At 42.1% G+C, this 72,089-nt stretch overlaps 1 protein-coding gene across 1 annotated transcript; it reads left to right on the forward strand.

Moving 5' to 3' along the window:
• Positions 1 to 18,458: 18,458 nt before the first annotated feature.
• On the forward strand, positions 18,459 to 58,776 carry FOXN2 (forkhead box N2). The gene is made up of 6 exons (XM_080914875.1): positions 18,459 to 18,509; positions 37,313 to 37,863; positions 43,753 to 43,847; positions 49,439 to 49,503; positions 54,109 to 54,177; positions 55,970 to 58,776. The coding sequence occupies exons 2-6, from the start codon at positions 37,327 to 37,329 to the stop codon at positions 56,488 to 56,490; spliced, it is 1,287 nt and encodes a 428-aa protein (XP_080771001.1). The 5' UTR covers positions 18,459 to 18,509; positions 37,313 to 37,326; the 3' UTR covers positions 56,491 to 58,776.
• Positions 58,777 to 72,089: the final 13,313 nt, after the last annotated feature.

Genomic DNA, 72,089 nt, shown 5'->3' on the forward strand with positions numbered 1-72,089 from the left:
CCTAGGCTTTTTGTGTTGCCACGTGAAGCTAAAATATGTGTTTGAGTTTTAGTGGGTAATGCACTAAAATTCTGTAGATTGCTTTTGGTAGAATGGGCATTTTTACTATATTGATACTATAGATCCATAACGGGAGATCTTTCCATCTTCTCTTACTCAGTTTTTTTCTTCAATGCCTTAAAGTTTTTATCGTACAGGTCTTTCACTTGCTTGGTTAGAATTACCCCCAAGATATTTTATATCAGTTGAGGTTATTATGAACTGTGTTGTTTCCCCATTTCTTTCTCAGCCCATTTGTCATTTGAATATAGGAGAGCTACTGATTGTTATGAGTTGATTTTGTATCTAACAACTTTGCCAAAAGTGTTTATCAGCTGAAGGAGTTCCCCAGTGGGACTTTTAGGGACATTTATGTATACTATCATGTCATCTGTAAATAAAGATACGTTGACTTCTTCCTTTCCAATTGCATAGGTATGGAGACAGTGGACAGCTGTATCTTGTTCCTGATTTTAGTGGAATTAGTTTGAGGTTCTCTCCATTTAAGCTGATGCTGACTGTGTGCTTCCTGTAAACTGCCTTAATCATGGTGAGGTATGGCCCTTGAGTCCCTAAAGTCTCTTGGACTTTTATCATAGAGGAGTGCTGGATTTTGTTCAAGGTATCTGTATCGAGTGAGATGGTCGTGTGATTTTTATATTTCAATTTGTTGCATTTTTTAAACCATCCCTGCCATGGTGGGTGATTTTTTTTTTTTTTTGACATGTTCTTGCATTCAGCTTGCAAGTGTTTGAGTGAGAATTTTGCATGTATGCTTACAAGGGAAATTAGTTTGTAATTCTCTTTCTTTGTTGAGTCTTTATGTGGTTTGAACATCAGGGTAAGTCTAGCCTTGTAAAACAAATTGGGCAATGTTCTTTTTCTTTCTATTTTATGGAATAATTTGAAGAGTATTGGCACTAACTCGTCTTTAAACCATTTGGCCCGGACATTTATTTCGTTATTTATATTTTGGGTTGGAAGTGTTTTGACGACTGCTTCTCTTTTACTAGGAACTATAAGTCTGTTTAAATTGCTTATCTGCTCTTGATTTAATGTTGGTAAATGGAATGAATCAAGGGAAATAGCCATTTCTTTTGGATTTTCCAATTTTGTGAAGTATAGGTTTGCAAAGTACGTCCTTATGAATGTCTAGCTTTCCCTGGTGTCTGTTGTTATGTCCCATTCTCAATTCTAATGTTGTTAATTTGAATCTTCTCTCTGTCTGTTAGTTAATTTGGATAAGTATTGGACAATCTTACTGATTTTATCAAAGAACCAAGTCTTTGTTTCATTGATTCTTTGCATTCTTTTTTGTTGTTGCTTCTATTTTATTGATTTCAGCCCTGAGTTTGATTTTTTCTTGCCATCTGTTTCATTCACGTGTGATTTCTTTTTGCTCCAGAGTAGTGGTTCTCAACCTTCATAATGCTGAACCCCTTTGATACAGCTCCTCATGTTGGGGTGACTCCCAGCTATAAAATTATTTTCATTGCTACTTTATAACTGTAACTTTGCTACTGTTATGACTCATGATGTAAATATTTGATATGCAGGATATCTGATATGTGACCCATGCGAAAGAGTCCTTTAATCCCAAAAGGTCATGACCCACAGGTTGAGAACTGCTGTTCTAGAGCTTTTATGTAGACATTGAGTGCTATGAACTTGTCTTTCAAAATCACTTTCATTGGATCAAGTTTGGGTATGTACTATATTCATTTTTATTCAATCCTAAACAGTCTTTAATTTTTTTTCTTAATTTATGACTTGATCCACTTTTTAATTCAGTGGTGAGTTGTTCAGTTTCCACGAGAGCATGAGATGAGAATATGAGCTTTCTACTGTTTCTGTTGTTGATATCCATCTGTAATCTATGGCAATCAGATGCAATGCAGGATGCTATTTTAATTTTCTTGTATCTGTTGACACTTTTGTGTCTGAGAATGGGATCAATTTTGAAGAAAGTTCCATGAAGTCTGAAAAGACGGTATAATATTTTGTGTTTGGGCAAAATGTTCTGTAGGTATCCGTTAGGTCCATGTTACCTGCAGCATTTTTCTGTATGTTTGCTCTGGATGACCTGTCTGTTGATGAGAGTTGGGTATTAAAGTCGCCTACCATCACTGTGTGAGAGTTAATATGTGACTTAAGCTGTACTAGTGTTGTTTTGGTTTGATTTTTATACCCTTGTGTTTGGTGCATGACTGTCAAGAATTGTACTGTTATGTTGGATTTTACTTTGATAAGTATGTTGGGTCCTTCCCTTTCTCTTCTGATTAGGTTTGAAGTTTATTTTGTTTGATATTAAAATGGCTATACCAGCTTTAGGTCCATTTGCTTAGAACACTCTATCCCTTTACCCAGAATCCATGTCTTTCCTTGATGTTGACATGCATAAAAAACATGCATGTCTTTAACACAGCATAAAAAAACGGATCCTATTTGCAAATACATTCTGTTAATTGATGTCTTTTTGTTGGGAGTTGAAACTATTAGTGTTTAAAAAATATCAATGGGCAGTGTTCGTTAATTCCTGTTATTTTTGGTGGTGGTGGTAGTGGTGTGTGTGTTTGTTGATTTGCTGGTCTCAGATTATTTGTTCCTTGGTTTTCTTGGGTGTGCTTAACCTCTTTAGGTTGGACTTTTCCTTCTAGTGCCTTATATAGACCTGTATTTGTAGATAGATATTGCTTAAATTTGGCTTTATTATGAAATGTCTTGGGTTTTTTCTATATAACGTGAATGTAAGTTTTATAAGGTATAGTAGTCCTGACTAACATCTGTGGTATCCCAGAGTCTGTAGAACATCTGTCCAGCCCTTCTAGCTTTTAGAGTCTTCATTTAGAAGTCAGGTATAATCCTAATAGGTCTGTTTTATGTTACTTGCTCTTTTTCATTTGTAGTTTTTAGTATTCTTACTCTGTTATGTATGTTTATTGTTTTGATTATTATGTACCAAGGGAACTTTCTTATCTGTTTCAACCTATTTGGCATTCTGCTTCCTGTACCTTGATAAGCATTTCCTTCTTTAGGCTAGGAATTTTTTCTTCTATGATTTTGCTGAAAATGTTTTCCATGCCATTGACTTGGGAATTCTTCCTCCTTCCTCTATTTTTATTTCTTAGATTTGGTCTTTTGACAGGGTCTCAGATTTCCTGGATCTTTGGTGTTAGGGCTTTTTTAAATGAAACATTTTCTTTGGCCTAGGTATCCATGTCTTCTATTGAGTTGTCACTGTCTCTCCCATCTCTCATGTTCTGTTGAGGGATCCTTGACTCTAAAGCTCCCGTTAGTTCCTAAATGTTTCATTCCAGATTTTCCTAAGCTTGGTTTTTCTTTATTGGTTTTATTTTTATTTTCAGATCTTGAACTGTCTTATATATTTTCTTCCAGTGTGTATTCATTTCTCTCTCTTAAATTTTGCTGTGTGTGTGTGTGTGTGTGTGTGTGTGTTTTGTGAGACAGGGTTTCATAGCCCTGGCTGTCTAGGATACAGAGATTCACCTGCCTCTGCCTTCCAAGTGCTGAAATTACAGGTGTGTGCCACCATTCCCAGATCATAGATTCCTTTAAAAGATTTATTCATTTCATCCTTTAGAACCGCTACCATATTCATAAAGGCCTTTGAAGTCTTTGGCTTGTGCATCAGCTTTGTTGTAATTGTAAAAACATTTTTCTGTTTGTTGGCGTGTTGTTATACAGGCATCTAGGCATCTGCATTTGGGAATACTGTGATTCTAGGTACTGATCTTGTCTTTGTAGGGTGGTGCTTTGTTCCTTGCTTTTTGTTTTCCTCTCTGGTTCTTAGGAGAACGTTGTGGCTGTGTGCTTCCTGATAGGGAATTCTGAGATCCTGATAGGTGTGGTCACTGGGAGTTCAGTATAAAATGTTTTTCTGGATGTTGGCAGTTGACACTTAGGAATGGGGATAGTCCACTACAGAGTTGTGGATGAGCTTGGGGATTACATTTAGAAAACAGGAGAGAGGAGAAGATTTGCAGTTGACAGAGCTGCTTCCCTTGCTTGAGTAGGTACTTGGGGAATGCCTCCTGGTGTTCTTTGATTAATTGATTGATTGATTGATTGATTTGTTGATTGACAAGGCCAGCTCAGTCAGTCAGTGGGGTTCTCTGGTGGTGAAGCAAAGATTAAAAAAGAAAGAGACAATTAGACAAAACTGCAGCATGACCCAAGCCAGTTCTGAGGCTGAAAGGCGGGTTCAATTCTTCCCTCTACTTTTATACCATTTTAATTACATGCAAGTAATAATAAGGTCAGTTCTAGGTTAAGGGAACAAGCCAGACAGTGAACAGAAATAAACAGGGAACAAACAAGGCCATAAACAAATTCCATATCACAGTTTCTAAGGGCTTGTAAGGATGAGCCTACTTCCCTGTCCCTGGCCAAAGTCATACTCTTGCCTGAAGCCTGCTTCTTTGTTCTAGCCTAAAATCAGACTCCTCTCTGAGCCTACTTCCCCATCCCAGCCCAATGTCAAATTCCTACCTGGAGTAGCCATACTTCCTCTTCCTTGTCTTGGTTCAAGATCAAACTCTTGTCAAGTGACCCCAAAAGCTCTCCACAATTGATTGGCTGATTGATTTTTTTGACAAGTCCATACATTTATACACCGAGTTGGAGAATATAATAGGTTTAACTGTGCCTCTCTCTTTCCTCCCCCTTTGTTTGTGGAGACCAGGACTCAAGCAGCACAGATGGGTCTCTAACTCACTGTGTAATGGAAGCTGGCTTCAAACTCCTGATTCCCTTTCCTCTGGCTCCTGAGCACTGGGATTATAGGTATGTATCCATGTCCAACATCCTGGTTTTGAGGGTATATTAGTCAGGGTTCTCTAGAACCTATGGGTAGAACATACGGGTAGTCTCTATACAGTAAGGGAATTTATTAGTGCCTAGAAGCTTGTAGTTCAACTCTCCAACAATGGTTGGCAGCAGCTGTGAATGAAAGTCCAAGGTTGTAGCAGTTGCTCAGTTCTACAAGGCAAGCAGGTGAAGAGAAGAGTCTTCTTTCTTCTAATGTCCTTATGTAGGTCTCCAACAGAAGGTGTGTTCCAGATTAAAGGTGTGTACCACCACACCTGGATCTGGGACCTGCTTTGTCCCAGACGACCTTGAGCTCAGTGATCTCTTGCCTTAGTTTCCTAAAATGCATAGCCCACAGGTGGGCCTCCCAGTTCTGGGTTGTGGTTCATTCCAGATAGAGTCAAGTTGACAACCAGGAATAGCCACTACGGGGGGGGGGGGGGTTGTTCATCTGTTTGTCTTTGTCTTTATTTCTTCATTCAAAATATATTAGTTTGCTTTATGGTTTGTATAATCACATTTTAAAAAAACAGGTCTCCAAATTGCTTTATCCTTTAAGAATTTTCTTAAGCGAAAGTAAAATCTTTACTGAAAATAGGAATCTGTGATGGTTAATTTCTGTCAACATGACACAAATCGAGATTTACCTGGAAAGAGGAAATCTCAGCTGAAGAATATTCTCTATCAGATTAGCCTGTGGGACATTTTCTGAATTCCCATTGATGTCAGGGGTCCAGCACACTGTGGATGTGCCATCCCTGAGTCCGAGAGCGTAGCTTAAGAAAGGTGGCTAAGAGAAGCAAACTGTAAGCAGCCTCTTCTGTGGGCTTCTGTTTTATGTATTCAAAAGAGGTAGATGTCTCAGGGTTCAATCTCCAACCAGAAAGAATGTGTGTTTCTGTCATTTTATGATCTCCCTTTTTAGATAGTCTGACGCCTTAAACTTTCTTGCATAAGACCTGCCTTGTGAAGCTTTCTTTGTTGCCCTACACCAATCTTAAAGAACAAATAAAAACATCCTCAAATTCCTTCAAAAGAAAATGTGCCTTTCAAATATTTCTAAGCAATGGCTGTTTACTGGAGACTTTGTAAGGGAGCTAAGGAGGGCTATGAGCCACACCCCACCTCTCACAACACTGTGAAGCTTTCTCACCTTCCCTTTCTCCTGGCTCTAATAGAGGGATTGGTTGGGGAGACATGCTCAGCATTTTCCCACAGACAGAGTCAGTTTGGCTTAGCCTTTATCGAGACAAGATACTGTGATAAATATATACAGAATTCTAACTATAGAACAGATTAATTCAGTCAGCATCCATATTTGTTGAATGTATATTATGTACCAACAGTGCTCCAGGTGCTTAGAATACATCAGTGAAGGAAACAAAGGCTGCTACCTCTGGAGGATTAATTTTTAATGGAGGAGACAGACTGACCCAATGTATAATGAGTAAGCCATCTATCTAGTGATGCAGTGGGGGAGGGCTGGGGATGCTAGGATGGGGCAGGGGTGTGTGCTTTCAGATAAGGAGGCCAAGGCAAGGCTCACTAAGAAAGCAACAGTTGAGCAAAGACTTTAATGGAGATAAGACCAGTAGCTAAGAGGGTTTCTTGGGCAAGGACATTCCAAGCAGAGAGCAAAGTCCTAGGAGCTGAATAGATTTGGCTATGCATATCTAATGTTTTAAAGAAAAAAATAAAGTATCAGTTAGGGGGAAGGAGTGAGACCATGTAAGGCTTTGCTTAGTACCATAAATATTCTGGCTCTTTTTTCCTGAGCAAAATGGCTAGCCACTGAGGAGTTTGAGGTGAGGAGTTGCTACTTTGTTATAATACTGATGGTGCACCTCTTTAATCCCAGCACTTGGGAAGCAGAGGCAGGCAGGTTTCTGGCTTTGGGGCTAGTCTGGTCAACACGGTAAGTTTCAGGCAGGCCAACGTTACACTGGGAGTCCCTATCTCAAAACAACAAGAAAACACACACCAGCCAAGGGAAAGGGCCTCCTAGAGCAAGTCTGGAAGGGCAGTGAAGAGTAACTCTGTTCAGAGACCACTGTGGTATAGCTGGCGTGGAAAGCAGAGCTCGGATTCTGATGTATTTATAGGTAAGATAAAGAGGAACGGGGTCGGGGAAGGGTGGTTAGGAGGGACCGCATGGACCACAGCTTTAAGGTACTAGGCTTGCTCATAATCAAAAAGATCAGTGAAGCGGTTGCCCCTGGTTACTGGAAAATCCTCCCTCCGGAAGCCGCAGGGACACTGATGTGGACTCTCCGAGTACCACGGAGCTTTTCTTGGCTCTTGGTGGGCTTAACTCTGCCAGCTAGAGGGACAGGTAGTCACAGCCTCCAAAGTGCCCTGGGCCAGAGCTTTCCAGGTTCCGTGTCTCATGCCCAAAAAGACTGATGAAAAGCGACCGAGAATGACTGATGGCGACCATTTAAAGAAAGGCAAGAAAGAAGGCTGGGACCCAAGAGAGGAGCAGCAGCAGGCCGCCCTGCAGGCTGTATTCATGGGTTTTATAGTGGGAACGAGGTGGAGGTAACCTGCGCTAAAATTGTTCACGGTAGGGGGAATCACAGCCCTGGCTAGTACGGAGCCCAGAAAGCTTGGCCATGTTCTTTCAGCGCTGCAAGGGAGAGGTCACACGTGCCACATGACTGGCTCAGGACCCACCCTGGGCCCCGCCCTTACCACCTACAGAGCTAGTTTCTGCCTGCACACTGAGGAGGAAACGGTTACAACCCTTATACAACTCAATAGATGATATGACGTGGTGGAGAATCCCTTTAGTACTCACTGCCTGACCTACATATGTGCGTCTGCTTTTGCATTTGTCGGTTTGATTTTGTTCTTTTTGTTTGTTTATTTTTTGAGGCTGGGTGTCATGTAGCCCAGTGGGACCCTCACCTTACCGTATAGCCAAGGATGACTTTGAACTTCTAATTCTCTTGCCTCTACTTCCCAAGTGCTGGGATTCCAGGCATATGCCACCATGCCAGGTTTATGCAGTGCTGGGGATGGAACTGTGCACATGCAAGGCAAACAAAACAAAACAAAAAACCATAATATACATATACATATACACATACACATACACATACACATACACATACACATACACATACACATACATATATATTCTACCAACTGCAGCCCCACCCCAGGTTGGCCTCTTTGGTTATCAATCAACTATATTGTTTTCTTTCCTTTTTATTTTTATTTTTTATTTATTTTTTTTCTGGGACCAAGCAGCAAATGTAGAGACCAAAGGACAATTTGCAAGAGTCAGGTTCCTCCATCCTGTGGATTTTGGGAATTGAGCTCAGGCTGTCAGGTGGTTGTCAGGTCTGTTTACCAGCTGCATGTTCCTGTTTCGGTTTTTTTGAGACAAGGTTTCACATAGGCCAGGCTGGCCTTTAACTTGCTACTTAGAAGATGCCCTTGAACTCCAAGCCTCCTGGTTTCCTGTCCTAAATGCTGAGGTTATCTTTTTAAAAACATAATTAAAAAAAGAAATTCACTGAGGTATAGCAGCTCATGCCTGTAAACCCAGCACTTGGGATCGTGAGTTGGGGGATAATTGAGAGTTTAAAGCCAGCTGGGGCTACATAGTGAATTCCAAGTCAGCTTGGGTTACAGAGTCTTAAAAAAAAAAAAAAAAACAAAAAACAAACTTAAAAAGGGTGGAGGGGAAAGGGTGAGGGGAAGAGCCAGTGAAGTGGAGGGGGAGGAGGGTTGGTGAGATTGTCCAGTGGATAAAGGTGCCAGGGGATGAGGTGGTCGGTGAGTGTTTAATACCGTTTGGTGTAAGCCTAACAACTATCTCCAGGGCTCACATGAAGGTGGGAGAAATGAGCGACCTCCACAAGCTTGTCCTCTGACCTCTTCATGGACACGTGGATGGACAGACAGACAGACACACACAGCAACAATAAATAAACTAATCAAAGTGAGGAGAAGGTGGGGAAGGAGGAGGAGAAATTCACACAGCAATGGTTTTCAGTGTGAAACCATCCCAGCTGCCCCAAGGAAGTTCTCAGTGGTGAACAGACTCCATAAAATGAAACAAAAGAAGGCCCGGGGTGGTCGCCTGGTCCCCACACGTTCTCTCCTCCATCAGTGCTGCTCACTGAGACCATGTCTCCCATACCCTAAGCAGGTACTCTAACCTAACCCCAGGGATCTGGATGTCTTAGTTTTGTTCCAAACTGTTCAGGGAGGAACAATTTGCAAAGCCCCGGGCTTTCTCTCTATGACGTGCTCCTGTTCCATCCCGGAAAACCTACTTTATCTATTAACTTAGAGTTGGGTTCCATGGAGGATTTCATTTAAAACAAAAAACAATTTTAGGAAAAAGAAAAAAAGAAAGACTCATTCAAAGAACACTCCCATTCTGAGCCAAAACCACCGTTCACCCCAGGGCTGCTTCTGTTTTGGTATCTTTTGGTAATCTCAAAGACTCTCTGCTTGGCCACTTGTAGACATACTTGAAATCTTTCCCCCAGTCTCATTCATTACTGTACAATCAATTCTAACAAATAAACTCTTCAAAGTCAGTTTAGCAAGAACCCTTTGCCCTGCTTGGCTTTCGTATCTGCCACTGTCCTCCAGGCATTTGGTCTGTCTTCATCAAGAGTGTGTTGGGTTAGTACAGCCTGAATACTCCCTTACCCCTGAGGGATAAGTGAATTTTTAATTTAATAAGTGAAGTGCCTGGTGAAATTTTCTTTTAACGGAGATTTTTATTCAGTGGTCTGGACCTAAGATTTTACATTTCCAGAACACTCCATGATACCAAAGCACCTGGCTGCTCTCATCTGACTTTGAACAGCAAGAATTGAAGGTTCTCCAAGCTCATCCTTCCTATTCACTCAAAGGACACTTGTAACCTGGGCTAGACCTGAACCCAAAGTTTCCCTCTGTAGTTTCTGAGTGCTAAGACCATGAGTTCGAGCTACCACACCCAGCCTTGTAGACCTTTAAATTGTGTGTATGCATATTTGTATGTATGTGTGCACATACATGTATGTATATGTGAGGTTAGAGGCACCGGATGCCCCTGGAGCTGGAGTTGCAGTCAGTTGTGAGCTACTTGGTATAAATTCTAGGAATGAGATTTGGACCCTCTGTATGAGCAGCAAATGCTCTTAACCAATAGGCCATCTCTCTGGGCCCCTAAACAGACATTTTAATGAAATATTTTCCCCACCATGATTCTATGTCAACCAAAACAATGAATTCTAGAGTTCACTGTAGTTTCCCAGCCTGAAGTCTCAGGCAACTTAGCATCTGTTTGTCTTGTGCTTCTCGTCTATCTCAGTCTTTCTAAGTAATGTTTAGACTTTCAGACATTTAAGAAGGCTTCACATATCATATACCTAGTACCTTGGCCATTTCATCTCGGCAAGAACTAACTACAGAAGATTCGCAAAGTTTGCTATGAGTGAATTATTCAAAGGTGTCTAGGGTGGCAGGATCCCCTAAATTTAGCCTCTTAACGGACTTCCCCATGCCACACCCTTCCACCTTGTGCTTAAAGCATTCAGCTCATCCTTGAGATTGACCATTGTCCTTCCCATGTTAGAACTTTCAAACATCTCCTCTCGCAGAATACTTTCTCAGCAGCCTGTCCCTGACACCATCGTTTTCCTGAAGACTGAGTGAGGGGCTGTCCACCCTCAGAGCTGAAGACAGCCCAAGCTGATGTCCCCGAGGCTTTCACTGTGCCCATATCTCTACAACGAAGCGTTAATTCAGGGCTCAGCTGACGTGTACTGTGGAGGTCTAAGCTTCCCCTTCAGTCTGTAGTTTCTGTGTTGCAGTTACCCAGAGATGTCACTGTGATGTGGACGTACCCTTGGACTCAGGTCAGAGAAGAGAACTGGCTTCTCTCTTTTCTCTCTCCTCATCAGGTTAGTCTTGACATTTCGTTGTGAGCTTGCTCCACTCCTGTGGATGGGTCTCGTTGCTCACTTATCCGATTCCATGTGGCCTAATAAAGCTGCCCGGAATAGCAGCATGGGCATTCCGTGTCTACCCGGTTTGCCCAGCCAGACTGCAGAGCGACCAGCAGTCATTACCTGACTGGGTCTCGAGGATCAGCAGGAGCTGTAATGAGACAGCGTCTACCTACATACAGGGCTACATACAGCAAACTATTGTCCTACTAGCTGTACCCAGCCTGCTTCCTGTAAGTTAAGTTTAAGTTGTCATTATAGTCTTTTATTTGCTTTGGGATGGGGGAGGGGAGCATGTGTCACAGCACAGGTATAGAAGAGAGGGAACAACTTGTAAGTGCAAGAAGAAAGAGTCATCTTTCAGGGCTGACTGGCACATAGTCCCTGCCTACTTTTGTTTCAGATATCTATCTCCTCTGTAGCCAGTTGGCTTGCATTTCTGTTTCTTGCCACTAGATAACTTGGAGGAGCTTTTCTATCTAACTTTCCAAAGGGCTGGTAGTCCTCTGCTGTAAACAGCCGCAATTCTGCAACGTTGGGTTTGACGAGGTTCCTTTCTCTCTTTTATTTCATATCCCAAGCCCGCCACCCTCCAACCCCACTATCCACCCCCACCCCACTCATTTCCAGTGATTCTTTCTCTCTTTTATGTTAAAGAGGCATAGTTGGAGACGTCATTAGAGGATAGTTTTATGTTTTTTTTATATATTTTTGTATATACTTAAGAATGAAGGTGAGGAGAAAATAAAAGATGATTAAAAGGAAGCAAGGCAGGGCTGGAGGGATGGTTCAGTGGTTAGGGGCATTTACCGCTCTCCTAGATGACCCATGATTCTCAGCACCTGCAAGGTGGCTCGCAGCTGTCTGTAACCCCTGTTTCAGGGTTCCAAAGTCCATTTCTGTTCTCTGTGGACCCCAGGCCCTCACACAGACACACACAAAGGAAAAGCATCATATATATGAAGCTAAAGAAGTAAGAAGAGTGAGAAAGGTAATACATACACAAGTGTTGGTGTGGGTGCCTCAGCAGAGTCAGCTCGGCGCTCCTCTGTCCCCGAATGCGCTTCGTTTTACACGAACACAGCTATTCACGTTTGCTTGCTGCCCCTCCCTTTCCCTTTTCATCTGGAGTTTGTTTGTTTGTTTTTTTTTTAATCTGAGACTTGTGTGTTGTAGACCAAGCTGGTCTCAAACTCTTGATCCTCTGTTCCAGCTTCCTGGGTGTAGGGTTTATAGAAGGTTTACAGGGCTGCCTCAGTTTAGAGCTTTGTTTTAGATACTATTGCATGCTAGTGTCTGTGTCTGTGTGTATGTGTGTGTGTGTGTGTGTGTGTGTGTGAGAGAGAGAGAGAGAGAGAGAGAGAGAGAGAGAGAGAGAGAGAGAGCTGTTGTGTGCTGTGTATATGTGGTATGTGTATATGTATTATGTGTTTGTGTATATGTGGTATATGTGTGGTGTGTGATGTGTCTGTGGTATGTGTATGTATAGTGGAGTGTGTGGTATGTTTGCATATGTAAAGCATGTGTTGGTGTATGTATGGTGAGTATGGTATATGTGGTGTATAAATGTAATGTGTGTGGGTATGTAGTATATGTGTCTGATGTGGGAGGGGTATGTGGTGTGTGAGTGTTAGTGTGTGTGGTTATGTTGTGTGTGTGATGTGTGTCTGTGTGTGTGTAGTGTGTATGATGTATGTGATGTGTAGTGTGTGTGGTGAATGTACACTTGGTGAAGAGACCAGAAGATGTCTCTTTTATATGTTGCCTTATTCCCTTGAGATAGGGTATCTTAGTGTTCTCATTGCTGTGAAGAAATACCATGTTCAAGGCAACTCTTATAACGACAACATCTACTTGGGGCTGGCTCACAGGTTCAGCGGTTCAGTTTATTATCATCATGGTGGGAAGCATGGCAGCGTCCAGGCAGCTGTCGTGCTGGAGGAGCTGAGAGACCGTACTTCCTTACTCCTCCATAATGTAATTCTCGGGAAGTAATTCCTACGGTTTTTACTTCTCTTCTGCCTTCAAGCTAATAGTTTTGTTTCATTTTTTTAGTTCCTATTTCTCAACACGTGGATTGCTCCAAATAACTGTTAATGTTGGGGTTTAGAGAATTTTATTTGCTAGATGTGGTTGCTCTTAGGTAGAATGAAAATGGTGGCCGTGGCACACACCTTTGATCCCAGCACAGCAACGGCTCTCTGTGCTCCAGGAAAGCCAGGGATATGCAAAGAGACTCTGTCTTGAAAAACCAAAAAGAAGAAGAGGAGAAAGAGGAAGAGGAGGAGGAAGGGGAAAGGAGGAAGATGACCGAGGCTGGGCAGGGTGGTACACACCTGTAATCCTAGTACTTTGGAGGTGGAGGCAGGAGGATCAAGAGTTCAAGGTCATCTAAGCTACATAGAGTTCTGGTATTCAAGACCAACCACAATGAACAAATTATTATTATTATTATTATTATTACTACTACTAATAATAATAATTATAAGGCATATTGAAAAAGTTTCACTGGCAATTCTAACATTTTAGCCCCAAGTGGCATGCCAGTACCTTGGGATACTGAATTTCAGTCTTTGAGGATAGTTATTGCTTTTATACATGTATTATTACTCACTACCTCCGTACCTTTTAACCATAAGCTGTTCTAAGACCTAGACTACAACAATGAAAAAAGGCAGTTATGGTTCTTATTGCTAAAAGACATTAAGTTTACATTATTTAATCAAAACTTTTTAGAATTATTTCTCCTTGATGCAGTAACTTTTGTTGAATCCATTACCAATATGTGATGATAAATACACTTTAGACATGAATATCTACATTTTTATATCTCATACCTTTAGACTAAATATGAGGACCCGTTTATTATTTATTTGGAATATTTTGTGTATGGATATTTGTCTGCATGTGCAGCTCATGTTCACCTGGTACCCTTAGAGGTCAGAAGAGGACATCAGCTGCCTTAGAACTGGAGTAGGAGCTTGGAATTGAACCCAGATCTTCTGTAAGATCACCAAGTGCTCTTCACCACTAACCATCTCTTCAGCCTGGTTTTTTTCTTTTCTTTTCTTTCTTTCTTTCTTTCTTTTTTTTTTTTTTTTTTTTTTTTTTTTTTTTTTTTTTTTTTTTTTTTTTGAGATAAGATTTCACTATTTAGCCTTACTATGTAAACCAGGATGGTCTCAAACTCACAGAGATCTGTTTGTCTCTGCCTCTCAAGTTCTGGGATTAAAGGTGTGCACTACCATATTTGGTACCCCTATTTATTTTTGAGACATGGCTGAATTCTGTATTCTAGGCTAGTGTGGAACTTGTTATGTGGACAGGCTGACTTGGAACTTGGAGCGATCCTCCCATCCCTTTCTGTCAGAGTGCTCGGATTGCAAGTGCTTGCAAACACGTTTGCTTATTCTTAAACAATGTTTTTTTTCTTTCTTAAAAAAATTATATATATATATATATATATATATATATACATACATACATACATAATGGAGTTTATTCAGGGCATGGGGAAGGGAGTTAAGAGGGTAGAAGGGGCAGACAGACAGACAGACAGACAGACACACACACACACACAGAGGGGGGGGGAGGGAGTCAGAAACAGAGAGAGACAAAGAGAGAAGAGAAGAGAAGTAGAGGCCGGCCATGAGCAGGTGGAGAGATCAGAGCAAAGGGAGTGGGAAGAGAAGGGACAAAGGGGTAAGAGCAAGAGTGCAAAACCAAGAAAGCAAAAGAGCAACAATGTATTTTCTGAAGTGTCTTGCTTTCCAGTAAACCTATCACTGAGTAAGCATCTTTAAAACTACTGTGTAGCTGTTAACTCCAAAATAAAACATTGCGTTTTGGAGGAAAGCTCATTAAGATGCAGGATATTTTTTGAGGGGGAGCTTGTAAGACAGGGAGATAGACTAACAAAGGTTTCAGGAAGTCCCTGAAATTGACCAGATGAACTAGACTCCTCCCAACCTAAGCATATATAAGTGGTAAGGACCGCTGGGATGCACTTTCAGACCAAACAAACTGTCCAGAATCTGCTTAAAGATAAGCCAAATCACCAGGAAGAAGCAGACAAACTGAACTGCCTAGGACAGGCTGTCTCCAACCTTCTGAGCTACCTGCAGGTTGTGCCCTAGGGCCCCGATTTCTAACTTTCATGAGGTTTCACTATGCTGGAGTAGGCTTTTGGTGATGTTGCTCTTTGAGTCACTTCTGTTCCTCCACTGACATGCCCTTCCCACCCCTGTACTCCTGTAAGAAATCCTAACAAAACATGTTGGTTCAGTCAGTTACACTTTGATGACTTGTATTTGTTCCCTATTTGAGGGAGTAGATATTCATTCATGTCTCCCTAGAATCACACAACAGAAGTATTCTGGAGAAAGAATAAAGATCCACAAGAAATCTGAAGCCTAGGGCTCTTTTTGGTAAAGACTTCTCTGCTCTTTTAGAGTGCTTGTTCTTGTAAACTCAAGGGAAAAGCTGTTCCCTCTGGACCATCATTATCTTTAATCAGAGCTTTTCCTTGGTGGATGTTCAAGTCCTGTAAATTAGCCTCTTGGTGTACAAGAATCCCCAGACTTTGAACTAAGTGCAACAGATTTGCTAAGACTCTTGAGCTTTACAGGCTGAGGTTGTATAAAGGAGCCCAGTCTCTCTGGGTGTGATCAGTCACTGCAGAAGACCAACAGAGAAGGTTTAATGGATGAAAGTGCAGAAGATTCATTACTTAACCTTGGACAAGGTGTATACTTTTCTGGGTTTATGTATTTTATGGTAGGCTGTCTCCTGGGGTGATTTATCTCTGAACTGTCTCCAGCTTTCAAATTCTATGATTCTTCCAGAGTTAGGGAAGAGCACTTATCTTCTTGAGTTTAAAATAGATGCAATGATGAATGGGAAAGAGAAGCACATGGAATTGTAACGTTCATTCTATATATCAAATACCATATTAGTAATATTAGTTAATCTTAAACAGAAGGTGAAAGGCTAGCCCGTAATCTTGGCTGAGGCACTGAAGTTGTGGCTTCTTGTTGTTTGTTTTTATTATTATTTATTTATTTTATGATGAATACACTGAAGCCGTCTTCAGACACACCAGAAAAGGGCACCAGATTCCATATTTGAACTCAGGACTTCTATAAGAGCAGCCAGTGTTCTTAAACTCTGAGCCATCTCTCCAGTCCCTTGTTTTCTGAGACAGGGTTTATCTGTGTAGCCCTGATTGTCCTGGAACTCTCTCTGTCGATCAGACTGGCTTTGAACTCACAGAGACCTACCTGCCCCTCCCTCCTATGTTCTGGAAGGCACTCATCACCACTGGCTGAAGCTGGTTTCTTAAAAGCCACGGTTTCTTGCCCCTCCCTTCCTTCTTCTCACTGCTTTGTCCCTTCTGATCTTCAGTTTGCCCTTGTGAGGGGCAACAGTGATGCTAGGTAAGATTTGCAGTAGCTGTTTCTCCTCCAGCGGAAGCACATCTTACATTTGCCTTGGGACTTTTGAAAAGAATTTTCCTTTACAATTTAATAAATGAAAATTTATTTCTTGATGATTGCACATGGGGTAGGACTGCTTAGCCTTCAGGCCAATCTTTTTTCTTTTCCTTCTTTTAACGTTCATAGTCCTCCCCACCTTCTTTTTCTTTGGTAGTCCAAGCGATTATGGTGCAGTTCAATATACTCACTTTGTGGAGCCGAGGTGCACCCACCATGACCTCCAGGGTCCCCAAAACCTCTTCATTTCTGGGTGTCACTGGCCTATGAGCCAACCCAGAATGGGAAAGGGCCTTGAGACTTCTTAACTCTGAAGAAAGCTGGGCTCTCCAGGGCACTGAAAGGAATAAATAAATAAAAGGATCTGATAGCTGAATTTACATGGACCATGTTTACATGGATCATGGATATGAAAATGTTCTTGTTTATGGACTGAGGGGATCAGACACTTCCGGTTTTGTACATCAGGATGCCTGTCTTTCTTCTGCGTCTCTGCCATCCTCGCAGCTCACCTGCTTGCCGTGAGCCGGTGGTCTACTTCACACTCAGCTCAGGAACCAAAGGAAGTTCTGTTGAGCAAGCAGGCAGGCGATGTCTCTGTTTCGGCTCCTCTTCCCCTAATCCATTTAATATCTGTGTGAAACAGGTATCGTCAACCTTCCAACTTCTGGAATCACAGGAATTAGGCACTATACCCATTTCCCTTGGAAACAGAAACTCCCTATGAAGCCCAGCGTGCCCTTTAAGCCATGGCGCTCGTTGAGCCTCAGCCTACTCAGTACTATACATAAACCTGCACCACCAAGGGCAGCTTGATAGGCTACTTCTAGGCTTCAGTGTCCTGAAAGGGTAGATTTAGCACATTCACCAAAACCTGAAACAACCAGGAAGTATACCCCATGGTTTCATTTCTCAGGAAGGAATGACACACGAAAACCGTTGATGCCATTGTTACCCTATTTGGTTACCCAGACCAGTACAGATATAAATCCGACCCTTTTAAATCAGAAAACGATTAAATTGGTTTTCTGTAAAGCCAAAGAATTTAATTATCTATTTCCTTGTGTAAGGATTGTGATTATTATTATGAAAGTACTGTTATCAGCACCATTAATTTTATTATATCTAATGATGGTTGTGAGAATGATTATAATGATTTAATAACTGAAGGTATATTCCAACTGTCCCCTTTTGAGACACTGCGGTGTAGAAGAGAAGTTGTTTTCACTTGTAAACTTCCAAGTTCCTCGGGTTTCAGGGTACTTCAGAACCCCGGTAAATCTTAACTTTGGTAAAATTTGGATCTGATTCCAAAGCCCATTCCCCCCCTCCCCCCGCTAAAAACCGCGCGGCGTGAGTTTCCACTGCACTTCCGAGGAACGCAGCGCTGTGCTCAGTGAAGCTCCCTCGTCCCCACACTTGGTTGGGGCCGTCGCGGCAGCCCCAGCACACGGTGGCGGGCGGACACTCGCGCGCCCCGCGCCAGCTCGTCCACTCAGCAGCCGCGCCGCGCCTCTGTAGCCCTCCCATAGGTCCTTCTGGGGACAGGAGAGGTCTTTTCATTTTCCCGCCCGGCCTTCCGAGGCCGCCCCGCCCTTCCGGACGCCACCTTCCCCCACCCGCCTTCGGGGCAGTCCGGAGGGGCGGCCGCCGCCCTGGAAGGAGGCGGGAGGGAGGCCTGGGCCGGGGGGGGGGGGGGGGGGGGGGGGGTGGCGGGACGGAAGGAGGGGCGGGGCCAAGCGCCTTGGCGCCGCGTTGCCATGGCAGCGGGGCGGGGAGGAGGGGAGGAAGCGAGCGGGCGGGAGGGGGATGTGGTGCTGCGGCGGCCGCCACCGCAGCTGCCGCTGCCTGCTCGCGGCTGGGTGTCCCGGAGGCGGCTGCTGCGAGCCGCGGGAGCAGCTGCGGGGCTCTGCCATATTGTGTCTGGGCCCGCCCGGCCCGGCCCTCGCCTCCTCTTCGCGGCGGCCGAGCTGACGGTGAGTCCCGGGGCCGTGCGGCGCGGAGGCAGCGCGTGCGGCCGGCGCTGGGCGTGGAGGCGGCTGTCCCGTGACGCGCCGGGACATTTTTGTCCCGTGAAGAATTGGCGCCCGGCGCGGGGGTGTTCCCGGCGCGCGGCTCAGGCGGAGCGTGGGCTCCCGGGGGTGTGGGACCGAGGCGAGCACGGCCCCGTGAGGAGTTAGGAGTTTCTCCGGAGGTAATGACCGTCCGGAGGGGGCGTCGCGCAACCGGAGCCACAGTGGGCAGAACACGGCCGGGCGAGCTCGGCGGAAACCTGTGACCCGGGAGTCGTTCGAAGAGCCCGGGGACCCCGCGCCACGTCGCCGCTCGGGCTCCCATCGGGCCGGCCCGGGCGGGATGGCCGGGCCCCGGGAAGTGCTGCCCAGGAGGCGCCGCGCGCGACCCGCGTGAACTTCGGGCGCGGGGCCCGGATGTGGGGTGGCGACCCCGGCCCGCTCTCGCGGCTCCTCGGGCCGGCGCCCCGGAGCGTGGCTGGCCGGGGGGTTGGGACTTGCACTGTTTCAGCGGTGCAGTATGGGCGCTTCCTGCTCGCCGGCTCCTTGGGAGCCGAGGTTACTTCTGCCCTCCGGACCGGGGAGGGTGCGCGGTGGCCGGCGGCCCGAAGCCCGGCCCGGGAAGGTCGGGGTAGGGAGTCCACGTGCGAGGTGCTGGGTCTGCGCTGCGAACTCCGCCCCCGGCTGCCCTCTTGCCTAATGCCTGGGTTCCCACCACACCTCGGGCGAGTTGGGGTAGCTGTTTCATTGGGAAACCGCACTTCGTTTCTGCTTTAAGGCCTTCCTTTTTCACCTTTTGGGTAGTGGTGGGAGGAGGAGTCATAAGTGCAGAGAAATGACAGAGTTTTTTTTTTTTTTTTTTTTTTTCTTCCCTACTTGCAACTCCGCTGTGAGCGGTTAATTATTTCCAGGTTAGTTGGTGCTCTTTCTCCTGTCTTCTGATTGTGACAGCCACGTGGCCGGCTGAGTGCAATAGAGTGCTCTAGCGGCCAGAGGGCTTGCGGCTCCTCCCGGAACAGGGGCTTTGTACTGTCTTGGGTTCTGCGCTCTGATATGGGGAAGTGGAAAACGGTGAGCAGACCGTGCCTAGCTGTTTCACCTGAATCGTATAATGGCTTTCCTTTGCAGTTATGGTAAGGTGTATATTGCCATTTTTGCCATTCTCTGCAACTTTGATGATTCATCTTAAAATTTCAGCAGTGTTAGGTATCAAAGAGCGATAGGATGTCTTTACAGAATTACCCGACTCTTAAAAATCGTTTAAATTTCAGAGCCATTAACGAGCAATTCTAATAAATCTGAAAGGATCACATTCTAGCGTTATTTACGGTTTATGGAAAAAATTATTTTCCTTTTACATAGATTAGCAATGAAATTTAAAGGCTAATTCTAGTTTAGTATGCAGTCAAATTTGAGCAGAATTCATCATAAGTGGAAATTATAGTATATAAAGTGAAAGAAAAATGATTAAAGTTAAAAAATAAACTTTTGGAGAGTGAAGTTTTAGAATACCTTTTGCACTCAATCACTGATGGTGTGTCATTTTTAGATTGGCAGTTTTGTTTCTGTTATTACTCAGTTTTAGTTGATTATTAAACATAAGAAAGGAAACAAACACCTAACATATGTAGAGTTGTGGAGAAATCATTCCTACTATGTTTACTAGAATTTTGATTGTTCTGTAATAATTGTGTGAAGTTAATGAAGGTATTGAAATACCATAAAGCTTTCTGTAGAAAAGAAGGTAGATTGAAAAATGAGTGTGTACTGACCACTGCGAACAGTTCATAATTGAGAAAGAAAAGTAAATGAACTGAAGTGAAGAGACATTTACATAAAGCCAGAAGACTGAGAAACTGAAAAGTTTGATTTAAAACAAAGTGAAACCTAAAAATAATACTCAAACTCTGTGTGTGTGTGTGTGTGTGTGTTTTGAGAAGGCTGTCACAATGTGACACAGGCTGGCTGCAAAATTGGAGTGACCCTCTCCTGCGTCTGTATCTTTGAGCCCTGGCTGGCCTGGAACTTGCTATTGTAGATTGGGGAACCACCTGCCTCGGAATGGTGAATGCTGGAATTGTAGCAAATATCACCATGGGTGGCTTGCATGCTGTTTTGGTTTGATTGTTGAAGACTGGATCTTGACAAACCTCTTGTGTAGATGAGGACAACTTTAAACTCCTGATCTACCTGCCTGTCTTCCAAGAGCTGGTTTTATAGGTGTATACCACCACAGTTAGCTTGTATATGTTTTGTTGCTGTTTGTTTCAACAACCTAAAAGAATGGTTATTTTTAAAATATTTTTCATTCCTTAAGGAACTCCCCAGATACACGCACATCTTCAGACCCACCTAAATTCATGTCCTTTTTTTTTTTTTTTTTTTTTTTTTTTTTTTTTAAATTGTCTGCTTTTTGGTGTCGTTGGTTTTAGATTGTGTAATTTAATAGCTGGGTTTTATGTAAACTCAAACAGTCTTCCAGTAATAGTTTTGAGCACTCAGTCTTTAGGTTGAAGAAGTAAAACACAACCAAGACAGTGCTGATAAAAGTAGGAGCTGTAAGAGTTCAGTGGAGAAGGAAGTTGTAGAAGGCTTGTGGGTGGGTAGGAGAGGTTTCTTGGAAAAAGAAGGCTATTGTTTTCTACAGAACTTGCAGGCTAATAGATAACGTCACCCAAATGACGTTTATTACAGACGTCCACCCTCTGTTTATTACTAATTTATTTATTTTGTTTGTTTGGTTTGGTTTGGTTTTTACAAGACAGGGTAGTCCTGTGTAACCCTGATATGCCCTGGCTGTCCTGGACCAGGCAGGCTTCAAACTCAGAGCCTCATCTGCATTGTTAATCCCACCTTTTAGATTGAGCAAGCATATGAAATTTATTTTGTTAACTTTAACACTTTGTTTCCAATTTTCTTTCTTCCATCTTAATCTTCTACTGTTCTGCAAAAACTTAATTATTATACTTCAGCATGGTACTACAGTTTATGTGTCTGTTGGAAATACACTTGGACACTCAAGTTTAAGGCCAGGATGAAATACTGATTGTTCTGTGAGCCTGGGAATCACAGACTTTTAGATCCATCTTTACTTTTAGCCATAAGTTCTTTTCCTTTTGTAACAGCTTATAATTCTTTCAGACTGTAGCATTCTCTGCTGCCTCTTTGATTTAACAAAATTAAAAAAAAATGAATGTTGAATACCATGTGCTAAGTAAGCTCTATCAGAGGTGCAGTGAATGGTGTTAAACAAGAGGCCTTCCTTCGTGTTTTTATTATCTTTTAGGTTTTATTACCCTAATTAGAATATGTCTTTGACCAGCAAGATACATAGAATATATGTATTTTACAGCAAGATGCCTTAGAACCTTATTTTAGATAAATACTCTCTGCCTAGTCTGAATAAAGAAAAAAAAAGGATTTGTGGTGTGAGATGTGAAGTTGAATAGAAAGATGTTTTTATAAGTAAAGGTGGAAGAGAAGAACTACGTATGGTCTCATTTCCTCCAGGATGAGTTGGAGAATGAAATGCTCCTCTTTTGACTCTGTGGTCCAGCACTCAGGAAATGGGAGGAACAGGGAAGAGTACTTCTGAAGGAAAAGTAATGATGGGATGAAGCTAGGACTTTAGTAGTCCGCTGAACGTCAGTGAATGGGACATGGCAGGGTGAACATGAGCTACCTGTGGAAGTGGTCCACGGGTTGGGGGCAATGCAGAAGTGACAGCTAGGGCTAGTGTTAGTATTGAGAACTAAGACCGTTACTTGGGAAACTAGAATGTAATGGGCATTAGCTATGGTGACATGGAGGTTTGTAATGAGTACTGTACACTCTGTCATTCCTCTGGTGTTACTTTACTCATACTTTTAGTTCCCCAAGAGTAGAATGCTTTCACTGTCTTGTCACTGGAAGAGACCAAAAGAACATTTATCCCCAATTAGTATTTCTTTAAACAAACATTATTTTAGAAAAATTTTGCATTTGCAGAAAATATAAAAAAATCTTACCCAGTTTTTCTGATTAGCTTCTTACATACTCTGGTACATTGTCGAAATAAAATTCCTGTATTACTGTTAGGCCATTCAGATTTTCCTGATTCTTCTCACGCCTCTTTTTGTTCCACAACTAGAGTTGCCTTTGGTGACTGAGGGCTTTAAGACCTTATCAGAAATGTTACAGAGTCCTTGAATTGAGACTTACCATTTATCCATTTCTCATGAAATTATCCATTTCTCATGGTGAGACTTGGCTTGTGGGTTTAGTACAGGCAAACAGGTAAAGTACCTGTAAGGGTACTTTACAGGTGAGGGTGCATGTTGACATACTATAAAATGGATAACCGTCATTGACCATGATCTTTGCTTTCCTGATTTTACATGTCTTACCCACTCCTCCACACAGGTCTGCTTTGGAAGCAAAGTACTAAGTACAGACCATGCTCACAGGTCTTGACCCAATTTTATTTCCATCAACCTAATTTTCTGTTACATAAAAACAACAAACAAACAAAACCCAAAAACCTGGGCAGTGCTTTTGTGCGTTTTCTGTACTTAGGTGCTAAGACTGGAGTTTCCAGCAAGAGAGGCTTTTTTTTTTATACCCCAGGACGTATGTCTTGTATAATCATCAAGTAGGATTTATTACCTTACTGTATCTTCTAATTTCATTAGCATTTATACATAGAAAGTTACCAGAGTCCTAAAAGTCTAAAGTTCTTTAAGTAGCCATTTGTAAGCTACTGTTATACAACTTTAGTATGGTGTACCATAAAAATAGCTGTCCTTTCACTGTCAACACAGATTTTCATTCTTCCCAAGTAGTTCTATTCTGATAAATTGCCAGAATAATTTAATTTGTTGTTAACTGTCTTCATAGCTTTGGGGTGTGTGTGTGTGTGTGTGTGTGTGTGTGTGTGTGTGTGTGTGTCTTGTCTGTCTCAAAGCCTTTTGTGTAGCTGAGGCTGACCTTGAGCTCCTGATCCTCCTGCCTCTATCCTGAGTCCTGGGATTACAGGTGTGAGGCACCATACTAGATTAGAGTTTTCAGGTGTAAAGAAGGCAAGAATTTTCCTGCCTTTTAAAGTTTTGAATTTTATGTGTTTGTGTGTGCCTGAGTGTTATGTGTGCAGATCACATGTGTGCAAGTACCAGAGGAAGCTAGAAGAAGCTGTCAGATCACCTGTACCTGGAGTTCCAGGTAGTTGTGAGCTGCCCAGTGTAGATGCTGAGAATTGAACCTTCTCCTCTGCAAGATTAGCAAATACTCTTAGCCACTGAACAATCTCTCCAACCGTTCTCTGCCTTTCTGACAGTTCTTTTGGCACCAGAAGCCTGTTTTGTTTGAGAAGTGTTTTGAGTTGAAATTGATTTATGAAAATATATGGATAGGAAAACACATTTTGAAAAGATCGGGGGCACATGCACAGGTAGAGCTCAGGACACTTGGAGTTGGTTTTCATGAATCAAACAGAAGTTACAAGGATATGACAAGTACTTTCACCTGGTGAGTCATCTTGCTGGCCCTCTCTTTTTTGTTTCAGACAAGATCTTGTTGTCTATTCAGACTGGTCTCAAACTTTTGATTCTCCTGCCTCAGCCTTCTAAATATTAGGATCACAGATATGTAGGGTCCCATCCAGACTTGAAAACTTTTTCTAATTTGTAGAAATATTCTTAAGTTGTGGGTTTGCCGAACAGATTTTTTTTTTCCGTTTAATTAATTTATTTTTGCGACAAGGTCTTATTGTATAGCTTTGACAGTCCTCAAACTTGCTGTGTACGCCAAGCTGGCCTCCAGCTCAAGAGATCCATCTGCCTCTGCCTACCAAGTTCTGGGATCAAAGGCATGAGCCACTACCACCTGGTCCTCTCTATTTCACTTTTGCAATGCTGTGGATTGAACCTGGGTCTTTGAAATGCCAGGCAAGTGTCCAGCACATACTCCACCATTGAGCCACATCCATGGTCCCCTTTGCCTTTTGAAGAGGATGTGTGGTCTTGTTATAATTGTCAAGGTTGGTCTCAAACTCCCGTGCTCAAGTTGTCTTCCTAGCTTGCTTTCTGGAATATCGGGGGCTACAGGAATATTCCACCATGTCCTTCTATAGCTTTCCAAAACCAATCAGTCAATCAAAAAGTCTTGAGTTATTTACAATGTGTGCCACATCTTATTAGTGAAGGTTTTCTTGTGTCACAAAGGTTTCTTTGCCATGATGGTGGGGTTTTTTTTGGGGGGGGGGTGTCCTCAATGGAGGAGTTAGAGAAAGCTAAAGGAGCTGAAAGGGTTTGCAACCCCATAAGAACAATATCAACCAACCAGAGCTCCCAGGGACTAAACCACCAACCAAAAAGTGCTCATGGATCGACCCATGGCTCCAGCCACATATGTAGCAGACGGTGGCCTTGTGGGACATCAGTGGGAGGAGAGGCCCTTGGTCCTGTGAAGGCTCAATCCCCCAGTGTAGGGGAGTGCCAGGGCAGGGAGTCAGGAGTGGGTGGGTTGGGGAGCACCCTCATAGACTCAGGATGAGACGGGGTTTCCAGAGGGGGAACCAGGAAAGGGGATGCCATTTGAAATGTAAAGAAATAAAATACCCAATAAAAAAACACTGAACAGAATTTAATATTAAATTCTGCATCGATATGGTGCTAATAGTGATTTTGTTTTTGAGACCGGGTTTTACTCTGTAGCCCTGGCTGGCCTGGAACTCACAGATAGCCATCTGCTAATATAGTTACTTTGAATTTTATACATAACCTTAGAGGCAAAGGATTTAGGAAATTGATAAAAACATGCCCTTGTGGCTTATGTTGAAAGAAGAAATACAAAGAAAGTTGGGTGAAAAGTTTCTTTTAAAATAAGATTTTGCTGTACTGTGGTTTTGCCCAGCATCTCATCCTTAAAACTGATACCCTACCCCCTTCCTGCTCTCTCCTCCCCCAAATCAGAGTATGGATCCCACCTGACGTGGGTGCAGGAATTGAATTTGACTCCATTAACCACTGAGCCATCTCTCCAGTCTGAAGTACTCCTTTCTCGTACTGATTGAACATTTATTAACAATCTTAATAATTATCTGTTGTGTCCTGGCATGCCATTATGCTACTAGATACATGAGTATATAATTCTGGGCAACAGCCCTGCAGGGAATATTGTTTATTTTTATATATAAGAAACAATGAGGAATTATGTCAACGTAGCACTGGCCGAGTTTTGAATACTAGTCCGTCATAGTGAAAATCTGTGGCTTTTGTACTATAATCTGAAGTTTTGTAAGAATATGGGTTGTCAGATGAAGTGTTTATATATTGATCTGTTCCAGGCAGGAGCGTAGAGAAGCTGTTACTGAGATCCCTGTACTGGCGGGAATACCACTATTTTTGTACAGTGAGTTAAACAATGGACACATGCAGGTTCAGTCATCTGTCAGACTGTGCCCGTGAGTTGGTGGCTGGTAGGTTTGCTTGATTCCAAATCTTACTGTGCAGTTACCTAGCATGGCATCATGCTATAATTAGTTTTTAAATGTTTGCTAACTAAATGTTACAGGGTTTGCAAGAACATAAGAAAAATGAATACATTGCATCCTACCTATATTGACTGCATTCCTAATGTCAGGGCACTGTGTGGTCCAGCCTGGCTATGAACTAGCTATGCAGGGAAAGATGACTTTAAAGTTCTGTTCTTCTAGTGCTGTTATTACAGATAGACATACCTGGTGTGTGTGTGTGTGTGTGTGTGTGTGTGTGTGTGTGTAGAAGTTAGGCTTGCTTCTGCCTCCCAGCCCCATGCTCATAGAAATAAGACTCAGACTCAATATAGTTACAAATATTTTAGCCATATAGCTAGGCTCTACTCTGACTAGCTCACACCTAAGGTATACCAGTTGTCTTAGCATGGGTGTCACCTGTGCTCAGACACCATGCATCTACCTCCTCATATCTTCTGGGCAGCTCTTCATGCGCCTCATATTCTATCCCAGGATTCTTTCTCTTTCCAATGTCTTACCTTTTATTTCCTGCCTAAGCCATAGGTAATAGGCTTTTTAATTGACAGGTGATGTACCCGTGTAATACATAAGATATTCTGTGTGTGTGTGTGTGTGTGTGTGTGTGTGTGTGTGTGTGTGTGTGTGTGTGGCAGCACATGAAATGTTATACAGCTGTCCCTTACCTTCAAGTCTTTAGTATTTCTTAAATAGATGCTAGGATCAATGTAGATAATTTTATCCATCATTTCTGTGACAGTGTTGGGTTCAGTGACAAAAAGAAATCAATTGCCCTCATTTTAGACAGATAGGCCCCATCATTCTTGTGTCTTATATATACATCAGTCCATCTTTACTTTTTTATTGTCTACTTGGCCATAAATTTACTCATCCACTTGGTCATTTAATTTACCTTCTTAGCACTGTACTTGTGAAGTGTGTTTAGAGTGGGCTTTGTGGGTGGAGGTGAGGGGTGGATTGATGGAGTCTGAGAAGAGCCTAGTTAGAATGCTAACGCAGAGTCCTACCCACAGTGCTTTGTGCCTTCCTCATAGCACTTACTAAGTATGTTGCTCTGTAACAGTGATCTGTGCGGCCCTTCAACTAAACTGAAGTACCTCACATGTGATGCTAGTTGAATTATTGGGTTTGGGATTATTCTGTTTATGCCTCAAAAATAAATGTTATTGGCAGTTTAGAATATCTTTAACTTTTACATATTTTAAGTGTTGGTTGTAGTTTCGTCTAAAGAGTAAAGGTCAGATAATTAAAGATGCTGCAGACTTAACTCATTCACGGTGTGACAGACATGATTAAATATTACAGGACACTCAGTTTCAGGTTTGCCTTCTCAAAAGATTATTCAAAAAATGTTTTATTGTTCTATCAAATGAAATGCAGCTACAGAAAACCATATAAAACAAATATATAACTTAGTGAATTATTCTAAGTCCAGTGCTCATGTAATCTCCTGTAGGCTTTGGTTTTTCAAATCCTACTTTTAATATGGGTTCTTAAATGATTTAACCTCCCTTCTAGCTCACCACCCACCAGAGGTAGTAGGAAAAAAGGTTATTAGGATATGGGGGAAGTGGATCTGTTTAGAAATTGTTCTTTGGAGCAAATCCAATCTGTTGTCAGGAATTCAGCAGTTGAGTTCACAGAAATCAGCAGCTGCACCTCCATCTACTTGCAGACACTTCACGGATACACCAGCAGTCCAGTTCAGTGGTGTCAGCATAGCAAACGTGAGTCGCCAACAGTCAGACAACCCAGCAGAAACAGCCAGGGCTCCTCTGAGCAGGAATGACCAGGACTAACAAGGATGCCTGCAGAAGTTCTTTGCCATGCCTCTCTCAACAAAGGGCCTTTCCAGGCCCTCTCCGTTTTGTTTGTTTTGTTGGTTTTTGTTGTGGTTGTTTGAGACAAGGTTTCTTTCCCTCTTGCTTTAGCTGGCCTAGAACTGTGAGCCAGCCTCCTCCCGCTGCCTTTATCAAGCCAGTGCCCGAGTACCTTTATTAGTTAGGTGTGTTTTATTATCTAAAAGGATGTAAGCTTCCTCTTTTTAATTGTAACTTTTTATAGAATTACCAGTATTTTAGCCATTTTTAAATATGAAGCTTCCCTAAATTTCTAGGAGGTGCTGTTAATAGTTTTAACTTCATGGAGTTCTGTTCTGTTTATATATTATCAGAGATTAAGTAAATTGGCTTCCAAGATTTTTAGGTAGACACTCAAGCACCAGCAAATGTGTGATGGAGAGATAAGGAAGATGGAGCTTGTGGTGGAGAGATGCTAGAGAAAGTGAAGCCTAGGGTTCATACACTGGGGAAAGGTGGAACTGAAGACTCAGAGGACATGAGGGACAAGCAGATATGAGGAGGCCATCGTGAGGTCCTGGCCTGGCTGCTGCCAAGGGCCATCTCTAGGTGTCAGTGTCTGTGGCCTGAGTTACCACCAAAAGCCAAGTGGATATTTGAGGGCTAAGCTCCCTCTGGAGACCATGTAGATGTCTTTGTTTTGTTAAGGGAGGGAGGTGCGGAAGAGATTTTCCCCCACCTGGTGCTCGAGCGTGCTCTCTCGAGCACACACATACACACACACACACACACACACACATACACACACACACACACACACACACACACACACACGAGTTGGGGGAGTGGGTATGCTGATTTAAGTGGTCTGTGTTGCTTCCGGCACATCTGGGTTTGTAGTCCTGTGGCAGCCGGGATCTGTGTTACCACCAAAGGCCATGCAGATGTCCCTGGTCTGGGCAGCTGTTTTTCAGCACTTAGGAACCTTGTCTTGGCAGCACAGTAGAGCTGGTCCTGGTGGCAAAGGTGTGAATGAACTGTCCCCTAGGGCATGAGAGTAGGAGAGCTGACCCTGCCCCTTGTCAGCACAGCTTTCGGTGAGCTGGCCAGGGCAGTGCCATAGAGTTTGCCCTGGTAGTGTGGGTGAGGGAGAGCTAGCGGGTTGACCAACTCAGCCACCACCCAGGGCTTTGAGTTGTTGCAGTGCAAAATCTACCTCATTCCTGATGATCCAAAGCTGCAGGATCTCTGTGGCTCCAGTATTAGCATAGCAGAAGCCAGAGTCCTCGAAACAGACCAATGACTCATTCAGTGAAGTAAAACTGAACAAAAGGTATGACTCACTGTGACACTACAGCTTCCACAGCAAGATTTTTTAATTCTATCTTATTTTCTTTTGGTGGAAAGGCTGCAAATATAGAGGGCCATAGAAAAGGGCAGGGAGATGGGATTGGGTGCCGGTCTAGAACAGCCCGGCTCTAGAGGCCATTCTTAGGACATCACTACTTACCTGCTATGCAGCCTGTTGCTTCTGTTGAGATTGTTCCTCTGGGGCTTCCCAGGGATGCCTGCTTGTTGGTCTGTTTCTGTTCACAGCCTCATCTTGGTTGTCTCTTTCTTGTCCCTCTCTGTATTAGACATGTGTAGAAAACAGGGCCATAGCCTTTATTTCTGATCTTTGTTTCTTAGCTTCTGCTGTATTTTAAGAGTTAATGTGTTTAAGGATCTGCTCTGTTGTCTTTGTTGTTTGTTGCTGGGGATTGAAATGAGGGCCTGGCACATAGTGGATGAATATTCTAACATGCACTATACTCCCAGCCTCTGCTGACCACAGACAAGCAAACATTTGGGGCACTGTGGCTGCTTTCTTGGATAATCCTCTCTAGGATCCTGTTAACTTTTGGGATGATCACAATATTTTGTCCTAAAATCTTGGTGAATTCTATTTTTCCCCCTAAAATTATTGCCACCTAATTTTTTTACAGTAATTTATATAACAAAAGGCCCCAAGTTTTTTTGTTTGTTTGTTTGTTTGTTTCTTAGTTGACCTAGCATTTAAGGATCTAGTAAAGTTTCTTAGGAATCAAGAGGTGGCCCTGGGATTACTCTTTGGTTGCAGATGTTTTGTTGACCCCCCCCCATTCTTCCTCGTATTCACTAGCCACCCCTTATGGCGTAGAGCAGGTGCATTCTACACTTACAGAGAATAGTTGAATTAGAATAAAACAGCTCAGTGTTGCTGGGTTGGTGTTTGGGGAACTTGTTGGATTTTGTTTATTTAGAGGCTGTTTAATTCAGATGTGATTGCTTGTACTCCTGGGTGTTTGAGATGCAGCAGGGAGCTGGAGTTCAGCCAGAGCCATGTAGCTCTGCAGTGGCTCCTCCAGCGAGTCCCTTCATCTCCTTGTTCCCCATACAGAGTCCAATGATAGTAATCCGGTAGGGTTGTCACGAAGTGCGTGAGGTATTTTAGTGAAGATTTTTAAATGATGTCTGTTATCAATAATCATCAACAGTGTTCTTTTATTCTCTAATGCACATATGCACATATGCACATTTATCCTCGGGAAAGCCAATAATACTAGAATTTGAGTGTGTGTTGCTCTGTTGTGTAGGCCTACCCTAAAATTCTGCTATAGACTAAGTGCTAGGATGCACCACCTGAATTTCAGTTTTGATTATTAGATTATTCTAGTAAAATTGAATATTATTATTTCTCAGACACCAAAGTAGCATAATAGCAGAACTTTGATTTGTCATACAACAAACAGAGCAGAAAACAAAATACACACAGCTTTGCCCTTAGGGAAACTTCAGCCTCTTGGAAAGATATGTGTTAAGCCATTTCAGGTGCTGCAGCTTTCATCATCATCATCACCACCACCACCACCACCATCATCATCACCATCTAATCGTGGAAGAGTAGAAGGCCTCTTTATGTTAGACCATTCTTAGAGTTTTCAAGGCGAAATGTGAAGGATGGATAGCAGTTGTCTAGAGTTAGGTATGCTATGTATGAACAATTTTAAGAAAATTTAATTTAGGGACATATCAGAGTTCCTGTGTGAAGTTTTCATTTCAATATACCATATTTTTAATGGTCTAGGTAAAAACAAAACAAAAAGCCAAGTAAAATAAATTAGTCCCATGATTTATATAATAGTGAATGTCTTCAAATTGTTTTGTTTTCAACTTAAAAATAGAAACATTCATTTTCTTTGTTGGGTGGGAGGGACTTTTCATTCAATTGAGCTTTGGTGGTTTTATTCTAATACTATTTTTTATTTAAAAGTATATGTATATGAGGGGCAGAGAAGGAAGAGAGGTCACACAAGCCAGAAGGGAACCAGAAGGGGATATAGAGCCGCCTGAAGCGGAGTTGAAGCGGTTGTGAGCTGCCCGATGAGCGCTAGGGATCAGACTCTGCCCCTGGTCTGGAGCTCACAGAGAGCCCACCTTGCTTCTTGAATACTGGAGTTTAAAGGGATTAAAGGTTTGTGCCACCATATGGCCCCTGTGGTACTGTTTTTTAAATTATTATTTATGGGTAAGAGATTTCTTGTAACAAAATGTGTGGGTTTCCCCCTTAATTAAATAGATCTTAGTGTATATTAAGAACTTTTTAAAACTAAGTTTTACTTTATATGTGTGTGGGTGTTTTATCTACACATATGTCTGTGTATCACATGTGTACCTGGTACCCACCGGAGTCAAGAGAGCGTATATCTGTTGTGGTTGATATTCAGGGAGGGCAGGCACAAGATAAGGCAAGGCCTGTGGTTGAACAGTGAACAAGATAGCCGGGGACAGAGTTTTGGAAGAGGAGAGAAGCCAAGAGAGGGGGGAGAAGCCAAGATAGAGGAGGACAAGGATGAACCACCCTCGTGTGGCTTTAACTAGCCACAGGTAGCTATGAATCTTTTAAGGGATGGATTATTATAGGACAGTTTGTCTTATCTATGTGGACAGATTATATCATATCAATTGGCCCTGAGTTTATTGTGGAGTGAGAATTTACTGTTACAAATCTGATTGTTAGATTACAAGTTTCCAGAGTTTTGATTTTTGTTGGGCTAGTGGGAATTGTGACAGTAATTACAGGGGGCAGTTGTTAGGAATGCAAGTAGAGGTTGTGGTGGAACAGCATGCAGCTAGCAATGAGGTTAGAGAGACCACCTGGGGACAAAGACTAGCTGGGGGTAGCATGGCTTGGTGCTGTGGACTGCTCGCCCGCCATTTTAATTTAATACTTAACACAACATATATCCTGCAATTGGAGTTACAGATGCAATCAGGTGGAGCCTCTGGAAAAGCAACAAGTGCTCTTAACTGCGGAGTCATCCAGCACCTATACATTAAGAATATTTATTACCATATTGATGCTAACAGTATTGTATTTTATTTATAACCTTGAAACTAGTTTTGGAAGTCATTAAATATTTAAAAATTCACTGGTAAAATATGCTGTTGGCTTTAAAGAATCAACCCATAGATAAGTAAATGCATATATTCTTGCAGTAGACCTGAATTATTTTTAAACTTTGAGCTTTAGTGTGAAAAGCTGAGTTCTTCAGCAGAATGTACCAGTTAGTTAAAGAGATGACCATGACATAAGCAAGAGAGGAATGCATGTGGCACTGTGGTGTACAGGCATAAGTGAGCAATTTGATGGATGTCATTGAATAGAGTAGCCAGCTGTGTAGACTTGAAGGTGCTCATCAAAAGGAAGGCTTATTCACATTCAGCCATTGTACGTTCCTGGGTCCTAAAGTATCCAAGCTGCTGTCCCTAGTTTTAGCAAGGATCCTTCAACCAAGGTCCTGCATAGTGCCTTGACACAGAACCCAAAATGTTTTAAACATCAAAGTAGACACTCATGGACATCAATAAGTGATTCAAAAGTCCAGGCAGACAGGCAGACTGGAGTGCTTGCTTTTCCCCAAGAAACCAACAACTGAGCAGGTGTTTTTGGAGATATGCTGAAACAATGTATAGGAATAGCATGCTGTGCAAATGATTTACATAGATGTAGAATATAAACTCAATGTTACAACGTGTATCTGGGTGAGTTGTGGAGAGAAAAGTAAGTTTAGAGAGGTTGCACTACTGCTTTTTCCTTTTTTGGTTTTAGTGGCTTCTGCTTTTAGTGTTGTTGAAAGATGTCTTTTCCCCCTTCATCTGTTTTCTCTTACTATTGCCAGAATTATTTCAGTAACAGTTTCTCCATGAGAACTCTGTCCCTGTCTCTTAACTAAAAGTACAGCTGGACACATTTTTGTTATTGTTACTCAGAGACAATGGATCTCATGAGGTGTCACCCAAGTCTGACCAGGAGGCAGTTTTATTCCTAAGAGACTGTAATGCCTCAGTTGTCCTAGAAACATGGTGTCATGTAGCGTTGTGAGCAAATAGTCATCTAGTACATGCAGGATTTAGAAATCTATTTATTCTGTATGTATGTTTTTACACCTGCTTGTATGTATTGTGCCACATGCATTCAGGACCCTGAGAAGATCAAAAGAGGACATTGGGTCCTCTGAAACTGGAGCTATAGGTGGTTGTGAGGTTCCATATAGGTGCTGTGATCCAAATTCAATCTTCTGTAAGAGCAGTAAGTGCTGGTAATCATTGAACTATCTCTTCAGCGCCTACATTTGGGATTTTAAATCTGTCTTCTAGTCTCAGAATTGGGTGTTATGGAATGGGCACTATTTATAATGGAGAACCTTAAGAAATAAAATGTTTAAAACCTAGGAAAAGTTGGGATGTATTATGGTCTCTTTCTCAGTAATTGTTCTATTGCTATGAAGACATTGTAATAACAAAGGCAACTCTTACAAGAGAAGCCCTTTGAGGGGGGGAGCGGGGGCTTTACAGTTTCAGAGGTCCTGATTCATGGCAGGATTCATGGCAGGGTACAGGCAGGGTGCTAGAGAAGTAGATGAGAGAGCTACTTCATGATGGGGGAGTAGGGAGAGGGGAAGAGAGGGTGGCAGAATGACCAGGAGAACTTGAACTCAGAGATGCTTCTTTGCCTCCTGAGTGCTGGATTAAAGGTGGGTACCATCAACCTGGCCAGAAGTATCTTGATAATGGATGGATTTTTTGCTTAGCTTGATAATTCAGAAAGAAGTCAGTAGATTCTAAGGAGTTGAATATGAGTGAATATAATTCTGTACATCTAAAAATAGCTGTTTTCATTATACCAATTATATTGTATTTGAAGATTTTTATTGTGTGTGTGTGTGTGCGCGCGCGCGCGCGCGCATGTGCTCGCACACATGGACATGCATGTACACTCGTGCTTGTGACCGGAGCTACATGTGGTTGTGAGCCACCATGGCACTCTTTAAAGATTTCTTTTGTGTCTTAGAATGTTGGTGCTAGGCACAGCTGGCAGTACATTTTTTACATTAATAAAATATTAAGAGTTTTGAGATTTAAATAATTTTAAATTGTTTAAATCCCAGAGATTGGGAAGATTGTATTAAGTGATACATTTGGCAGAGTCCAGTTATCAGCAAAAATGAGACAGTGAATGAGGAAGTAAACGACACTGTGGAAGATTGGGAAACTGTCATTGCAGCACTCAGTCCCCTGGTCATGGTTGCCATGCCCAGTGCATGCCCTTGGTTATGGGGACAGGCTTACTTACATGGAATCCATTTTGTAATGTCAAAACAAAAAAAAATCTCCATTGGTTGACAGACTAATTCATGTTATAGAAAAAACTTTGTGATAGATGATTAAAATAGGCTTATAAAAATAAATACATTAAAGAAAAAACTGGAAAGACTGATAACAAAGGCCATTACCAAGTTCTTTTGATCATTTCAGTTGTTTTAGAAGGTCATTTCAGTGGCTACAAAATAGTAGACTGCATAGGTAATTGCAATTTTCCTATTGCAGAAAAAATGGAAAGTTAGTAATTTTCCAGCTTTAATGATTCTTGGATATTTGTAAGAGTGGAGTGGAAGAGGAAAGGCTGTAGAAGGGTCACAGATGTACACGATCTGATTTATATATTTTTGGACAGAAATGTTGATTTTTTTTAAAATTACTAATCTCTATCCTTGCTATATACCATGTCTGGTGCCACATAATACTTAATATCTGGTTTTGCTTTTCATTTCCCTGATTGCTAGTGATGTTGGCTGTTTACTCACATTCTTGCTATTGACACTATCTGCTGTGGAAGACAGTGCTTGGTAGAGAGTGATTGTTAGTACTCTAAAATGATAGTGTAAAACAATTCCTTGTTTCTCCTTGAAAACACTACAGTCTTCTTGCTGAGGAAATGCCAGCCTTCAGTGTCATCTGGAGTTTTCCACTTTGCTTCCATTTTCCTGTAACACTGAAGCACATTGCCTCCATTTATACTCCACTCCAGAATAATGGTCTTTTAAAATTAATATCACTGTGGTGATGTGCCAGAATTGTAACAGGTTGAGGGACACGCATAATAATGTGAACAGCAGTCATCATGTTTATGAACCCAAAAAGAACCTAAGAGAGGAATTTTATAAACTTGTATTTTATAAGAAAACCATATTTGCCCCATCTAAATTAGTTTCTGATAATATTTAGTCAAAAGCTTTTGATGTTTGAGTACCTGATACATTGATGCGCCTGTGTTGTCTGCAGTTATTTTATTGACGGCTGTTACATTGATGCGCCTGTGTTGTCTGCAGTTATTTTATTGAAGGCTGCACCAGAGAGAAGCAAACTGAGGAGTCACAGCTTGTGCCTCTAAGTTTTATAATAAGCTCATTAAATGTTAAGAAAGATATGGGCTGGGGAGGAGGCAGTAAACAATCCCAAAACATGATAGGCTTCTCAAGAGAGTCACTTTTTTACGTGTCTTCACAATGGCTGTTCATATACTCCTGTAGCTCAAGGATTGTAATTTGCAAGGTTTAAAGATCAAAGCTTAGACTTGAAGTTTAAATATTCAGTAGAAATGTATAAGCTGGTGCACTTATTTCTCTTTCAGAATTTTGCTTGTAAATTGATTTAATCTCGTTCATGTTTATGGCTTTCAGAGTGAGGCTCCTTCCCCAGCACCTTACAAGCCAGCAGTCACCAAAGCACAGGCCTGTAATTCCAGCACTCTGAAGGTTGGAAGCTGCAGGACCTGAGCTTCAAGGTCACACTTGTGTATGTAGGGTTTGTATCCACCTGGCCTTGAATCAACAGTTCACTTAGTACTTTAGCACTCTTCTTCTGAGACTGTTTTTAGGACAACTTCACATTATCTCTGCAGTTTTGGGTTTGTCAGTTGTGTGGAAGTTCCTTGACTCTGAGTCAGCAGGAAAGACAGATATACTATTACCGTGGTGTAATGCGACTAGAGTTTCGGTTCTGAGTTTTTCTGCATGAGTGTGGATGTTTAGCCTGAGTCCTTCTCATCTGTAGAATAAGGTTCATAATTGTCTCAACTTTAATTGGCTGGTTGACACAGCTTGCAAAGTGGCTGGCCTTCACAGTATTGGCTGAGGTTGTCACTATTTGAGAAATCAGCAATAGTTCCCAGGATCCAAATAGACAAGTTTTATAGTTCCTGAGTGGCTGTTGACTGTGGTCTAAGCAAAATGAAGCTCTATAGGAATTTCTTCCACTTTACTTAATTACGTAAGCTGAACCAGTCGAATAGATTATAGACTTTTTGTTGGCTTTAAAATAAGGCATCTTTATGTACACTGAAATGAATTAAGTAAAACTAGTTTCTTCTTCCCCCTGGTCATTTGTGCTCCGGGAGGTGTCATTTGTTATGGTGTTTCAAATGTCCCGAAATAGTGGGACATGTTGAGGCTGAGATGATTGGGAATGCAGAGTTAAGTAAATTTATTCCGGATTTAACTTAGTCAATAATGAAATTATGGAATACAGAATTGGTAAGACAATAAATACTAGATATGTTCTTACCACATAGAGACTATGTGAAATTATCTTTCATTTATGTGGGCTTTTTTTGGTATGTGTGTGCAAGTATGTCTGTGCATGCACATTTGTGCATGTGTGCATATGTGTGGGTGGTGTTGCATCATGGCTTCATTACATAGTCGTGGCTAATGAAGAACTTGCCGTGTAGACTAAGCTGGCCTTCTAAATGATGAGGTTATAGGAATGCACCATCATGCTCTGCTAATTAGTCTGCTTTAACCATTCTACAGTGACTACATGTACAACTATGTAATTATCCTGTCAGACATATAGAAACAAAACTAGTTTACTTTTAAAAAATTATGTCTACAAATGCTTTGCTTACATGTATACAGGGCACCATGTACCTTGTACCTATGGAAGTTGATCCTTTAGAATTGGAGTTATGGGTGATCGAGCTGCTATGTAAATGCTGAGACTTTAACCCAGGTCCTCCACGAGAAGGGCTCTCACGGTTTTCATTTTTTCTTTTTTAAATGATAAATATTTGAGACTTGAAGATGTATTTGGAATTATTGTTTAAACACTTTCAAATTTGAGTATTTTAAAGATTGAACAATATGTATGACTATTACAGTAAAATATAGATAAATAAAACAGAAACAAAACCCCAAATATGTATGTGTGTTTATTTATTGTATGACATAATTGCAAATTCTCTTGATTTGAATATGTAGACATTTGCTTTTCAAAAGTTTTAGATTTACATTAATTGATAATTTGTTTTTTATTACAGAAATCTATGAGTAAATGGGTCCAGTAATTGGAATGACTCCGGATAAGAGAGCTGAGACCCCGGGAGCTGAGAAGGTTGCAGGACTGAGTCAGATTTACAAAATGGGAAGTTTGCCTGAAGCTGGGGATGCGGCGAGGCCAAAGGCCACTCTAGTGGGCAGTGACTCAGCAGATGACGAGCTGACAAATTTGAACTGGCTTCATGAGAGTAGTGATCTTCTAACAAACCTCAGGCTTGGGAGTGAAGGCCTGCCGATGGTCAGTCCGCTGTACGACATAGAGGGAAGTGACCTGCCACCCTTTGGACCTCTGTGCCACCAGAGCCCAGAGAAAGCATCAGCGACTTCAAAGCCCCCATACTCCTTTAGTCTTCTCATTTACATGGCTATTGAACACTCGCCAAATAAATGTTTGCCTGTCAAAGAAATCTACAGCTGGATTCTGGACCGCTTCCCATACTTCGCCACTGCACCTACAGGCTGGAAGAATTCTGTTCGGCATAATCTATCCCTGAATAAATGTTTTCAGAAAGTGGAAAGAACTCATGGCAAGGTAAGTGTTCATAAACATCATTCTGTGTGGTGGGGGAGTTAATATAGTCCTGTAAAATTCAAGGACAAGAAAAATAAAAGCCATGTCAGGTTAGCTTGAAGTTAATTATTGTCTTTATTTGCTTTAATTTATGGTGTCAGTGTTGAAAGAAACTCACTAAAATCACATTCATTCTGCCTGCACCTAGATTGTCTTTGACACTCCTTCTCCACCTTGTTACCTGCTCCTGCCCTTACCTGAGATTGAATTTAGGGCCTTGCGCATGCTCTGTTAGGAAAGCGCTCTGCCACTGTGCTGTCCCCAGACCACCTAAGTTGCTGCTTTTTGAAGGCGAGGGCCTCTTTTTAAAAAGATAAGTTTGTATGCTTGCTTGCTGCGTTGTGTCTGTCTCTGTGTCTCTGTTTCTCTCTATCTCTTCCTCCCTTCCTCACTCCCTCCCTCCCTCCCTACCTACCTATATCCATCCATCCCTACCTACCTACCTACCTACCTAATCTGTTTATTTATGTAGCCCTGAAACTCTCTGTAGACCACCCAGACTGGCCTCAAACTCACAGAGATCCATCTGTTTCTGCCTACCAAGTGCTGGGATTAAAGGTATATGCCACCATTGCCCAGCAGATTTTATTTATTTTTAACTATGTATGTCTCTGGGTTTGTGCTTGATTATGGCTTCTTCAGTAGTCACAACAGGGTGTTGGATTCCCTGGAGCTAGATTTAAAGGCATTTGTGAACTGCTTAATTTGGGTGCTAGGAACTGAACTTGGGTTTTTTGAAAGAGGCACTATATTCTTTTAACCACTGATAGGTCTCTCTAGCCCTAGTTGATACCCCCAATTTCTTCATCTATGTCAGTATATCCTATTTATCTGGTATAACATAATGAAAGTGTAGCTCATTTATATCAGAGGTTTTCTGTAGATGCGGGAGGTATACAAAAGCAGTATTTTATTCTGTATGAGTGAGAATTGTGGGCACACAGTATAGGGTACAGGGAGTGAAGGCAGAATGTCGTAAATTACTAGGGCTTCAGTGTCGGTCAGAACAAGGGTGTGATGAAGTTTTGCTTTGTGAATGATAGTGTGTCGTTATCCTGAACATGTCTGGTGTCTCTGTAGAAAGAGAATTGTACACAGTACCACACATGGATGTAGTTTAATAAGATGTAGGGTTTGAGGAGTTGGTACGAAATACTCGCTAAGGGCAGCTGTCTTAGTCACTGTTAAATTGCTGCGATAAGATGCCATGGCCACGGTCTGGGGCTTTCCGTATTGTGGGCAAGTTATCCTAGCTCTGAGCTCCATCCTTGGTCGCTGCGTTCCTTTAATTAGCTCTAAGGACAAATGGAATGAAAAGGGAACTCCAAGCTCATCAAATCACCCACAAAGAAGTAAGCAGACGGCTGGCTGGGATCTGAGAGGGGGATGAGGATCCTGGAGGCCAGAGTGGACAGCCCACTGATACTTCTGTGGGGGACTCGTCACTTTCTCCTCTAGACTCCCTCCCAAGCTGTTGGGTATTGCCCATGAGAACCACAAAGTCAATGTGGAAAAGGTGATTACTGTCTCAGAATGCCAAAGCCAACTTCTTTTTTATAAAATTTTTATTTCAACATTAAAGTTTGTCTTTATTTTCTCATGGGGCTTCTCTACTTAGCTTAGGCTGGAACTCATGGCCCTTCTGCCTTGGCTTCCAAAGTATGTGACCATCACACTAGACTTCAGCCAATGCTTTGGAGATACAGAGGCTGTAAGATATTCAAGGCAGCTTCTGTCAGGCAAGAACTCTGAGGGAAGCTGCCTAGGAAAGACAGGGATAAGTGCAGCTCAGAAACCTGCCCGAGTGTCTTGGTAGAACACAGAAACAGCTGCGCTGTACATTCCAAGAAGACATTCTCAGCCAGATGCCCTGGGAGTCACGTGATTATCAGGAGCTCCTAGGAGCTCTGGATGCTGATCTAGAGAGTCAGACGACTAAATCTCTGTGTTTAGGAAGTGTGGTATTGTAGTATTTTCTAATAAATCCTGATGGCAGGTTTGCTACCCACCCCAAGATTTATGTTCCTGAGTCTCTCTCTCTCTCTCTCTCTCTCTCTCACACACACACACACACACAGCCTTTATATTTTGATATGCCTTAAACAGCTCAATAGCTCATTCAAACCACCACAGTGGTCTTAAAAAAGATTTCCATTTATTTATTTATTTTAATTTGAGATTTTTTTTTTTCAGTACGTAGACCAGGCAGGCCTGGAACTCACAGAATTCTGCATTGCTTTTGTCTCTCAATAGATGGAGTTAAAGGCATGCACCACCATGTCTAACGAATCTCATTTTTTACATGTATGTCAGTAAATGCATGTGTATGCACTATGTACATGCAGGAGGCAAGCCATCATGCAGGTGCTGGGAAGTGAACCCAGGTCCTCTGTAAGAGCAGCTAGTGCTCTTAACCTTTGAACCATCTCTTTAGTCCTAGGTTTGAACTTGATCTGCCTGCCTCTGTCTCCTTAAATGCTAGGATTTCAGGCCTGTACGGCCACCCCTAATCTGAGCAGTTGAAATGTTCAGAGAAGGGGTGGGAGGTAAGAGCTAGAGAGTGAATGGCCAGGATACTGGAGTGAAAACTGGCACCTTATCACAAGGTTAGGCAAGAAGCTTTAGGTACAAGTTATCAAACTCCAACTTGGTGAACCAATGCTTTTATTTGAATTGCTTAATAAGAATTTGTAAGGGATTATTTATTTAACAGCTCCATCAGCAAAACCTACCCCAGCATGGAACAGCTCACACAAGCTGGGAATCTGGAGTACACTGCACAGTCTGCAGCTAGCTCTAGAGATTGGAGCAAGTCCTTTCCAGGAGGCTCAGCTGGTCCGCTTCTTTCCAAAAAAGCGCTGCAGCTTGTCTTGCCTGAGGAGAGACTCTCAGAAGCCTGTGTTTACTGTGTGAGGGATGGGCATAGTGAATCTGTATGTTTGTTTCATGGACTTCCTGGAGCTATTTAGAGTTGTTTATGTTCTGTCTTGAGGAGAGAATGTTTCAACCCCAGAAGAAAAGGCTTGATGTTGATGAAAATAGAACACTGTTTAATTGTTTGGGACTTAGGAGTATTCTTACATTCAGAGGTAGAGGAGAAAGTGCATATGGGGCAAAAAGTTTTAAAGGCAGGCCTTAATGTAGCATAGACTGGCCTCTAGTGGAATTAATAGGTAGCTAAGGGTGACCTTGAACTCCAGAGGTTCCTCTCACCACCTCTCAAGTGCTAGAATTAGAGTTTTCACCTCCACACATCAGTGTTTGGTTTTGTTGTAACTTTTTGGAGTGTCTCAGAATCTATTTTTCTTTCTTTTTTTAAGATTATTTATTTTATGTATATGAGTACACTGTAGCTGTCTTCATGAAGACACCAGAAGAGGGCATCAGATCCCGTTAGAGATGGTTGTGAGCCACCATGTGGTTGTGGGGAGTTGAACTCAGGACCCCTGGAAGAGCAGCCAGTGCTCTTAACCACTGAGTCATCTCTCCAGCCCAGAATCTATTTTTCTTTGCATCTGTGAAGATAGGTCAGTTATTCTTTCATTAAATTGAAGTTGAATTTAGTACACTTGACAGCCCTTTTCTGATTCGATGTTATCTAGAGATGTAATTCTCCTACAGAAGGCAGTTCTCTGACCCCTTTGTATTATCCAGACAACTTCACAAAAATCATCTAAAGGGTCAAGTCTACTCCCAACCCCAGGTCTAGAGATCAAACTTATAGTCAATTTTTTATGCTTCACAAGTCTACCACTGAGTTAGCCAACATTCCGGACAACATCCAAAGCTTTATGTTTTTCTGAATTTTTATTAAATGTAAATGAACATTATGACTGGGAATTAAACTTCAGAATTAAATGTTTAATAAACATGGAATTAAACTGCCTAGTTTAGTACAGACAACTCTTAAAATGTAGAAGGCAGGAAAATAATAATATTTCAAAATAGTAATATTATATCTTCTCTGAATTTATTATTTAAAACTTTTATTAAGATGAATCTTTGCAGTTCACCCCTTTAATGTAGTTCTTTCTACAAATCCTTTGAAGTTGCTCTTAGAGGTTTAAAGTACATGATAGTAAAGGGGAGAATGTATATTTTCTGTTTTCCAGTGAGTACCCAGGCACTGCATTTCTTACAGACAAATTTTATGTTAGGATAGTGATTATTTGAGTTTTACCATTTAAACACATTTTAAGGGAGAATTAGTGTAAAAAAAAATCTCTTTTCAAACTCTAAAATATATATGAGCAAATACATAGTTCTATTTCTTGTTCCTAATGGTTCATGAACAGGTCCAGTGAAAGGAAGTGTTGCCATGGCAACAGAAGCCTGGCTGTTATTTGAAACTCTACTCAGGATACTTAAATGTCCTGAAACTGCAAGTTCTTAGCTTTTACAATTTGCTGTTTCAAGGAAATAGCTTTTCTACTGTGATCAAAATCAATTTTCAGTCTTCTCACTGTAGAATTTGAAAATAAAACTTGAACCACTTCGTAGGAAGTATTTCTAGAATGCCAAAGTAGAATATGGGTGGGTGGTTACTGATAGAACTGTATTGGTCAGTGTATGAAACCTTACTTACGTGTATGAACCAAATTAGAGCAAAAGATACAAGTGTTGACATTTAGTTTTACTTCTCACTTGTCAAAACATGTATCATCTTGTCTAAATGACTTTTTTATCTACATTTGCAAATCTTAAGGTTTTTTGGAAAAACTTGTCTGCTGCTTAGTTTTTGTTATTTTTGTGTTAGGGTTTTTGAGACAGGGCATACATACAGGCGCGCGTGCAAGCACACACACACACACATTATATAGTGCTGGTTGGGTCAGCTCTCCCCATGTAGAACAGACTAGCCCTGAACTTGCCTTTGCCTCCGAAGTACTTGGGTTACACCACACTGTGCCCTAATGCTTACTGTTGTTTCTGCGGTCCCTTGCCACTGAATGCCAGAGATATCTCATCTGATAACCCAGCCCATTTCTCCCTGTGCGACTTTGTTAAAAGCACAGTTTCCTTTTCTGCACGTCTCAGTTGCCAGGGTGTTTAAAACTCTTCCGTACTCAATGGCTGGACTTTTCCACAGATAAGCAGCTTTCTTCCCCAAGTTAGTTTTATACCTTATTGTTATCACCTAACCTTTTTAAAAATTTAGTTCCATTCTTACAGTTGATATTATTGAGTTCCCCTTCAGTAAACACCCTATGCCAATTTCAGAATAACATTTAAGGTTCATTTATTTTTAGCTATGTCATTTAGCTATAGATTACTTGATTTGAATCTGATTTGACTGAGAACAGAGAAAATGGAAGCAGTGTGGAGGGAACGGCATCAAACCTTACACCAGACATGGCTTTGTACAAGGAAGGAGTGTAGGGAAAGAATAAGTAAGTTTCATTGTCTCCCAGAGAATTACTAACATAGTTAGCTATAAAGTATAATTTAAATACTAGGCTGTTTGCAATACAAAAAGCATAGGGTTGGGGAGGTGGCTTAGAGGGTGGAGGCACTTGCTGCCAAGGGTGAGGAATCTGACTTTGAGTTCTTAGATCCATGTGTTAAAGTAGAGAAATAATACATGTATCTTCTCTGACCCGATTCATGGCTTAGAACAAGTTTTATTCATGGTGACTGGGACCATGTAAACCAGGCTCACTTCTACTTTCTAGGTGGGTTGTGGAAGCCGGTGTGAGCAGATGTGTGCTGGGCAGGCACGCTCCCACCGGGCTGCATCCCCAGCCTTCACTTTAGCTTTGGCTTGGACTCAGAAGGTGGTAAGGAAGTTTCTCAGAGTAATTGAATGATAGATAGTTCCAAGCTACTAATTCATGTGCAACTTTTTTCTAGGTTAATGGAAAAGGCTCCTTATGGTGTGTTGATCCAGAATATAAGCCCAATCTTATGCAGGCCTTGAAGAAGCAACCGTTTTCCTCTCCACAAAGGTAAGGGCCCTCTAGTGATCTAGGTTTATTATGTGAGATGGAGACATGAAAGTTGTAAGGTCTTGTTGTGTTGTGTGTTTATCTAGTTGTATGGAGAAGTATTTACTGATAACATTAACCTAAGATATTTTCTTCTTGGTTAATTATTTTTCTAGAAAATAAAATGCTGAGTAGTTGAATATAAATATAAATTCTTAGAAAATAAGTCAGTGCAATATATCATAAGCTAAATAAATTGTATGACTTCAGTTGCACAAACATTAACTCATTTTGTTTGTATTCTAACAATGACACAATAAATTAAATGCATATTTAAAATTTTTAATAAGGTGATTCATGATTTGTAACCATAACATTTTGTGAGGGTCCATGATTCGCTGAAGACTGATACCCAGACTCAAATAATATGCATAAGCAGTGTTGTATTCTACAGAAGCCCAGCTGGGGTCTACCATTTACCAGGATGGAGATACTCCAGTGAGCTCGCAGACCCAATTTAAAGCACATTAGGGGGATTCCCCGGACAGGTAGATAATCTTTATCTTAATTGGTTGGCTCTGTATTTAGGGACATTCCAGAACCATTGCTGGGAGTTGGGGGAAATGGAAACTGTTGCTGGGGAAGCCTGGAAACTGTTGCTGTCCCATTGTCTTTGCCTCAGGCCAGATGGTGGGGCAGTTTTTGATGGGCTGCCCAAGACTTGGGGCTTTTCCAGTAATGGACTTGCCTAGATTTGCCCAGTTCTTGGTAACAGATCTAGGCCAAGTCTCCTGACCTGCCAGTGTGAAGCCTGTCGTGGAGTCAGCCTGTCTCTGTCCTCTCACTACTGCCTAAATCATTTCCCCTTCAGTAATGGGCCATCTCAAATCCTTAAGATGTTTCTGTGGGCTGGTATTGTTTCAGAATTATCAATTGAACAGTTGAAATCTGTTCCTTAACAAACTTAACTAAAGCATTGATTATGCAGGGATGGTAAGTCAAGGCCAACAGCAATAGGGTAAGAGACTAATTAGTCCGGAGACCCATAGGAGAGGGACTCAGGACGACCCTGAGACTGTTGGGGGTTTTGTTTTCTTGTTTGCTTGGTTTTGTCTTGTACTCTATCTTCATAAAAACAACATTCCTTACATAAGGCTGTACAGAGTCCTCCTGCTGGAGGAACAGCAAGTCTAGGCCTCTTCTGTTCTATAAGATGACTTCTACCAGGGAGGACTGGGAGTCTTGTAGGGCTGTGATGGGCTTTTCGGTCTGTATATCTGCATCTATAGCCATGCATAGGGCCTTGTAATTTTTATCCGGAGTTATGACTGAGGCCCTACACTAGCGGCTCCTGCCAGCCCTATGCCAAGGAAAGAACCTAGTAACACAGTGGTAATGGCCACTCTTTACCTGATTGTTTGGAAGCAGTTGGTTCAATAAAGTGGGACCTCACTGGGGCAAAAGGGTGGTGGGTCCTGATGAAGGAGCAATGGTGGGCTGAGGCAGGGGGGGGGGTTGGTTGGGCCTTGTTGGGGCCTAAGAGGACCATGGGTCTCAAGATGCTACCTTAGAGCAGTTAGACAGTAAATAAGAGTCCTGGATCACAGGCAGAGATGTAAAGTCTTAGTCCCCGTGTCTTCCCGGTAGTCCAGTCAGCCTTCTTGCCAGCTGCTGTGAACTTGATGACAGGGCTGCTTCATCACCCTCTGGGGATGCTCAGACAGTAAAGGGCTGAGTGGAACTGGCCTGAAGTGTCCGTGTACCCCTAGGTCACAGTGGTGAGGTCATCTTTGATGGGGGCTGCTGGCTGGTGCAGCAGAACAGGATGGGGACCCCTGAGGCCACAGTTTCAGTTGGATCGAGGGTGTGGGGTGGCCCTCCATTTCTCTTGAAAGTCTCTTAGACAAGACCATAACTTCTGGGTCATCTCTTTTCTGGCAGACTTAACATAGGGTTAGTGTATCTACTTCCTTAACAGCCATAGGCATGGACAGGATCATGGTGTGGGGTCCAGAGTGTAGTTATGTCTTAGTCCAGACTTTATCACCTTCAGAGCAGTGGGGGAGGGGAGGAGCAGACTCAGACCCGGCCGATGGCAGCCCAGAGCTGCTTCTGGACCCTATGCAGGGCTATCACGGTGGGCTTGTGTTGGTCATACTCAGACTGGAGGATAGGCAGCATGAGGGGCCTCCCATATAGGATTTCAGAGGTGGGGGGACCTAAAGTATAGGGGGTATTTCTGGTCTATATAAGGTAGGAGAGACTCCCAGTCACTGCCAGTTTCAGGTGGTAATTTGGTCAAGGCCTCCTTCAGGGTCTGGTGTATCCTGTCTACTTACTTGACTCTGGACTCTTGGTCTGTTTGCACAATATAATTTCCAGTTGGTTCCCAGAATCTGTGCTTGACATTGAGTTATCTGAGAGATGAATGAATGTTGGTCCATTGTCAGACCCAAGCGGAGTAGGCAAACCATACCTGGGTATGATGTCTTCCAGACTCCGTTGTCAGTCTCCTTTTTGGTACAGTAGGCTTCTCTCTATAGAAACTAGCAAATTCTTATATTCACACGTTCCTGGTTTTCTTTCTGTTTATTTCCCAATTAGCTCCTGGATTGGGGCCTGAGTGGTTCTCAGCCAGGCAGGTGGCACGGTCTGAGGTACCTGACTAAGTCAAACGTTTTGTGCCTGCCCCTTGCAGCACTTCCTTCTGTTCTCAGTGACCCCTGTGCGAGTAAAGCTTGATGGCTGATGGATGAGCTAGCAAACTCCTTCAGGAGGGTAATGGCAGCATTGAGAGGTCCCTGCCTTGTCTCTGCGGTAATCCTTGTCATTTCACCTGATCTCAGTTGTCTTCAGCAATGTATTCAGGGATGGCTGGGAACACAGGATGTTGATGGTGGAAGCTTGGGCTGCCTTCCTTGGAGCTTTGTCAGCTAGCCTGTGCCCTTGGGCTATTTCTGCTGTTCCTTTCTGATGCTTGGAGCAATGATTTATGGCCACTTTGAGAGGAAGCTATAATACCTCCAATAGCAAGTGTTTCTTCCTTATTTTTGATGTTTTTTCCTTCATCAATCAGTAATCCCCTCTTGGTATATGGACCCATTTGCATGAGCAAAGGCACATCTGCTGTCAGTGGAAATGTTAGCTGTGGCCCCTTTTGCCAGTTTTAAAGCCTGGGTTAAAGCCTTAACTTCAGCTTTCTGGGCTGAAGTTCCTGGTTGCAAAGCGGTTGCCCAGATAACAGTCCAAGTCCACTACTGTTGTCCCTGCATACCTGATTCCATTCTGGATGAAGCTGCTCCTCATCCGTGAACTCTGGCCTGGTGTTCTGGATGTGCCCCAGAACTGCAGCACAGTCATGCTGCATGTCTGAGGATGGGTCGGGTAGCAGGGGGGTTGGGTTTAGGGCAGATGATAGATTATATCTTATGTAAGGGGGTTCAAAGGTAGAGCCTGAAGGTGCACCAGTCTAGGGTTAGACAGCCAGCCATTGCCTGGGTAGATTCTTGAGGGTCCCCTCAGTAGTGGGGGTGGGGTGGGGTGGGGTGGTGGTGATTGATGGTGGTAACACATTCCTACTCCAAGGTTATTTTGTTATCGTCCTTGGCTAGCAAGGATCAAGTGGCATCTATGATCCAGAGGCAGGCTGGCTGTCCTTGGGACACCTGGTCTAATTTCTTAGATTAATAAGCCACAGGTCTTTTCTATGGTCCTAAGGTTTAGGTGAGCACCCCCTTTGCTGTGCCCTTTTTCTCATCCACATAAAGGTGAAAAGGTTTGTGAATGTCTGGGAGGTTCCAGGGCTGGTACCTCCAGTGGGCTCTAGTAGGTGGAATGATTTCAGGCTAGCTTGGTCTAAGAGTGAGTTCTAAGACAAGCAGTGCTACACAGAGAGATCCTGTAATGGAAAAAAAAAGTTTAAGTTTAAAATTTTAAATGTTAAGTAAGATAATATTTTTATGTTGTTGTTTTCTGAAAACTTTTTTAAATAATATATTTTCTTACAACTTTCTCTGGCTTTAGTTTTTTTCATTTTCTCAGACTTAACATCTGGACATTATGATCTCCCCAAGTCTGATTTTTTTTTTCCCTTTTTCCTAAGGAAACCTTAAGAATCTTCAATTCTGTTAGGGGTGTGTGTGTGTGTGTGTGTGTGTGTGTGTGTGTGTGTGTGTGTGTGTGTGTGTTGGAATATGCCGTATTAAGATAAACTTAAGGGTTGTCTTTGATGCTTTGTTTTTCCAAAAGTCTTGAGAGTTACTAATTTTCAAATACATAGGGAGAAAACTAAAATGAATTCTCACCTACAACAGATTGAGAATTTCCTGCTGTAGTTCTTTTGGATTCTCGAGAATCATTAATAAAAGACTATAGTTGGCTGTAGTAAGCAACCAGGAAAATAAAGTGGAAATGTCAGCAGCATTACCTCTTGAATGTTACATCATCATGATGAAAGGAACCAGGAGGGGTGCGTCCTTATAAAACAGAAGTTCTTAATACAATGGGTGGAGCCAGGAACAGTGTGGAGCCTTTAATCCCAGCACTCGGGGAGACAATGGCTTCAGAAATAGATCTCCACTTCTGAACTCATACTGGTGCTTGTGTGCTATTCTGATCAGCAGTTTGGACCAAAGGAAGTATCTTTAATGTTTATTTATGATTTATTTAGCTATGCTCTTAATTAAAGATAAAGTAGGAGACTGTATGCCATCACAAATACATTTCACCATGTCTTTATCTGTTCACATTGCTATCTTTAGCTTTATCATTACAGTGTATTTTATTAAATGTATTAATACAAGTTAATACAAAATAATAACCTTTCAGACTTTTAAAAAAGAAAACCTTAGGTATTAAAAGTGATTTTTGCCTTTTTTTTTTAAGGAGATTACATAACAGCATGGGACTTATTACTTACTGACCTTAAACATTAATAAAGTGAAAACATTTTATTTCATTTTGTTTTCTTTTGACATGTTTTTGTGTAACCCCTGATTTTTAACTATGAAATAAACAATGAGGTTCATATAAAAACTGTGAATAGGAATTTATTTATTTATTATATATAAGAACACTGTCGCTGTCTCCAGACACACCAGAAGAGGGCATCAGATCTCATTACAGATGGTTGTGAGCCACCATGTGGTTGCTGGGAATTGAACTCAGGACCTTCGGTAGAGCAGATAGTGTTCTTATTGCTGAGCTATTTCTCTAGCTCCCAGAAATTAATTTTATTTTAAAAGATTATTCTCAACAATCACAAAAAAGAATCCCCTCAAAAAAAAAGTTTAGTGTTATGCAAATTTTAAATATATAATGCAAAACCAAGTTTTTATTATTTCCTGTTCAAGGCAGTTAAAACACATTATTATATAATTGCTACAAAAATAGTGTGAGAAAATAATAAACAATAAACAATGACCAAGTAATGATTGTGAGCCTCGACCTTTATGCACCTTATACTTGAGCAGACGCTGTTAAGTGCTGTTTGCCAAGGGAATAAGGTAAACATTACTTGTGGTTTTCATAGTATGTATGAGATGTGTTTGTGGCTGGTTTCCATGGAAACAAAGTGATATTTAAGCATGTCTGTCTTCTCTTCCTGTTTTTAGTGCTTCTTTACCGCCTCACTACTTAAGCTCTGCTCTCAAGCCAAGTCAAGCGCAGACTCTTGAAGGTATGTATGAGCCATTCTGTTGGGCCATGAAGTGCAGGTTAGAACCTAGGAGACTAAGGAATACATTTCTAGAATGAAAGTCAAAGTCATCTTTTGTCAACATTTGGTATGATGTATACATGTTTTTTTTCTTCAGTGACTCATAATGTACAGATAATTTATGCTTCTCCATTATTTTATGTATATTTTTCCTTGAACATGTTACTAACATTCTTAGTATCATTCATTGGAGTTACTTTTTCCTGTTATGTGGCTCATGATAACCTTACATTTATGAAAAGGTTGAAGAGAAAAATAACCCTAACAATAATATTTTGAGACACAGTGTCTTGCTATAGCTGAGGATTAGCTGCAGCAGAGACCTACAAATTTCTCCTTTGATTTGGACAATTGGTTTAATCAGAAGATACTTGTGACTTCTATGCTAAAGAATTTTACCATCTCTTAGATTAAGATATAGTTCAGAATATTTTTACAGGTTAAGACTAAAGGAATTTAATTGGACTAGTAAATTGACCCCTTTTAATTTTTGAGGCATTTTCATCTTCCGTGGGTCTGGCTGGTCTTCCCTAACCCAGCATTGTCCCGTGTCCACCTAACTCTCTATCTGCAGTGTTCGTCCTTCTCTTCCTTGTTTTTATAGTCTGTCACCCTGGCTGGCCTGGAACTCCTAGGTAGATTGGGCTAGCCCCAAACCCACAGAGATCCACCAGATTCTGCCTCCGCAGTGCTAGGAGTACAGGCTGTGCCGCCATATCCTGCTTCTGCACCTTTATGCTGATGTCATGTGTCTGTTACCCTCCCTGTCACTTTCCCCTGTTCACGGGGCTCCTTCCAGTGTCCCTGCAGCTACACCATCTTCACGTCTCACCTACATGTGCATGTGTGACAATTCGAGTCTGAGCTCCACGTGGGAAAGAGCACGCTCTGTTTCCTCTTTGCGGGCCAGGGTTGCGTCACTTAGAATGTTTTCCACGTCCATCTGTTTCCTCAGGTTACATGGTTCCCTGTTCCTTTACTGCTGAATAAAGTTTTGTTGTGTGGATGTACGTTTTCATTATTCATCTGTCTGTGGACACCTAGCTAATGTTATTGCTTTGCTAGTGTGAATACATCAGTAATGAACATACAAGTATCTCAGTCAGATATGGAGACCTTTGAGTGTATACCCAGCTGGGTCATACAGATTTCTACCTTCAGTCTTGTGGGAAAATTTCACACTGATTTCCATAGGAGCTGTAGGGTGAATAATGGTGACCCTTTTCCATGGTCACCACTTGTCACTTGTTTTCTCAGTGGCAGCCACTCTTGACATTGTTGAGATGGAATCTCAGAGGCTTTTTAAGAAACAGAAAACGAACAGTCTCATATAGCCCAGCTATGACCTTATGACCTTGAACTTTTACCTCTACCTCCAGAATATTGTCATAACAGGCACACACCACCATGACAGCCTTATGTTGTGCCGATGAATCCAGGACCTCATGTTAGACAAACACTACAAGGCTACATCCCAGCCTTCTCCAGAGTTGTTTGAGTTGGTTGTTTGCTGCTTATTTATTTTCTAAGTCCTTTGGGTATATAGGAGGGATTCTCTGAACTGCTGGGAAAGTCCTCTTCATCCTTCCTCACTCTGAATCAGCTGCTGCAGGAGGCAGTTTGATTGCAGAGTTCCCTTTTGTCTGTTGTTGCTTACTTCCTCTGTGACTGCTTTTATCCAAAAGTCCTTATCTATGCCTGCATCTCCATCAGTTTGTCCCACTCTTCCTCTAACAACCTCAGAACAGAGGGATTTCTTTTGTGTTGTAAAACAAATCCAAAAATGTATTATTTCTTTTCTCTAGTGCGGGTCAAAGCCTTGTGCACTCACTAGCCAGCTCCACACCATGGTTGTGTCAGCCCTTGGAACTTTTGTGAATACTGGATCTATTCTCTGCTCATAATTACTAGGTAGATTAGGACACTGCATTTTTGTAGTATTGCTATTTCAATTCTTAAACATTTCCATGACCTTCAAAAATGAAAAACCTCATAGAGAAGCCTTTCTGTTGTCAGGTATTTTGGCTCTTTGAAACTGACAAGCCGAGCTTTGGCAGTATTGTACTTCCTATAAGAATAATGGAAGGAGATGCTTTAGAGAAAAGGTTGCAAAGAAACGTAGTGGATGGGAATTAAGTTCCTGATAATCGCCTGCCCCCAGTAAAGCAGGAGGTCATTTTGTAAACCCTGTGAAGTAGCGTACACCTAATTCTAAACTCCAGAGGCAGAGGGTCACGATTCTTAGGCTAGTCTAGGTAACATAGTGAGGGCTGGGAAGAGAAGAGAGCACAGTCAGTAAGATGCTTCCTTACAAGGACCTGAGCAGGAGCCCCAGAGCCCACATGGAAAGGCCAGGTGCTTATAATTCCATTCTAGGGAGGAGGAGACCGGGTACCCTGGGCTGGCTTGCCAACCGGGCTTATCTAGTTGGTAAGTTCTAGACCATTGAGATCTTCTGTCTCAAAAAAATACCACCCCAAAAAACAGGGGATCTGATGGCCTTGTCTGGGCTCTGAGAGACACAGATGTTAGACATACATTCAGGAAAAACACATATACATAAAATAAAATACTACTGTTTTCAAATTATCAGTAAGAACTGTTGTGGTAAAAATTAAAAAAGGGGGGGGGGGGAATCTGTTGCTACTGGTCCCCTGGTCTCGCTCCACGGGACCTGCTCCAGTGTGGAGCCAGGCACCCCGTACCACACAGTTCTAGGCGGTTAGTTACCAAGCCTGGCACCCACACACCTCGTTCCATGGGCCCCTTGTCACTTTGCACAGGCAACAGAGCTGGAACCACAGGCTCCAGCTGCCTGTCAGCCATGGCTTTCACACACTGTCCTCCACAGCCTGGTAAAATCACGACTCAACAATCAATAACTTACCAAACAGATTTAAATGTTAAATTCTCAATCCACAGTACATCTTAACAATAAATTCACTGCCAGTTAATAAAGATATAAATTGCCCAACTACACAAGATAAAATCAATCTAGTTCACCTTGATCTGAACCTTCCTCCTCTGCCGCCTTCATCTTGAATTTCCAGCTTTCTCCTATTCTTCCACCTTACCAAAAACATTGTCCCCGCCCACGCTCTACTGTCCAGTCATCAACTTACAAAGAACTGCTTTTGTATTGTGACTATAGGTTTGGTGGCTTTTTTTGAGTGAAAAAGAAATTTTATAGGGGCCTTCACACTCATTCAAGGAAAATCAGATACTGAAAAATTTGGTGCAGTCATTATAATGAACCTTTATGAAGTAAAGCTTATTGTGTCTGAAATATTTCGTATTAATGTATAAATATGAGTTATACAGTGGAAAGACAAGTCTAAGTAATAACTGATTTTTGTGTAGCATTCTTATTGTGACAAAACTAATTCTAAAATTAATATGGTGGTATATACAAAGTATCTTATCTAAAAGACGATAGAATTTGTATTTTGCACGCACACACACACACACACACACACACACACACAAACACACACCCCACAATAGAGGACCGAACCCAGGGTCTTGTGCTTGCTAAGCAAGTACTCTATCACTGAGCACACTTCCCAACCTCTGCAATTGTACTTTGGTGAGCCTTCGGAATTCAGATAGACATTCCATAACAACCCTACGCAATGATAATCAACAGAGAAGATGACCTGGCTTCTGCACATGTACATACACACCAGCATAGACAGGAGCATGTATGTGTGTATGCGCACACATAAGACGCCGTAGTGCTTACAGGTGTTTGTATAAGTGTGGGTAAACATGATCAGTATTCTGATCCTACAATAACTTCAGAGTGACCAGTTACACATATTTTAAATTTTGCAACTGTTGTGTAATAAATGCATTTTTATAACAGTGAGGTTATCCAGGGTAAATGTTAAAAAGCAGTATTATGCATCCTAGCTAATTTAGTTCAGAGGTAACTTGGAGGGCAGGTTTGTTCAAAGGTACTCTCTCTTACTGCTTGCAGTTTTCTATTATCTTTGACACAATACTCTTGATAAACTGCTCATAATTATAAAGGAAAATACAAATTGCAAAATAATAAGGATACTATGGGCTTGGGGTTGTGGCTCAGCAGAGTGCTTTTCTAGCACGTGGGGATCCTGTCTCCATGTGTTCTGGGAATAGTAGTGCATGCATTGCTGGGAATCAGTGCTTAGGTGCTAAAGCTGGAAGGTCCAGAGTCCAGTGTCATCTTCAGCCATATGAGACTTTGTTTCAAAATTGGGTGTGTAAGTGGGGACTATGCTGTTTTTCATTTTGTTTTGAAACAGGGTCTCACTAAGTAGCTATGACTGACCTGGAACTTGATGTGTAGAGCAGGTTGGTTTTATCCTTTGGGTTGTGAGCCTTACCCTTTCTTTAGTGGATAAGCCTTCTTTCCAGCTACATGTTGATTTAGAGAGATGTGCCTTTGCTTCCTGAGTGCTGGGATTGAAGTTGTGTGTTAGACTGTGGGCCATCAAAGACCTAATGCTGATCATTTGAAACGTGCAGTGCTTACAGAGGCCCCTCAGGAGGAACACTCATCCTAACTCTCTTTTCCATTTTCAGAGTCTGATATTGATGCTGCCACCGCGATGATACTTTTAAATACTTCAATAGAGCAGGAGATTTTAGAATGTAAGCAATCATCCTTTCTTTTTAAAACAAATTTTATAACTGCCTTTTCAAACTAATGATTTAAAATATAAAATGACAAAATGTCATAACTGTTCTTTTCCACTAAATTGTTTTAATCTGAATGACTCAGTATCTTTTTTTCTTTTAAAGTTTATTTTACTTACTCACTTTGCATCCTGCTCACTGCCCCCCCCACAATGACTCAGTTTCTCTTTCTGTGAACATTTGAGAAAGTGAAGTTGAGGCTGTGAGACATTGTGTTGACCAAGAAATGTAGGGCGGAAAATGCTTTTCAGACAAACTTGAAGAGCTAAAAGAAAAGATGAAAGCTCAGGTCAGCCCAGTGGACCTGTGTGTGGAAGAAGGGCAGAGCTGATCTCAGGAGTTCACACACAGGTCACACACACACACACACACACAACACACACACACACACACACACAATGACTTTTTGAAGGTTATTTAAGTTTTGGGAGTGTTAAGGTACAAATTGCAAAGTTTATTAAGAAAAGATGAACAAATGTAGTTAAAACAAAGTATGTTTGAGAAAAAAACCACGTAACCCGGATGTAGTGCTGAACCCCTGGAATCTCAGCACCCGTAGACTGGGGTAAGAAGATCGGGGTTCAGCAAGGGCTCGGAAGGGTTGCCTAACAAGTTTGACCCCAGCACCACAAATACACTGAAGAAGTAATGCAGGGAATGGGAGGATTCTTCTCACTTGCTTAAAAGACAAAAGCTGAATCTCGGGCCTGTGTGTCGAAGGGTACAAGAAGTAAGAAATAAGCAAACAGGACCCACAACTGCCATGCCAGTGTGGGGAAGGGAAGGCAGAAGGGCTGAGCCTGAGGTAGTGGAAATGTCTTTCAGACACAGCAGCACTAAGAAGGGAAGTGGGTGCAGAGGCCCCCCTCTAACCTAGAAGCTATTTCCCGCCGGAAAGGGGAAATATGTTCTCTCTAGTTGTAGGCCTCATGTCCAGGGGTAGTGCTTTGCTTTTATTTTTATTTCCGTCTTATTGTATTTGTTTGGTTTTAGTTAATCTATTTCAATTTTTAGTTTTCGTATTTTGTTTTTATTCTTTTAAAGAGAATATAAGGTTGGGTGGATAGGTGGATGGGGAGGAATTAGGAAAGGGAAGGAATGTGATAAACACATATGGTACTTAAAAAGTTTGAATAAAGACACTTAAAAAAAAAGGACAGAAGAAAAGTTAGCAAATTTTATGAAAGTGAGTTTTAAAAGAAATAAAGAGGGATGCAAAATAATTTTTAAGATACTATCTTTCAAATATAAGTGATTGTTATTGTAATATGAAAATAGTTTTCATACGTTGTTGGGTTGTTACAGCCATCCCAGGATTAATCTAACCCTACTTGAATTTAAGGTACACTTCTCTTTTTACTCAGAACTTGTATTTGCTCTCCCTCCTAGAAAGTGTGTGTGTGTGTTGTGTGTGTGTGTGTGTTGTGTGTGTGTATGTAAAGGGTATCCAACAAACTTGATTGCTGCACGGTTCTTCCAGTGCAAACAAACACTGTAAATCCCATAAGGACATGATTAAGTGGTGGTGTGGTCATGCTGAGATGTTCTTTGCAGATAGTTCAAAGTACCTTTTATTTTCCATGGGAAAACCAGACTGTCTTTCAAATAGTTTTTAAATGTAGATAGAATATGTTGGGGAAATTGTACAAAACTACTAATTCCAAGCTCTTACTACTCGAAAGAGTTTTCAGAGGTCTGATTTTACACTCAAATACTTTTGACTTGATACAAGTTCTATTTCCCACAGGTGAGAAGCCTCTGCCTCTTAAAACATCACTTCAGAAAAAGCGGAGTTATGGCAGTGCCTTCAGTGCCCCCAGGGCAGAGCAGCAGCAGGAGAGCCATTCTCCTGCCTCCGGCATCGATCCAAAAGCAGACCATAATTACAGTGCTAGCAGTGTGACGGCTCAGCGCTGCGCATCCAGGGCTAGCATGTCTTCCCTGTCTTCTGTGGATGAGGTGTATGAATTCATCCCGAAGAGCAGCCACGGAGGGAGTGACGGTAGCGAAGGCTTCCACAGTGAAGAGGAGACAGATGCTGAGGACGAGGATCCTCTTGGAGACAGTGGCTATGCACCACAAGCTCAGGAAGACAGCACTCTGAAAGGACAGCCAGGCAAAAAGATTCCAAAACAGTCATGCCAAGAGATTGATGAGGAGCTCAAAGAGGCAGCCGGGTCGCTGCTCCACCTTGCTGGAATCCGCACCTGCCTTGGTTCCCTTATAAGTACTGCAAAGGCACAAAGTCAGAAACACCGGAAAAAGTAGAAATACTTATAGTGTGAAGTTGTTTTTTAAAGCGTGGCAATACTCTTCTACTTAACTTTTTACAAGGGATATCAGAGCCATATTGGATGGACCTCTTTAGCTGAGGGCAGGGGAGGGTGCCACTTGTTTCTTTCTAAATATTTTTTGGTTTTTCTTTTTTCTTTTTGTTTAATTAAACAGTTGCTCTTAGGATCATGCCTAATCTGACATAAAGGACCCCACAACATAATTTCTGTGAATAAGTGTCTCCCAGATTTGGAAAATTTCATATAGGAAAATTCTCAGCCTCTGTCTTAAACTTGTAGGAAAAAAAATCTCTTTGTTAATTGGTAAAATATTGATAACTGGGATTTTCCTCTTTCTTCCCATTCTATTAACTGGTTACTGGCATCTTTCTCACGTGCTTCTCTCCTGACACAGTGCAGAAGGTGAAATGGGGATCTTTGTCTTCGTTGCAGCAGGAGCATGGCCATGTGTGAACTGGAAAGATCCTAGATGCCTAGATCTTTCTGTCTGGGCTGTAGAGACTGTCCCAGGTCTGAGGATTGGGAAAAGCCATTTGGGGATGTGGCTCCTCTCAAGACTAATTCCCTGCAATAGTATCTTTGGAATGTCTTTACCTCACAGTTAATGCACAGCGTCACTGGGGCCTTCACCCTTTCCCAGAGTCTCTGCGAGTGTTAGGTTTCAGCTGCTAGCTGTCCTTGTTAAGTAAACATTGTCTGCTGAGAGGATGCCGCCAGAGTGTGTTGTGGAGTGACCTTCATCTTGACACACTTGGAGAGAATCTTGCTTTTGTTTCTACACGCAGTGTCCTGAAGACACAGTATGACATCATAAGTAAAGGTAGGCCATCGAGGGCAAAGCTTTCCAGGCTTTGTGTAGTTAAAATTAAATGTGTAATGAGTTAGATTTGAAACATTAAATGTTCAACTAAGGAAAACATAAATATCTTCAGGGATTTTAGAATACATATAAAAATTGGATCTTACATAAAACTTTTTGAGAAGGCAATGTAATACTATGTGCTATTAATCCACGCTAAAAGATTCTATATTACTATTTCAAAAGTGCATTGGCTAAGCTATTTTAAGTATTTGAACAAAACTGCTTATATGAGAGTTTTCATATCACTCCTAGTTTGACTGTAGTGTTGAGAACAGGGTTACTAATACTATAACTCACACATATATATTTTTACAGTGGTGAGGAACTTTGGGGAAGTTCAGTCTTGTTTCGTGATCTGTCCTGTTTTCTAGACCATGACTTTGAATTTTTCTCATGTGTGTGCACCTGTACACTTGCTGTACGAACACACAGGCTCAGGTTAGTTTCCTGCTTTCAAATGTTTTTATGACTATAACACATTTCTTGGACTTTTTTAAAGAGACAAATAATTTTATTTTTACTCATAAGTTTTTTTCCTGGGCAATACTGTCAAATGAGAAGGAAACCAAGAGCTTTTTAGGTGAGAACATTTACGCTGAAACAGTATTGATGCACTCCTGTTTCCATGTCAGTTGGAATTGAGTCTGGGTAGCCGGATTAATGAAATTGGTGCTACTAAAATATAGTTAATTTTTTATTGATAATGCAGGATGAGGAATTTTTCTAATTCATAAGTGTTATCTCTAGGAAAAAAGTTACATGAAGTTAGTTTTTACTGCAGACAGTGAATAAAACACCAAACAGAAGTGTGGTCTTAGTGTGGTAAAGCCTTGAAGAGACGGTGGTAAGCTAGTCACTTCAGTTCCTTTCCCTCCTTCAGTGGCCTCTTACTTAAAGCAGTGGCCATTAGCAAGGGTGAGACCTGCCTGTGTACCGAGAACAGAGTTCCCTAACAGCCTGCACTTGGTTCTAGGACCAAGTGTCTCGCTTCCCGTTTGCTGCTCTGTCCAGGCACCCATCTCAAGGGGAGAGAGAGCCTTTGGTCCCTTACGTTCTTGGAGATTCCCCTCTTGTTCGAGTGCTCAGCTTGAAGCATGGCCATGGCTTGGAACCATCTAGTTGAGGAGGTCATCCTGAATTTTATGGGCTAGAAATTGCCAGTAAATCACAAGCTTTGTGTATTAAAGACAGCTTAGAGATCCAGGGACAAAATACATGTTTCAATAATTTAAAACTGGCTTTAGCTAAGGGATACTGTGTCTTAACATCAGAATAAGAATTTTGTTGGATCTAATTCCATTTTTTAATGGATTCCTAATAAAAGTTGTGTCTTAGCACTGTTAAGTATTTTTTTCCACATTGCCAAGAGAATCAGTGTTTTTTGAATATGTCTTTGAAATTTATTTGTGCAATATATTACTAGAAGAGTTGTTTTGGTTTTGGTTTTTGTTTTTTGTTTTTTTTTTTGTTTTTTTTTTTTTTTTTTTTTTTTTTTTTGTCTTTCAGATTCAGAGTGAAATATTGCCTAGATCAGTAGAAAAGCAAGGGGTACATCACCCTCTTTCCCTGGAGCCTTTTCTGTTCTCATAGCTAGATTGACTTCAGTTAACTTGGATTCCTTTGTATACTGTAAAGTTTGGCATGTGTTGTCACCGCTTTCTGAGATTGTGTACAGGGTTCATGCTAGGTGGTCAGTTACATACATGTTAATGTTAGCACAGTTCTGAGCTAGAGCAGGAGTGGGGAGTGTCTTGTAGACTGGACGTCTTTCAGCAGCTCAGGCCCTTGTCTCAGGTGGACAGCAGCTTAACGCCCTTTGAGAACATAAAGCTTCTGAGACTTTCTGGTTTACATAAAACACCATAGGGGGGTTGTTATTATGAAATGTTTAAGTTTTGATTAAAGTTTACCCCAGTGTGTTAATGATGTAATCAAATATTTATTGAAAGACAAAATAGAATATTTGAATGTTACCCCTGCCATGTTTCAAGACTATTCACTGCATTAACTGCCAGTGCCATTGTCAAACTTGTTTTCAAAGTTGTGTTTTCTTTATTAAACAGAGATTAATTTTAAAGTATTATGTTGCCATCACATGGTGTATAAAATGTATGATTGCCGAGTCATTGTAACTATTATTTATTTTTAAAGTATAAGAATGCCTTTTGATTAAAGAAATTTGTTATTAAGTTGTTTTCCCTTCTGATGTAGCATTAAAAACTTCTGAGTTTAACTGCCAATAGATGACCAGCCACAAGTGAACCACTTCTCAGTTGCCAGCCTTGCTTACAGCAAAAACAACTTACAAACATTTAGTTTTTTTATCTAATCTCTATTAAAATGTTTATAAAGTTTATTTTTACCAAAGAGATGCAATTCATTATGATAAAGTTGCAGAATAAATGTCGTTTTATAACATTTTTATGCTTTCTGTTATTTGTGAGTTTAAGTGTTAAACATTTTAATTTTTATTAATACTTATTTATATATCTTTATATGTTATATATTTTGGTCTTTAGGTTGTGCGTGCGTGCGTGCGTGCGTGCGTGCGTGCGTGCGTGCGTGCGTGCGTGCGTGCGTGTGTGTGTGTGTGTGTGTGTGTGTGTGTGTGCATGCGCTCGCGCACACGTGCCTGCATATGAAGAAACAGTGGCCCATTCATATCCAAGTGCATGTGGAAATGAGAACAACTTTGGGGAGTTGGTTTTCTCACTTCACTGTGGCTTTACAGGCTTGAACTCAGGTGTCAAGATTTTGTGGCAAGTGCTTTTACCAGAAGAGCAGATGGCGAACCCTTAGGCTGTTTGTGTTTTGTGTCAGGGTACCACTATGTAACCCTAGCAACTCTTGAACTCAGAATCTCCTGCAGCAGCCATATTAAAGCCTGGCTCACAGTGGTATCGCCATTACTCTAGGCTGGAGTCTTGTGGCTGTGTGTGTGTATCTATCGAGAGAGATACTGAGATTGTTAGCATTTGTATGAGGATGTAGGGAGACTAGGGGTCTTGAGCAATTTGAAATGGTTATAGCCACTTTGAAAAGCAATATGAACATTACTCAAGAAATTAAAAATAAGGTTATTATACTCAAAAGAATATGTTTGGAAGAGAAAGTCACCCATCACTAGCTTGATCAACTTCGTTTGGCCACTCTTGATCCTTTTTCTACTGCCAGACTCCAGCAGGAATGCCTGCTACAGCTCTCTTCACTTACTGTTTTGTAAAATCTCAGTTAATGTTAGCAACAAAGACAGACTTGAGAGGGTGTCACTAAACCCCTTTCCCTGTTTTCCCTAATCTGACCACACCTCTCCTTTAATGGCTAGCTACTCATGTCCGATGTACTGGGACAAGTGGGTAGGAGTCATCTTTGAGATTTGCAAAACCAGGGCTTCTGCCCTAAAACAGTGGCAACACTGATAGTGACACTACTCACCAGTGCGACCTCTAGGTAGCAGCACATCAGCAGAACATGAGTAAATAGAAAATAGGAAACATGCAAGGAGACATTCCTCCTTCAAAGGTAGGAAATGTGACATTACACTGGGGACAGTGAGAAGTTGTGCCACGTGCAGTAAGCAAGCTACAGCCTAAAATACTGAAAAAGTCCAAAATGCTCTACCTGTAGAGGATATAGAGACAAGCATGGTTGCTAGGAGCTTGGAGAGAGTAAAGGGGCACACAGTTCAATATGCTCGGAACTTGAGTTTTGCAAAGGGGAAGTAGTTTTGGAGATTGGTTGTATGACACTGAATATTCACAATACTACTGAGTAATGCTTTTTTAAATGAACAGACCAGTACATTTTATATACATTCTACCATAATGTATATAAATTTATGTTTGGGTCTTTTTAAATACAATAGTAAGCCTTGGAAAGACATGCTGGGAAAGTAAGTGTATCCTACTAAGTATAAGAGACTAATCTGAAAAGATTATTGGTGTGTTCCAATAATATGACATTCTGGAAAAAGCAGAAGTATGAGAAGATGGTAAGGTCAGTGGTTGGTGGAGGGGGGCGAGTATAAGTATCCATTAGCCCATCTGATATAACTGAATAAACTAACCAATGAGGATCAGGGGCAATCTTCCAATGGAAGCAGAGCCGGTTTCCTAACTGTGGGCTATACTCAATCACTTTCCCAAGGGTTTGCTGGGCCAAAGAATGGGGCTGGGAGTGAACATCTTCACAGTGTGTCTGACCAGCACTGCTTTAGGCAGGCTGTCTAGAGTACTTCAACAGCCATAGCCACGTTTTTAGCACTAACTATTGATACACTATAAACATGGACTAATATGTCTGCTCTCTACCTTTCTAAAACTACAATCTAACCATGAAGAATAATCAGCTAGGTTTGGTGACACAGCCCTACAAGCCTGGCTTGTAAGGCTAATGCAAGAGCTACCATGTTTCAGAGTGAGTTCAAGGCAGCCTGGAAAACAGTGAAACTGTCTCAAAGACATAGAGCTCAGGGCTAGAGTGGCTCAGCACTGGCCCATGGTTCAAGTCCCAATATGAAAGAGGACAAAAAGGATGGAAAGGAAAAGGGGGGGGGGGGGGGGATGAGGGAGTGGAGAGAAAAAAAAAAGAGCTAAGCTCCTATTTGTAAGGATATGTGAAGCTGTGTGTTGATGTTAAGGTGATACATGATTGGACAGTGCAGAGATAGGCGGGGAAAGGTCTAGGAAAGCGGAAGAGGGGGAGAAGGAGGGGATTCTGGGAGCAACCAAGATGGAGGCAGGTGTTTATGTTTTTCTCGGTGCATCTCTTCATAAATCAGGTTGTTTTGAATGTTTTATAAGGGATGGAATTGCACAAGATCATTTGACTTACAAAGGTTAGCAAATTATATCTATTGGATCAGACTAGTTTGGTGTGTTCTTTGATGTGAGGATTTAATTGAGTTCCACAGTGTAGTGGCGAACACAAGAGTTGGGATGTGTATGTCTAAGGCTTGACAACAGCACGCTAAGGGGAAGCGAGTGAAAACAACACTCAGGTCATATCCACCTGGGACAGAAGCCGGGAAGGTAGAGTAACTGCCTAAGGTAGAGTTCATAGAGGCCACATAGGGCTGCCAAGTTAGAGGTCCCCATAGTGCCAGTGGCCCCGAGCGGCAGCAAAACAAGAGATAAAAGGTTAAACCACTTTTTAATATTTGCTACAACAAGTGGCGTCCAACGTGTTAGGCAAGAATCTACTAAAAAGTTAAGGCTTCAGCCTAAGAGTTAGAAAATTTTATTTTCTGAGTAAGAGGGTGCCGGTGCCATGTTGAGTCACGTGATGTCTCAAGTGCAGGAACCATAAAAGAAACACAGAGGCAGCCTCTGCTGGCAGGCTGTTGTGTCCTGCTGAGAGAAGGTAGAGACCATGAACACGGGACAGATCAAAATACTTTGGACTAAGGTTCCAGTTTTACAAATTGCTTTCTTATTGATTTGTAAATGACAGTAAGTTAGTTTGTTTTGTGAATTACTCCAAGACCACGTGGCTCCTCAGATGCTGGCTAGTGAGGGTTTGTGGTTATCTTAAAATTTTACCACAAGAGGCTCATATTCTCTCAACGTGAGACCCATGGGAATTTGAGTTGATTTCTTGACTTTACAGATTATTAGAGACCTAAGAATAAGATCATACCATTTCTTAGTTTTTTAGTTTTTTCATTTGTTTTATATTTTAAATGTCAATGTGGGTAGTGATTTTTTGTGTTTATATTATTTCTCTGGGAAAGAATACAAGATACAAGATATTCTAGTTGCCGACTAAGGGACACACTGTTTTGAGAGAAAGGTTTTGTCTTTGTGTTTTTAAAGAGTGTGATTCGGCTCTGTGTGCCTTCCAGAGCCAGAGTTGTATGGATTAGTTTGATAGAGTAGACCACCTGAAAAACTAAATTCTAGGGGATCAAACAAGATATTTCTCAATACTAAAATGTTTTCTGTTGAGCTTAATATTAATATTACAGAATGTTCAACTATGGTAAAGCTTGTCATCAGAATATTAAGCTGGTCTGATTCCAGACATCAGAGACTACAACAATCATCACTGTGGCGTTCCTTCTTGAGGCCTGGCTGGCTTCCTCATTCCTTTCCCCTCTTCTAAATTCTCCACACTCATATATTCAGCTTGAAGAAGCTATGAAGAGTCGTTGCCCCAATTCCCTGGACTCTGGGGGGTGAAAGTGGTTATTGTTGTTTTTATGAAGAATTTATAAATGGTTATAATTTAATAGGGAGGAAGTAGACAAATTGGTTTATACAGCCATAATCTTCTTTTGGTAACTAAGCTAAAGTCATATCTTCACTGGTAGACATCTTTCTAATTGATACAAAGTTGAAGTTGTGGTGTACTATAGAATTTCTTTGATACAGATTTAAGGTTTTCAGTGGTATAATTTCTTATTGATTTAAAACTGAGATTAGTATTGTTACTTTCATATAAGTATTGTACCTATATAATACATTTGGGAATGTAAGGAAGGCTTAGACCCAACCTTATAACTACTATTATACACTGTTTTTAGTTGATTAAACAATACTAGTTAAGGGCCAGATAGCAAACTCATGGTTCTGAGTCAACTAAAGGATGTTTTTGAGATATTTCAATTAGAAATGGCCAAGAGTAGTCAATGATTAACAGTTCAGAAATGCTTTTTATAGTTATATGGTTTTCAAAGATGTCAGAAATCTATAAATTATGACATTTAATGTTATTTATCTTTTGTTGAGACATATCTGTTCTTTACAGTTTCCCTTTGGTGGATTTGACAAAGAAATTGAGCATCTCTACCTCCAAGTGAAGTATACTTTGTGGCTAGGCAGCCATTGAGCAGAAACTGCAGATTTCATCTACAGACTAATACTGTCTAGAAAGGGACACATTATGCAGAATAGTCGACTGATAATCTTTACTGAGCCAAAATTATCAACCCTTCAAGATTTCTGCATTTCAAGGTCTGTCAGTGATTGGGCCAGAAGGCCGAAGACTCGCTCTGACATGTTGCTAACAGAAGGCTGCTAGTGGAGATTTGCCTCTAGAGCCTCTGTCAGCTCTGGAAGCCATGTTAGGTTTCCGATGCTTTTAGATATTTTGCCATTCTCAGATTTCTGACAGAATTGAAGACTAGTTTTATAGCCTACCCAAGCTAATTACCTTTGAGAAAACATAGTCATTTAGAATATTTTCGAGTGGTAATAGCTGTACACAGCTTACATTTGAGGGAAAAGTTTTGTTAAAGTAAACAGAAAGGGTGATATCTGTAGGCTGATGTTAAGGTGATATATGTTTGGACAGTGGAGAGGTAGGCAGGGGAAAGGCGAGGAAAACAGAAGGAGAAGGAGATTCGGGGAGGAACGGAGATGGAGGCAGATGTTTATTTTTCTCTTGGTGCATCTCTAGCTTGATGAGGTTGTTATTATTTTTAAGTGTTTCTACAGGTCTTTTTATCTCATATAGAAGGTTTGTATCTTTGTCCGTTGGATGTAAGCTTATTGTGTAGAGGGTTTGTGGATTGAGAATTTAATATATAAACCTGCTTGATAAACTACTGGGCCTTGGAGTTATGTTTGCGTGGGGCGGTGGAGGAACGGAACGTACGTGGCAGTTGTATCCACCCAGGACAGAAGCAACAGGGCAGGTGAAGTGAGCTGCCTAGAAAGGGAACCTCATGGAGAGGGCGGCTTACAAACTGTGTGACAGAGTCCATGTGCTCGGTTCCACACTAGAGCAGTGTCTGTGGAGTGAGACCGAGGGGGCTGATAAAAGGATAAGCCATCCCTTTAATATTCACTGCAACAAGAAGCCGTTCTCAAAAGAACACACGTGATCCCATTTGTATGGTGTCTTGGTTACTTCTAAATTGCTGTGATATAACACCTTGAGTGTCTTGGTTAGGGTCTATTGCTGGGAAAAGATTCCATGACCACAGCAACTCTTATAAAAATAAAACATTTCATTGGGGCTGGCTTAATAGTGTCAGAGGCTTAGCCCATTGCCATGGTGGGAAACATGGCAGCATGCAGGCAGACATTGTGCTGGAAAAGGAGCTGAGAGTTCCACATCTTGGACTGCCGGCAGCAGAGACTATCCCACTGGATGTGGTTTGTTCATATATGAGACCTCAAAGCCTGCCTCCACAGTTCCTCTAACAAGGCCACACCTACTCCAACAAGGCCAAACCTTCTAGTAGTGCCATTCCATATGGGCCTGGGGCAGAGAGAGGGGGTGGCAATTACATTCAACCTACCACAATGACCAAGGCAACTTATAGAAGAAAGTTTATTTAGAACTCAACTGTTTCAGAGGGTTAGAGTCCATGCTATTGGAGCAAAGGCACGGTGTGTGGAACAGCTAGAGCTCACTTCTTGAAAGCAGAGCAAGAACACAATAATGAAGTTTGGTTTTTGTAAGCCTGGCCTCAGTGACATACCTGCTTCAACACGAGCAACCTCCCAATCCTTCCCAAACAGTTCCACCAACTAAGAACCAGTATTCAAGCATGAGTCTACGGGGAATGTGCACACTCAAACCACCACACGTGGAATTTTTAAAGAGACAAATCTAGTCCTTTGTAACATAACAGAAACCAGGAAGGTAATTGTCTAGGGCCAGGGTCTGAGGGGCACAGGAGGGTGAAAGAACAAAATATGCCAAAAGAAGAAAGTCTGGGATTCTGATTTGTGCCCCTATTTTCAGTTTTCTAAGATTTACTTTTTTATCTGGTATGTGCATGCGTTTTGCATGCATGCATATCTATGTGCCACATGCGTGCATTGCCCAATTAAGCCAGAAGAGGTCTTCAAACCACTGAAGTTACAGATGGTTGTGAGTTGCCATGTGTCCAGGAAGAACAGAACTTGGTCCTGTGGAAGTGCTGACACACTTAACTGCTGAGTCATCTCTCCAGCCCTTCCTCTTTTGTAAAGATTGATTTTATGTGTATGAGTGGGTTTGGTATGAATGTACACTGTGGGTCTCCCAGCCCTCATGAATGCTCTGCCAATTTGGTCCACAAATGTAAAGGGAGCAGAAACGGTGAGGTGTACGGATATGTTTGGAAGCCCTGTGCGTACTTATGGTGAATGACCATACTGGGGCCGCTTGTCGTAGGCAGATCTACTTTACTTAGGGTGACTTTAGGCTTATAAGGTTTTGGGGGACTGGGAGTAGGGACATCCAGGATGGGTAAAGGTCAATGGCTGGGGGCTTAGGGTATCTAGAATGCCTTGTTAGCATGGGGAAACAATTAGGGAGTCTCAGGTCCTGGATGAAAAGGTTTTGTCAGGAGAAAGGAAATGATCTTAAAACTAATTGAGGTAACATGACATTCCACAGGAGGGGGTAAGTGTGGGGGCAAGGAGAAGCTCTGGACAAGGAGAAGCTCTGCTAACCAAAAGGGAATCTGCCATATTTTACCAAGATCAAAGGCTATCTGGTGATGGTGAACTTCAACCTATATTATCAGTTTTCCCACAGTACACCACAAGCAAGCCTGGTGCATGGGAATCCAAAGAGAGGGTCAGATAGATGCCTTGGGATGGGAGGTAAGGATGGTTGGGAGCCACTTCTCTGGTCCTGGGAACTGAACCCTCATCTTCTGGAAGAGAGCAGGTGTTTTTAACTTCTGTGCCATCTTTCCAGTCCCCATCTTTATTTTTTTTTAAGACTTAGTATTTATTTACGGATGTATATGCTTCTATATGCGAATGTGTGTGTGGGCGCTCACTGCAGGTCAGAGGAGGGTTTTGGATCCTTGGAATGAGTTCCTGGGTGTTTTGTGAACTAGGAACTATGGAAGTTCAGGGAACTGATGCAGAGACCTCAGACAGAGCAGTAAGTGGTGTTAACCACTGAGACATCTCCCCATCTCCCAATCTGAACCATTTGGGGGGGGTTGTTGTTTACTTGGTTTAGGGGGCTTTTGGGTGTTTGTATTTTTGTTTGTTTTTTAGTTTGGTTTTTTAAAGACATTTTTTTCTATTATCCCTAGCTATTTTGGAACCCATTCTGTAGACCAGGCTGACCTCTAACTCCTGGAGATCTTCCTGGTTCTGCCTCCAGGGCACTGAGATAAAAGCAGTACACTACAACCACCTCCAATCTGAATCTCTAAAGGAAATTATATGAATTTTTCTGGAAATGTTTGATGATTCAAAGTATGGTATTCCTGTGACCTGGTTTCTGTGCAAATGCTCTTTCCCTCTTTTGCAATGAACGTCCTCGGGAAATGCATTACTAGCTTTAATTTACACTAAGAACAAGCTTGTTATCCAAGCCAGAAATAATGATACTCAGCTACTATGGCCTTGGGTAGGGCAGCAAGGCCTCTCGAGTTTCAGCTGACACACGGCTTCCTTATTTGTGGATGTTATAATCAGGGCTGGATAGAATATATTTCCCACATCTCCCTCCCTCTTCCTCTCCTTCATCACCTCTCTCTCTCTCTCTCTCATTGCTTACAAAACAGAATCTGTTCCCTTCCTTTCCCATGGGGGTCTGCCTTTGTTACTTCCTATGGAGTTGTAGCTTTTGAAATAGAGCATTAGTTGGGAGCAATTATCCAATTACACCAGCAGTGAGGATGCTGTACACTAAATATTTACCGAGAGGAGAGCATTTAACTGAGGATTTAATTCAGCAGCCAAGCACAATGAGGCTGCAAGGTACCCTGCCATCGCACAGAGGTGTCTTCAGTGGCTGAGATGCAGGTGCGTTGGTGTACCTGGCGGAAGCTGCAGAACAAAAGAAGGACCGTGAGGCTCGGTCCTCAGAGCAGCTCCAGCATGTGCAATGTCAGATGCAGAAGGAATCCAAGAACTGTGCTTATTGTCTGAACGGTGTGAGATGTGTCCAACCGCTTGATTTTAAAGGTAGACAGGCTTTTCGCTTTAATCATTATTTCTCCTTGGATGCCTCCTGTGTGCCCTGAGCTGGAAGCTGAACCCATCCTGGAGATGGATGGTTCGGAAGCACCTTAGACACTTCTCACATAAGCACCGAGGAGGGCTGTCTTTCAGAACCCAAGGCTGCAGCCCAGGGCTGTAATAATGAGCTGTGGACAGTCATTTGCTGCCTGTGATCTGCAGCTTCCCCTGTGCTGGCCAAGTCCTTGGCAGGGAAGGTTTTGGCTGAGCTACCGGAATTGATTAAATGGGTGTAAAGAGAATCCGCACGATGTCAAGGAATATTTTTGTAGGCAAAAATCCATCAGCAGCACCTGCAATCCTAGCACTCCAAGAAATGGAGGAGAATGTCCATTGAATTTGTTAGCTCAGTGTGAAAGACACTAAAACAAAGGGATCTGAACACACTGGCGCCAACCCTTGGGTCATCTTATTGGCACTGTCTTAACAAAGCCATGCAGTCCCTTCTCCTGTATGATGTCACCTCTGTCCAATCATAACCTCTTTCATGAGAGTAGAGGATAACTCAGGAGACAAGGTGAGTGACAGCAGGAAGCCACGCAGCAGTCACTAGGCAACCAGAGCCAGCCTTCAGTGGATGAGAATTCTAAAGAGTTTAACCCTTGAGCAGGCTGATGCTGTACTGGTGGGTCTTCAGTCTGATAGGAAATGCTACTTTTGGTTCTATGTCCAAGAAATATGGGGAAATTCCTCTTCCTACACACACACACACACACACACACACACACACTTTTTAAACAAGAGTGGCAGTAGAAACAAGCTAGGACCTCCACACTGGAGCAGCTCCCGCGGAGTGAGACCGCATGGCTGATGGCTACAGAATCACTTTCTAATATTTACTGCAACAGAATTCCTCTGTGGTTTTGTTCAGACCATAAGCAGCAGTGAATGTCGCTGTGAGGAAGAGCCCTAGAGAGCAGAGCCCATCCTGTTTCCCGGAAACAGTACCTGTCACGTGCACGGAGTGTGAGCATGAATGAGTCAGTCGGTTGGTTAATTTAATTCATGGTGTTCTGTCCAGAGAGATCTAATAGGAGACAGATAAGAAACCTCGTAAAGTTGTCAAAAGCCTAGCAAAAAGTGGTGGCTCGTGCTTACAATCCTAGCACTTGGAAAGGGGAGGCAGGAACATTGTCATGAGTTTGAGGCCAACCTGGGCTGTATAGTGTAAGGAACCATCTCAAAGAACCTTCTCAGAGATCTCACAGGTAGTCTGGTACACCATCTGTGTCACAGCTAGGAGACTGAGACCTGAATAAACCCCCAGCTCATGAAAAGGTGTAGGCAGGTTTTTCTGAAATCAGCTGCTGCAGAGGTTGACGTCGATGACAGTCTGGTGGAGTTCAGAGTTTTTTTTTTTTTTTCCTTTAACCTTGCCCCCGTTCCATCTAGGGGCCATTCAGTGTGCTCTGTTATTGAACATTGAAACTCATAACCAGGTTGGAAGCACACACATGCTGTGATTGGCTGGGATGAGCCACAGATTCGGAAAATTAAGAACCTCAAACAGAATCACGCAGGTTGGTAGGTAAAGAAGTGAATGAACGGCTTTCTAGACTGGTAACCACAGCAACGTAAGTTTCCCCGTGTCGGCTACTGCCATTGGGGTACTGGCTTTTCTCTTCCCTTTCTGGGCGCTCTCCTAGGGACAGGAAGGAAGGGGACAGAGCTTATCTGATGTTCCGTTTCTGAGCCACGACCCTCAGACTTCTCTGTGAACTTCCATCTCCCCCAGAGACTTTTCTTTAATCTAATTAAAATACATTCTATTTATTCTGACAAACCCTTTGGAAATCTAGGGGGTTAATAGTGGGTCACAAACCTGGCTTATTTGCATCTGTTTTAAAGATGGTGTTACCTCAGTCAGTAACTGAAAGAACATTCTTGTTCTACTTTATTTGGAATTTTCTAAACTAAAAGTTGTGTTTAGAGATTGGAAAGGCCTGTTTGCCTGCTCGGGTTACCAGTAATGGGATCCCAATCAGTGGTCTATGCACTGAACCGATAAAAATCTTCTCTTGAGGGAATTTCTCAGTTGGTCTTTCTTAGAGGTTGTCAGAGGCTGGGCTGGGGACTGGGGAAACAGCTGTGCCAAGAAAGGTGACTGGATTCTTACTTCCTGGAACGTGCAAATGTATTTCCATTAATGGAAAGGAGGTGAAGGTACTGTATGGAAGTGAGTTTTCTACTTGGCCTGTGAGAGAGAGTTTGTAAATCACCCGGGTGGGCAGACTGTAATCACAATGTTCATAAGTGTGGGTCTGGGTCAGGAGCGAGACCATTGCAGTAACAATAGAAAAGACACAATCTACCAATTCCAGCTTAAAGATGCAAGTAGGTCATAAGCTAAGGAACATGGCAGCCTCTAGAAGCTATGAGGGACAGGAAATGGATTCTCCTTTATAGGCTCCAGAAGAAACACACAGCCCTGCCAGCACCCTGATCCAACTAGGCCTTTTCTAAGCTCCTGACTAGAACAGAAGGGTTAGTCTCCCTTGAAAACTATGTAGAGAAGACTGTGAGATTTACAAACAGGTTCGGCAGGGCTGAAGAGATAGAGATCTCACAGAGAGCCTTCCTCAGAGGAACAGACAAGTGGGAAGAGCAAACCTCCGTCCCCGTTAGATCATTCAGGGAAAATTTCCAAGATGAGCCTCAGAGTTTAGGGAGTGAATTTTGCTTTTCACAGAGACAAAGAAGAAGAAAGAGGAGGAGGAAGAGGAGCATGTGGGGGGGGGGGCGCAGATAAAGATATGTCTTTTCCTAGGGCCAGTTAAACTCAGGGAGGCAGCCAGCCTGGGCTGTTGTAGGCAGACTACACTAAAAAACTTCTGAGTGGGCAGACAGAAGGGAGAAGAGAGAGGAAGGGGAGGAAAAAAGAAGGGAGAAGAAAGCAGGAAAGGGGGAAGGGGAAGGGATTGCTAGAAACCCTGGGCTCATGGCTGAGAGCTTCTAACCATAGAGATGAGAGAGAGACAGAGACAGAGACAGAGAGAGACAGAGAGAGAGAGAGAGAGAGAGAGAGAGAGAGAGACCCAGGGTTAATGTGGGTGTGGGTGGGTCGCACCATTTATTTCATGGGCTATTGTTTCAGACTGAATAAACTGGAGAAGGCAAGCTGAGTGTCACACTCTTCACTCTCTGCTTCCTGACTGTGGATGCTGCACAACCCGCTGCCGGGCACCAGCTGCCTCTCCTTTCCTCCGTGCGTTTCCCTGCAGGATGGACCCTACCCCTCAACCCCTCCGTCCAAACAAACCCTTCCTTGAGTTCTTCTGTCAGGTCTTTGGTCGCAGCGATAAGCAACAACTACAGTAACTACTACACATCTGTAAAAGAAGGTTCTAAGGAGCAACTCACCAAACCCCCACCAGAGAGTCCCGCAGGGCCCACTGGTTTCCATGGGAGCCAGTTGTGTCTCAGGACCGTGTCTGCAGGAGAGACCATCTATCTCCAGCCCCCGTTCTCAGGACCCCGATTTTGAGACTTCAGAGACTGATGTAAGAACAGGTGTTGCTGAGCAAGGAGAGGCCTGAATCTTCAACCTTACACACTGCCAGCAGGCCGGCTGGAGGGACAAGCATTCCCCCCCCCACCCCCCCCCGCAGAGGTAATGTGCAGTACAGTCTGTGGAGTGTAGCGCAGCCACTCGCAGTCACCGGAAACAACCACATCTAGGTTTAAACACAGGGGTCTCTTATCTAAGTGAAACCATTTTGTAAGGGTAAAGCTCTTGGTATGGTGTTAGCCACATAGCAAGCACTTCAAATGTCTGCAGTATTGTTCCTG

This window comes from Micromys minutus (assembly GCF_963924665.1).
Source record: "Micromys minutus genome assembly, chromosome: 3".
NCBI classification, from domain to species: domain Eukaryota; kingdom Metazoa; phylum Chordata; class Mammalia; order Rodentia; family Muridae; genus Micromys; species Micromys minutus.

Bases quoted from the DNA above. Each gene is read 5' to 3' on its own strand.
- FOXN2 (XM_080914875.1), top strand. From the start codon at position 37,327: ATGGGTCCAGTAATTGGAATGACTCCGGATAAGAGAGCTGAGACCCCG. The intron at 37,864-43,752 runs GTAAGTGTTCAT...ACTTTTTTCTAG, and splicing joins TGGAAAGAACTCATGGCAAG to GTTAATGGAAAAGGCTCCTT. The intron at 43,848-49,438 runs GTAAGGGCCCTC...TCCTGTTTTTAG, and splicing joins CCGTTTTCCTCTCCACAAAG to TGCTTCTTTACCGCCTCACT.